Here is a 71,445-nt window from a genome sequence, read left to right on the forward strand (position 1 = left end):
TTAAAAATTCTCACTGTGTTCATCTATTCTTTGCCCCAGTTCAGTTAGCATTCATATTACTACTGCTATGAACTCTTCATCAGTTAAATTATTTATCAGTTTCCTTAGGGTTTTTTTCAGCATGTTTTCTTGTCTTTAATTTGAAACATGTTCCCCTGTCTACTCATCTTTTTAAAACTTTCTCTGTCTCTATGAAATTAGGTGAGACAGTTATCTATCCCAGTCTTGAGGGTGTGTTCTTGTGTGGGACCATCCCTGTTCAGTCTGCATGTGCCCAGTGGCTCTGGAGGGAGAGCTAGATATGAAGTGAGCATGGGCTGCATCTTCCCCTAGGGCGTGGTGGCAGTCACTGCCCGGGTGGGAAACAGGTCTGGAGTTGAAGGGGCTAGAGCCAGAATAAGGTGTGAGCTGGGGCTGCTTCTCTGCTCAATGGCCCTCACTGCCCTTTCAGGTGTGGGGTTGGGACCTGAGGGGCCAGAGTTAAGAGCCCTGAGGAAGTTGGGTTTCTCCCAGGTGTGATGGCAGTCTCCACATTGGTCTGGGATATAGCCGGGTCCTGAGGGCTTGGGGCAGTATTTCTCTTCTGGTTTCACTTTTCCCCCAGTGTGCACACTGTGGTTAGAGGCTAGAGGGAATGGGCTCTGAGCCAGAGCGGTTCAGGCCGGAAGGGATGGTGCCATACCACTGAGCTGGTCCCATACCCTCCATAGTGTGCACTGGGAAGAGAGTTCCTGTGATGGTGGTCTCCAGCCTGTACTTAGCTTCACACTCTCCAGAGTGTCTGCAGGGACACAAGACCTGGAATGACTGTCTCTACAGGTTAGAGGCAGGTCCATAGTCTAAGCTGGCTCTGTTTCCTCGAAGTGCACACACACTCATTGGTAATGGCCTCAGCTCAGTGGGGAGCAGTGCCGAAGCAAGAGGGGCTAGAACATAAGCCTGGTACAGGCTGGACTGGGGGGGGGCACTGGGTACATCCTAGGAATCCAGCCAGAGGCCTGGGCAGCAATCAAGCCCACCTTCTCCAGGGAGGGGTTTGAGTGGATTAAGTCCCACGAATGTTCTTTTCTGACCCTGAGGTCTGTGACTGCCCCATCCCACATGTGGTCTGTCCACCTGAGCTCATGCCATGGACTCTGGAAGCGAGTCACTGTGAGAATATGGGGGAAGGGTGGACCCAAGTTCTCCCCATTGTCCAGGCGCAGTCACTCCTTACTTCCCATCCTCACTGCGCCCACCCTGCCCCTGTCCCGGGTAGCTCATGTTGGGTGGTCTCTTATATGGGTCCCCTGATTCTAAGATGAGCTACTCTGAGGAGCCACTCTTCCCAATCTCATTCCATCCACAACCACAGTAGCTGTCAGACATCATAGGATCACAGAGTAGGATCGAGAGCCTCCTCCAGCGAATCCAACATTTCGAGCATCCCGACACCCTGCCGTGGGGTTTGGTGACTTCTGCATCCTCCCCCGCCTATGCTTTGGGAATTTAACGACAACCCTTGAACAAAACAGATCCGACCCTTGCTTTTGCTCATTCGATGCCTTACAGAACCTGGACCAGCCTCTACTCCCTTTACTCCCTGAATCACATCTTTCTCCCTCAAGGGAGATTATCGCTGATTACTTTTATTCACACACAGGGACACACAGTCACCAACCTTGAATGTCCTATCTACCATCATACCCCCTTTTGTGTAGTAAAACACCGGTCTTTTGGGAAGGGTGCCAGGCAGAATCACTGCACTCAAACACAGATCTGTCCGAGTCTCAGGCTAGTACAGCCCTGGGTCCCGGCTGAGGGAAGGAAGTGCTCCCCAACCTCCAGTGAGGGGGAAATTGAACATGGAGCTCAGACTCAATCTCGTGTGTCGTAAAGAGGCAGTCTGGGAGATTGAGCTGGGACACAGAAATATAATTTCCAGGAAGATCTGTGTCATGGGGCTGGTGGAAGAGTATTTGACAGGGACCATGCAAGAACACAGACCTACTAACCACCCTTGCCATAGAACCTGACGGGCCAATTTCCACTCAAGGGTATAGAGACGACCAGGCTGGAGGAGGGTGGTCAGCTGGTGAGGGCAGGGAGGATGTGAATGCTTCCAGATTGGAGCTCTGGAAGGGGGTCATGAGTTCCTGCTGATGGGGAGGGTGGGTGGCAGAGATGAATGGGAACCACCAGACCCCAAAGGAGGAGGGTGGTTTGGAGAGAATTAGAAGAGGGCCTTCGGGGGCAAGGGAGGACGTGTCAATGTGGCCAGGGAGAGCACACAGAGGACCCAGACCTGGGGCAGTCCGCTGACTTGACTGCAGGGATGGTAGCAGAGGCTTGTCCAGAGTCCCCACCACAGGATGCGACAGATACTGTTCTGGAAAAGGCTCTGACGTGGAGCAGTGCCCCGCCCCGGCACCCTAACCCTACCCCTACCCCTCCAGAGAGAAGGCAGAACAAATAATATTAGAGGTACTTTATTTGGAAACTGCTGTGAAACTGGGAAGGGGGCAAAACAAGGGTAGAGGAAGCCCTAGCTGAGGCAGAACAGGAGGGAACGAGTTTGGCCACAGCTCCCGGGCTCCAAAGGTACCAGCTGCTCCTCTTGCAGGAAGACGATGGGCTCAACCTGTAAAACAGCAGAGTCAGGGAAGAGCCTCAAGCCAGGGCCAGCCCCCAGCCCTGCTCAACAGCCAGGACTGTGGGAAGGGGTACGGTGTGTGTAACACTCACTTCAAAGTGTCAGGATCATGAGAGCCATGTCCTTCATGGTGTCTGCAACAGGGACAGGCATTAGTAGGCACTCCAGAGAGAGGGATATGGAAGCCCGTCCCCCTATCCCCGTGAGGAACCGCGTAGCCCTGAAACCTGAAATCCCCTCCAGACCCGATGCAAAGAGCTCCGGGCCAGATCACTCCCCACCACCTGAATTGAATGTGGAACTGGTTCCTAAAGGGAAACAAAGTGTGCCAGCAGCTCTGATGCTGTGGGCCGTGCCACAACCAGTCAGATCTCGTCACACACACAAACAAACAATCCAACAAGAACATTAGAAGCCACACCAAGCAGCAGTTCAAGGGAAAATCAACGAGGCATCTCTAAAAGTCCTATCAGAACGAGATTCCCTAGGACTGGTCTGGTTGGCAAAGTGTGCATGCAGTCCAGACAGTACTTTGCTACTTGTACACTCGCCCAGTTGTACATGCACAGCCGGCTCCAGGGCCAGGCCTGCTAGGTTCTCCTCCCCACAGTGATGTTGGTCCCTGCGAGGCCGACTGCACCTGCAGCCCAGCCCCACCCCAGGTGCCCACCCGGGTTCTGAACTAAGACACCGCTCTCCGTCCCTGGTTCCTCATACCACGTTTCTTCTTAAGGTCGTCTACTTCTCTCTGTAGCACGAGACACTAGGCCAGCAGACACAGGAGGAAGAGAAATGATTAGTATAATCTGGCCTCCTCTCTCCTCCACCTTCTCCTCTCCACCGGGCCCTGCACCCCAAAGCCGGGTGGCTAGAATGGCAAGCGCTCCTCAGTGGAAAGCAGGTGGGCTCCCTCCATGGGGTACGTGATGGGGGCAGGGGAGGGGTGGCCCCACACATGTCAGCTGAACTTGGACCCAGATCCCACCCTCGAGTTTGGGCCTGCATTTCCAGGAGCCAGACGAAGCATTACCCAAGGACAGCTCGGCATTCCCAGTGGCTGCTGCGGTGTTTCCGGTCTTGGGGGATGGTCAAGTGGCTCCCAGTCACCTGAGAGGGAAAGGACACACAATCCAGCTTCCCAGGCTCCCAGTGAGGTGGAAAGGGTCAAGTGGGGTCTACCGTGAGGTGAGGCAGCACCACCCTCTGCTGGCAACCAGCCGCCCCTGCTCTGTCCAGAAGCCCGAACCTTCTCTCTGGGCCTGCCTCCTCTGTTACCCGGGGGCAGCCATTTCACCATTGTGGTCCCCAAGCTATGTGCCTCTGGATTCGCCCCTCCCATAGCTGCAGCCACAGCCAGCACGTGGGAGAGCAATGTGGGCGAAAAGGACTTAACAGAAAAGGCTGTTCCCCTGTAAATCTGCACCCGGAGGAGCTGTTTGTGGCACTGCCACTGATCAGCCCCGCCGCACAAACACCACACACAGGCTCAAGGCCAGCCCTGCCTGCACCCCGTCTCCTGTGGGAGAAGCTGCCTGGGAGAAAGGCTGTGCCCCCAACAGAGACAGAGCCAGAGCTTTCTGCCCTCCACCCCTCTCCCCTCCCCTCATATCAAACCCACGACACTCACCTGAGGGGCCAGGCCCACTGGGCATGACTTCTCCCTGGTTCAGGGCCAAGGGCTCTGAGTTTCCTGGATCTTGGGGGCCTCTGGGGTCGACCTCGCCACTGCTGGCTTTTCCACAATGCATGTGCGGATAAGATGTCCCTGGCCTGTGAGCTGGCAGCTGAAACAAAAATTTTTCACCGAGTTGGACTAAGGAAGTGTGTGTGTTTGTGTGTGTGTGTGTGTGTGTGAGAGAGAGAGAGAGAGAGAGAGAGAGAGAGAGAGAGAGAGTGAGTTGTGTGATTCGGGCCGGGGTGAGGCAGGGAATTGGGAAGGGAATTGAAAGGCTGATCTCATTAGCACTTTCTCCCTCCGTCAGCCCCAGGCCAGCAGGCAGAGGTGATCTAGGGACAACAGTGGGGCACTGAGTAAGCCCAGGGCCCCTGCAAGGAAGGTCTGGGGAACACCTAGGAAATAGGATTCAGGAAGCTGTTGAGTCTAAATCCTGAGGCTTTTGGGGGAAGCTTTTAAGGGATCCCCCGACCCAATTCAGCTACCAGCCCTCCCTTCCATCCCAGCCCGTCTCTCAGAGGACGCTGGAAACAGGCCAAGGGTGGAGAACCAGGCCCAGCACACCCGAAGTGCTACCTTACTGTTTGTCCCTAGTAAAAGGAGCCCGATCAGGCATCATAATGACCCAGTGACCGAGGGGCACCCAATGACGACCCCTGAGGGGTGGACAGAGGCAGCATGGGTGAAGACGTGTGCTCTGGGTGCGGTGGGGGCGGGGGAGAGTGGGGAGAGAGGAGGAGCCTGGCCTACTCACTTGGCCCTTTGGGGCTGGGTCTCTATTTGGGTCCTTATCTTCTCCCGCCACAGCTTCAGACTCCATTGTCCACGTGACCACGGATTTCTTCCCAGCGCTGGTGTGCTTGGCCTGTTTGGTTCCGGAAGGGACCAAGGTATACCTCTTGGATCTCCCAAGCAGCGGAATACCAGAGACTGGGGGGAAGGTGGCCGGTTCCAGCGGAGGTGCCCAGATTCGCTGCCCCCAGGAAGGGAAGTTTTTCCCCAGGGCAAGTGTGGAGGCTCCCCCGAGGGATTTCTTCTCCAGGGTCCCCTTCTTCCTAGGAGTGACCTGCGGCAGGCCACCTGCCGTAGCAGCAGCAGCAGCAGCTCCCGGGTAGCTGGGCTTGCTGCCCCCGTTCCCCCAGAGCACGCTCTGCATTTTCTTAGGGGAAGAGATGCCCTGCCCTCCCACGCCCTGCCTTTCCACAACCGAAGAGTCCTCGCAGAGCCGAGGACAGGGAAGAGCCTTTCACGTGAAGGAAATTCTCCCTGACTTGGAAATTCGAGTGTCTGGGAGTGTCCCCGGGATCCTCGGGTCTGCTGGGCTCGGCCTGGCCTCCTCCTCCGGGGTAAGTACTCACCGGCATCAGCTCTGTCTCACTGAACTCATCTGAGGACTCGGAGTCGGATAGCAGCCAGGCCAGGCCTTCCTCGGAGAAGCGCTGGTGATCCGCAGCCACGTTCAACCTACGCTTAGTGGCTCTCTTAGGATTCCCCCAGGCCCGGCCCGCTTCGGGCCCACCGAGGTGGAGAGGGCCGGCCAGAGCCGGCGGCGCTTCCCCACAGCTCTGGGCGGTCGCTCCTGGACCGCCGGGACCCGCCTCGAGGCCGGCGGACACTTCGAAGGAGGCGCAGGGCTCCGCTAACGGGTATGTGCAGAAGCCCAGCACGTCCCAGTCGTACAGCTGCTGCGTGGTGCCCGCCGCAGACTCCTCGGCCAGGTCCAGGAGGTCCCTCGTGTCGTCAGCCGGGGAGCCAGGTCGGCCTTCGCGGCCACACAGCACCGGCCCTCCCGCTTCTAGCATCTCCCGCTCTGACTGGAAGCCCTTGGGATCCGGGCAGCCACTCCCGCCCCCGCCGCTCGGCGGCTTCCTGGGCTCGGGGCCTGGGTCGGGTCCCCGCGGAACTGCGCGGCCGGCCGGGTGGACGCCGGCTTGCTCCCCGCCCTCTGGGCCGAAACCCGTTCCCCACACAGACACCTCATCTGGGGAGCTCATGTCGCGACCCGGGCGGCCGCGGAACCGGGGCGACAGTTGATGGCCCGAGTCGCGGTCGCCGTCACGGCGGACGAGGCGGGGGGCGCTCAGTGAGCAGCGTCAACCGCCTCAGGCGCCGCACGAGCTCGCCTCAGACGACACGACGCGCGACTTTCAGCGCACCTCCCACGCCCGCGCCGCGGCCTCCTCATTGGTCTGGCCCCCGCCAACCAGCAGGCGCCTTGTTCTCCTGTCCCCTCGAGGCCTAACCAATGGGGTCGAGTGCCTCTGCTTTGCCCTCAAGCCCGTGGGCGGTCCGAGCAGTTGGCTGGTGAAGGGGATGGTGGGAGTGCCTCCCTCTGTCAAGTCTCTCGACCCGCCTCCTCCTGTCCCGCCTCCCCTTTCCGGTTAGAGTCACAGCTCTGAGCCTCCGTTTCCCATCTATACAGGGGATCGGGGAGTGAGGGCGCCGGGCTCCAGGGGTGGTGAGGATGGAATGTCAAGATGGAGGCACTGGACGCCTAGCACGCGCCGAAAGCATTTGACAGTCTCCCTTCCACCGCAAGCCTTACGACCCAACAGGAGAATGGGCATAGGAGTCCCGCAGTCAGTGATCAGGGGTCGGCCAGAGAGCAAAGGGATTGTATTTTCATTCTGTATGGTCTCTGTCTCAACTGCTGCATCAAATGTGGCTCAGCAAACGTTATTGGCAGGCGGGTTTAGCGGACAGACTGGGGTTGGCGGACAGATTGGGGTTGGTCTCGCTCCATCAGCCCTTCCCCCTCTCTGAGGCAAATTCAAAGAAGAGGAAATCGCAGTGGCCAGTTACACCCCAAAAGATGCTCGCCACCGCTGATCCTGGAGATGTGAACTAAAACCACGAATCGGGTTTCACACACTAGGTTGACAACCTTCAAAGAGCTTAACCATTCCGAGGGTGGGAGAGGTGAGGAGCAAACCCCTGTGGCGGTGGTGCAAGAGACCCATTTGGGAGGTAATTTGGCAGAATCCATTGAAAGCAACTTAGTGCCAGCACGGACTATGCGCCTGGCACTCTTCTAAGTGCTGGGCATAAATAGTAATGCATCCACATGACACGCCTAGAACTCTAGTACCAGCTATTACTGGCCTCTTACCGGTGACAAAACAGGCACTGAGAGGTTCAGCCACTGGCCCAAGGTCATTCGGCTCGTGGGGATCAGCGGCAGGGTTGAAACCAATCAATCTGACTCCAGAGTCCTTGCTTTGAGCCCAAGATCTTAAAAAGGAAAAAAAATAGGTATTTCCTCTATGTTCTGGCAAGTCCCCCGCCTGGTACTTCTTCCCTAGACACGCTGGTACCTGCAGTGTACAGGAGCCCATGCACAAGGGTGTTGGTGTTGGGAAAAACTGGGAACACTCCAAATTCCCGTCAGTAAGGAAATGGATGAATGCAAAGTGGCTTAGCATCCAGTAGCATAAAGCGTGGCAGTCCAACAGAATGCATCAGGCCATTCTCACAGCTTTTGAAAGCATCCTCCTAACTTCAAACTGCAAGTTGCAGACCGATGACTTTGGATTCACATTTGTAAGTTAAATCACTTGCGTGCGTGGGCACACACACACACACCAGTCAATCCTATGTAATATATGAGAATTTACTTTAGTATATGTAGAAGTATGTTTTAAAGTTTTTATGTATGCACATCCAAGGCCTACCAGTTGTGATGGCAGTGGGTGTGGATAGCCAGGTGTCTCTCAATTTTTCTTGGAACTGTCAGTTCTCAGCTTCCCTGAGCTGAGCAGTACTGATGTCTGGGTAGGGGTCCCTCACTTGGTTTCTATACGACCCTTGGGTGTCAGAATTTCCCTTGTCTGCCACTCATCTCCTACTCTGACACCCCTCCATTCCTCCCATACCTTCCTTCTGCTCTTACCCGTTCATACTCCTCTGTCTTCAGTCACCTCTCTCTCCTGCATCCTGCTCTGGCTGACCTCCTGGAGAGTCCTGGCGTGTCTGAACCCCTCTTGCCTATGGAACTCAAAGGCCCAGTTTTCTGGTCCTGAGTTTCTGCACCTGAGAAGCTGGCCATGCTGGAGAAGTTATAGAGCAGGGGAGAGTGGGTGCACTGTAAATCTGCAATTCTCCTCCTCGAGCCTGCCCCCGATGGTGGCTGCCTGTTTGTGGATACCGCCCTCTTCCACTTCTCCCAGTGACTTTTTAAGTCATGGTGTGCTATTTCAAATATGTTAAAATGGATAAGGAAGGATATAGCAAAATCTCCTGCTTCCACCAGCATCCTATGAAACATCACTAGTGGATCCAGTGGAAGCCTCCGTCTTCCCTCTCACCATTTCCATTCCCTTCCTCCCTCCCCCATAGAGAGACTCCCGGAACTTCTCACCTTCTCCACTCTCTTCGTCCCTGTGGCTCTCCTACCTCCTCTTCCCATACATCCCATACGTCTCCAGTGATGTCACTAATCTCTGCTTTAACCCCCTACACTTACCAGGATCCAATACTGGTTTTGACTTACATTCTTGGCCTGGGGTGGGAGCCAGTGGCAGAGGTTCCTCTTGGCTTTCCCCACCGTGATAGCTCTTACTCCACAGACCAATGACCCAATGTGTAGGTCATTGCTCCAACTGCCAAGTGTATCACTTAGAATTATCAGCTTGGGGACTGGAGAAATGACCACTGTGTTTGTCCAGGGACCCAGTCAGCTCACCGTGAACTGATCTCTATCCCCAACTCCTTTTACTGCCAGAACCTCATAAGCCCCACTCTAATGGGGCCCCATCATGACACTTTGGGCTTCCGGGATCAATGTCAGCTCAGAAACTGTGTCCAGTAGTCCTAGATATGTCTGTGTCCGGTGCCAGTGTGCAGTCACCCAAGCATCTAAGAAAAGTGCTATGAACATTTGCATACAGATTTTTTGTGAATATGTTTTCATTTCTCTTGGGTAAATATCTAAGAGTTAACTTGCTGGATTGAATCATTAGTGTATTTTTAACTGTTTCCAGAGAGTCTATACCATTTTTTGCATTCTCACCAACAATGCAGGAGAGTTCTAGCTGTTCCTCAGTCTGTCTAGCACTTGGTATTGTCTGTATTTTGTTTTTATTTCAGCCATGCTTATAGCTATGTTGTCGTATTTCATTCTGGCTTTAGTTATTTCCCTAATGACTAATGAGGTCAAACATCTTCTCAATAGCTTACTGACCATCCAGTAAGCAAAATGTCAGTTCGATTTTTTTTTTTGCTCATTGTTTATTGTGTTGTTTGATTTCTCATTACTGAATATCGAATGTTCTTTATCTCTTTGGGATACAAGTTTTTTTTATCATGTGTGCTTTGCAAATATTGTTTCCCAGTCTGTGGCTTATGCTTTCAAAAACAAAGAAACAGACAAAACCCAAATAACACAATTTAAAAATGGACCAAGGAATTGATTAGATATTTCTCCAAAGAAGACACATAAATGACCTACAGGTATAAGAAAAATGCTCAACATCACTAGTCAACAGGGAAATGCAATTCAAAACCACAATGAGTTATCACCTCACAACTGTTAACATGGCCAGTATTAAAAAAAAAAAACTTAAAATAGCAAGTGTTGGCAAGGTAGTGAAGAAAATGAATCCCTTGTGCATTGCTGGTGGGAGTGTAAAATTGTGCACCCGCCATGGAAAACAGTATGGAAGTTCCTAAAAAAATAAAAATAGAACTCCCATATGATCCAGCATTCTCACTTCTGTATATTTACATTTACATTAGAAAATAATTGAAATCAGGATCTTGCATGGATTATTGCACTCCCATGTTCATTGTACCATTATTCACAATAGCCAAGAGGTGAAGACAACCTAAATATCTATCAACAGGTGAATGGATAAAAGGTGGTATATATAATGTATACATATAAGAGAATATTATTCAGCCTTTAAAAAGAAGGAAATCTTGCTATATGCTGTAGTATGGATGAACTTTGAGGATATTATACTAAGTGAAGTAAGCCAATCACAAAGGACAAATACTGCATGTTTCCACTTATATGGGGTACCTAAAGTAGTCAAACTCTTAGAAGCAGAAAGTAGAATCCTGGTTGCCAAGAGCTTGGGGGAGGGGGAAATGGGGAGTTGTTGTTCAATGAGTATAGATTTGCAGTCATGCAAGATGAAGAATTCCGGAGATCTGATTACAACAATGTTCATATAGTTAACAACACTGTACACTAAAAAAATTGTTAATAAGGTAGGTTTCCTATTATGTGTTTTTGTAATAAAAATGAATTAAAAAATAAAATGCCTTATTCAATGGCTTTTTGTATATTCACAGTTGTGCATCTATCACAATCAATTTTAGGATATTTTTGTTAGCCCAAGAAGACGCCCTGTATCCCCTACCCAACACCCTGAACCCCCCCAACCCACCCCCAGTCCTATAGGCAAGTAATAAACTACTTTCTGTCTCTGTGATTTGCCTATTTAGGAAATTTTGTATAAATGGAATCACACAATATATAGTACATTTTGACTGGCTTCTTTCACTTAATATAATGTTTTCAAGGTTCACCCATGTGGTAGCATGTATCAGTACTTCATTTATTTTTATTGCCAAATAATATTCCATGGTATGGGTATACCACATTCTATTTATACATTCATCAGTTTATGGGCATTTGGGTTATGTTTAGTTTGGGAATGTTGTGGATAATATTCCCAAACTCAATGCTGTTAAGCATATTCATATACATTTTGAGTTCATGAGTTTTTGTGTGAACATATGTTTGCAGTTCTCTTCGGTAGATCCCTAGGAATGGACATTCAGGATCATATGGTAACTCTATGTTTCACTTTTTAAGAAAACACCAGAATATTTTCCAAAAAGATTCAACTATTTTACATTATCACCAGAAGTGTATGAGGATTCAAATTTCTCCAAGTCCAAATATTTGTTATTATCTGTATTTTGGATTATAGCCATCCTATTGTTTTTGCAACATGGTATCTCATTATGGTTTTGATTTATATTTCCCTACTGACTAGTGGTTGTGAACATCCTATCATATGCTTATTAACCATTTCTATACCTTCTTTGGTTAAATGTCTATACAAATCTTTTACCCAATTTTTTAATGGGGTCATTTTCTTATTTATTTATTATTCTTATTCTTTATTCTGCATACAAGTTCTCTGGTAGATCTGTGACTTTCAAATATTTTCTCCCAGTCTGTACCTTGTCTTTTCATTTTCTGAATAGTGCATTCTGAAGCATAAATGTTTTAAATTTTGACGAAGTCCAATTTATCAAGTTTTTCTTTTATGGATCATGCTTTTGGTGTTGTATCTAAGAAATCATCGCCTAGCTCATGCGTACAAATATTTTTCTCCTAGGGTTTCTTTTAACAGATTTATAGTTGTAGGTTTTACTTTTAAGTCTCTGATCCATTTTGCATTAAGTTTTGTGTGTGCTGTGAAGTAAGGTTCTAAGTTTGTATTTTTGCATGATATCCAGTTGTACCAGCACCACATGTTGAAAAGACTATCCTTACCCATTGCATTGAAAATCATTGACAATAAATATAAGGATAGTTTGTTATTTCTAAACTCTCAATTCTGTTCCATTGATCTATCTCTATGTCAGTATCACACTAACTTGATTATCTGTATTTTTATCGTAAGTTTTGAAATCACAAAGTGGAATCTTCCAAGTTTGTTCTTTTTTGAAGTAGTTTTGGATATTCTGTTTTGTTTTGTTTTGTTTTGTCTTTCATTTCCATATGAATTTTCTGGATCAGCCTGTGAATTTCTACAAAGAAAGCCTGCTGAAATTTCGATAGAGATTGACTTGAATCTATATGTCAATTTGGGGAGAATTACCATATAAATATTGAGTCTTACAACCATGAACATGCAATGCCTTTCCAGTTATTTAGATCATCTTTAATTTCTCTCAACAAACATCAATTTGTGTTTCTTAGTGCATAAGTATTACATTTGGTTTGTTAAATATATGCCTAAGCATTTTATTCTTTTTGATGCTATTGTAACTAGAATTAAGTGTTCCTTAATTTCATTTTTGGATTATTTGCTACATGTATTTAGCAATAAAACTTGTTTTATATATTACTCTTCTATTCTGTGATCTGTTGAACTTCTTTATTAGTTCTACCGTTAGATCCATTTTTGTGGATTCCTTAGGATTGTCTGTATATGAAATCATGTCATCTGAGAATAAAAAAAACTCCCTTTTTATTTCCTATCTGAATGACTTTTAGCTCTTCTTTTTCCCTGTTTGAACTGGCTCAAACTTCCAGTGCAATAATGAATAAAAGTAGTGAGCATGTCTTTGTTGCTGACTTTAGGGAGAAAGTATGCAGTTTTTCACTACTAAATATGATGTTAGCTGTAGGTTTTTCATAGATATCCTTTATGATGCTGAAGAAATTTCTTTCTATTCCTAGTTTTTTTATTGTTTTTATCATGAAAGGTGGTGAAATTTTGTCACATGCTCTTTCTGTGTCAGTTAATATGATAATGTTCCAGTGCTTTCTTCTTTTAAAATAGTGTGTTACATAAATTGATTTTTACATGTTAAACCAACCTTGTATTTCTAGAATAAATCCCACTTGGTGATGGTATATAATCTTTTTTATATGTTTCTGAATTCAGTTTGTTAATATTTTCTTGAGGGTTATTTCATCTATATTCATGAGAAAGATTGGTATGCAATTTTCTTTATTTTGGATGTCTTTGTGTGTTTTGGGCATCAGGGTAATTGTGCGGATCTCAGCCAATTGATAGTGATACTGTCAGCTAGAAATACCTGGAGGCACTTATCTGTACTCCAAGGCGAGCCCCCACAGATATTTCCCCTTTCAGAACCAATGTTGTGGTTGAACTAGCCCTTGTGGTTCTTATTATAATTGCAAGATGCACCTCAGCAATAACCTTTAGGAGACTTTGAAAGGACGAAGTTTATTACTCACAGGTCATGGAGGGTACATGGCATGGCTTGGACCACACAGAAAGGTTGTGGGTGGAGAAAGAGAGCTGGGACCTGGGGTTATGTTTTTATCAGGGTCAAGAGTGAGGGGCCTAGGTTTTCTCAGATTCACTCTTTATTGGTGACTTTAACACAGAATGGGAATTAAAGCACAAGAAGGGAAAAACAAGCAGCCAAAGGGTCAGTTATCTAAGTCAATCAGAGATCTCTAAAACAAAGGAAACTTCAGGGGTGTGGTGGCCTCGCTCTTTACCTAGTCGTGTAGTTGGCAATTTGTTCTTTTTGATATAGCTGTCTTTGAAGTGGTGCCTCAGCAATCAAAAGCTTAATGTCAGGCACTTGCATTACAATTAAGAAAAAAAAAACTGTCAGAGGCTCACACTACAGTAATATTGGCCTACTAGAGCTATTTTGAAAGTGTTCATTCCTCTTCTATTTTCTGGAAGAATTTCTGGAGTGTTGCTATTATTTCCATCTGAAATGTTTGATAGCATTCAGCAGTGATGCCATCTGGACAGGAGCATCATTGTGGGAATATTTTTAATTATTAATTTAATTGATTGTCTATTATTGAGTCTGTTTTGAAGTTTGTGTCTCTCTACAAATGTTTTCATTGCATATATGTGTCTAATTTGTTGGTATAAAATTTTTCATACTATTTTCTTATGTTTTTTTAAATTCAATAGGCTCAATGGTGATGTCTCCCTTTTCAGCCCTGATTTTAGTGATTCCTTAGGAATCTTTTTTTTTCTTGGTCAGTCTGCCTAAGGTTTGTGATTTGTTATCTTTTTAAAAAACCATCTTTTGGTTTCATTGTGTTGTCCAAAAAATTAATCAATAGTCAATCGAAGAAAAGTGGAAATTTTTATTTGAGCCAACCTGAGGACTATAACCTGGGAGACAATCTTCAGAAAACTCTGAGGACTGTTCCACCTATTGGAGGTAGAACCGTTATATAAGTTTTTGAGACAAAGTAGCATATTAATAGTTTACATAGTCCAACAAGGCGAGTAGTGGGTATTAATGAGCCATTACAGGATTGAGAAAGGAAATTTATGTCTTAAGGAGTTACCTTGCTGATTCCAGGAGGAAATTTCTTTTCTTTCTTTCCTTCTTTCTTTCTTTCTTTCTTTCTTCCTTTCTTTCTTTCTTTCTTTCATTTTTTTCTTTTTTTTTTTTGGTGTGTGGGCATTCCTTTATCTTTTAAGGGGATCTAGTTAATGTATAATGTGATGCACAAATCACACTAAAGGGGAGGGGGTAGTGGCTCAAATGGGCAGAGAGAGAATTTTATGCTTAAAATGTTTCTTGTCCTGCCTGAAAATAATTTTATTTCATTAATTCCACTTTTGATCATTAATCTTTCAATAGAAGGCATTAGGTGATCAAGTATTTGGTCCCTAAATGCTAGGGTGGTTCTTTATGTGCCTTGGGTCCATCATGTCCCTCGATGCTGGGTCCTAATAGCCCGGTTCTTTCTTTCCTTTTAGGGAGTGGTACTAGTAAGATGTCTGGCAAGGACTAACGGCCAATTCCAAGTTGTCCAATAGGACTTGCACCAATTTTACCTTGCATGTGCATTGTGCATGTCCATTATTTTATAGAGAACTATAGATGTGATCAATAGTTTCCAGTTGTTTAGATATCATTATCTTAGTAGGCGCAGGTGATACACAGTGCAAAAAACAAGAAACTAAAACTTTATAAGTTACACAAACTGTAATCAAAGTTGGAAATAGGAGCAACAATATCATTAGTAAAGATTTAAGCCAGTATCCTCTTGAACCATACCATTTTCCTAGCATTTCCCTTAAACTGGGAAGAGGATCATTCAGAGTGGAAATCCAATTTTTCATACGCATCATAAGCGGGGGTTGCATTAGAAGACTCATCAGGTATAAAAGCAAAACATTCACTATGTATTACAGCATAAGCTCCCCCTTGGGAAGCTGTTAGAATATTGAGGGCCATGCAATTCTGTAGGACTGCTTTTCTCATCATGGAAATTTCTGAACTGAGCAAACACATGGCTTGGTTACTATCATTTAAGGCTTGCTGGGTGAATTTTGTTAAAGCCTCTATACGAGTAATGATATCTTCTATTCCAAGTAAAGGAATAAATATTGCAGCCAAATAATCATACCATTGGAAAACTAATTGAACCCAACATGCCCACATTGAAAGCAGGATGACAGCGGCTGTTTTCAAGGCTACCTGTAGGTGACATTGAGCCTAAAGGAAACCAATTGTACACCTTCCTAACCAATCTGGGGAGATCCAAGGTCATAAATTTGTTGTATAAACCTATTGGGTCCTGTTAGAAGCTATCCCACAACTTTAACATCTAGTGAAAACTGTCTTTCAGACATTGAAACATACACCCAAAGGTTATCAAATATTAGGTAGGATTCATTTGAGATTTAAAAACATTTACTAATGTGTATCTGAGGCCATTGTTCTGCAACTTGCAGTTTGAAGTCAGGAGGATGCTTTCTTCTTTTAGTGTCTCTCTTGTGGTTTGATGATTTTCTTCAGTGTTATGTTTGTGCTCCTTTCTCTCTAGTTTTGGTATATCTATAGTAGGTCTTTGATTTATGGTTACCATGGAGTTCATTTATGTTGACCTATAACTATTTGATTTAAACCAATAGTCATATAAGTTCAAACACATTCTGAAAGCTCTACATTTTTTACTCACCTCCCAGCATTTTGTATTTTTGATGTCATATTTCACATCTTCATGTCTATCATTTAACTGTTTATTGTAGTTACAGTTGATTTTACAATTTTTGTCTTTTAACCTTTGTACTAGCTTATTTAACTGGTAAATACACAGCCTTTATGATATAATTGCTTCACCAGTATATTTTCCCCGTCCTTTAATTTCTTATTTCCTGTTGTAGCCAGTGTTTTTTTTTTTTTTTTTTACTTCAAGAAGACCTTTTAACCCTTCCTGTAAGGTTGGTTTAGTATTGATGAGCTCTTTTAATTTTTGCTTGTCTGAGAAGCCTTTATGTCTCCTTCAATTCTGAATGATAACCTTGCTGGGTAAAGTATCCTAGGTTGTAGGGTTTTCCCTCTCAGCACTTTAAATCTTATCATGCCACTCCCTTCTGACATGCAAAGTTTATGCAGAAAAATTAGCTGATAGGCTTATATGGGACTTCCCTTGTATGTGACTCTTGTTTTTCTCTTGCTACCTTTAGAATTCTCTCTTTAACTTTTGCCCTTTTAATTATATGTCTTGATGTGGGTGTGCATGGGTTCATTTTGTTTGGGACTCTCTGTGCTTCCTCTGTGTTTCTTTCTTCAGATTAGGGAAGTTTTTAGCCATAATTTCGTTAAATACATTTTCAACCCCTTTCTCTCTCTCTTCTCCTTTGGGACCCCTATAATGCAAGTGTGAGCATGCTTGATGTTGTCCCACAGGTCCCTTAAACTATTCTCATTTAAAAAAATTTTTTTTGCACTTATGATTGAATGACTTCCATTATTCTACTTTCCAGACTGCTTATGTGTTCTTCTCTGTCACCTAATCTGCTGTTAATTCCCTGTAGTGTATTTATAATTTCAGTTATTATATTCGGCTCTGACTGGTCCTTTTTATATTTTCTAGTTCTTTGTTAAAAATTCTCACTGTGTTCATCTATTCTTTTCCCCAGTTCAGTTAGCATTCATATTACAATTGCTTTGAACTCTCCATCAGTTAAATTATTTATCAGTTTCCTTAGGGTTTTTTTCAGCATTTTTTCTTGTCTTTAATTTGAAACATGTTCCCCTGTCTACTCATTTTTTTAAAAACTTTCTCTGTCTCTATGAAATTGGGGGAGACAGTTATCTATCCCAGTCTTGAGGGTGTGTTCTTGTGTGGGACCATCCCTGTTCAGTCTGCATGTGCCCAGTGGCTCTGGAGGGAGAGCTAGATATGAAGTGAGCATGGGCTGCATCTTCCCCTAGGGTGTGGTGGCAGTCACTGCCCGGGTGGGAAACAGGTCTGGAGTTGAAGGCGCTAGAGCCAGAACAAGGTGTGAGCTGGGGCTTCTTCTATGCTCAATGGCCATCACTGCCCTTTCAAGTGTGGGATTGGGTCCTGAGGGGCTAGAGTAAGAGCCCTGAGGAAGTTGAGTTTCTCCCCGGTGTGATGGCAGTCTCCACATTGGTCTGGGATATAGCCGGGTCCTGAGGGCTTGGGGTAGTATTTCTGTGCTGGTTTCACTTTTTCCCCAGTGGGCACACTGTGGTTAGAGGCTGGAGGGAATGGGTTCTGAGCCAGAGGGGTTCAGGCCGGAGGGGTTGGTGCCATACCACTGAGATGGTCCCATACCCTCCATAGTGTGCACTGGGAAGCGAGTTCCTGTGATGGCGATCTCCAGCTTGTAGTTAGCTTCACTCTCTCAAGAGTGTCTGCAGGGACCCATGACCTGGAATGATTGTCTCTACTGGTCAGAGGCAGGTCCAAGGACTAAGCTAGCTCTGTTTCCTCGAAGTGCACACACACTCATTGGTAACAGCCTCAGCTCAGTGGGGAGCAGTGCCGGAGCAAGAGGAGCTAGAACATAAGCCTGGTACATGCTGGGTGGGGCACTGGGTACATCCTAGGAATCCAGCCAGAGGCCTGGGCAGCAATCAAGCCCACCTTCTCCAGGGAGGGGTTTGAGTGGATTAAGTCCCACGAATGTTCTTTTCTGACCCTGAGGTCTGTGACTGCCCCATCCCACATGTGGTCTGTCCACCTGAGCTCATGCCATGGACTCTGGAAGCGAGTCACTGTGAGAATATGGGGGAAGGGTGGACTCAAGTGCTCCCCATTGTCCAGGCGCAGTCACTCCTTACTTCCCATCCTCACTGCGCCCACCCTGCCCCTGTCCCGGGTAGCTCATGTTGGGTGGTCTCTTATGTGGGTCCCCTGATTCTAAGATGAGCTACTCTGAGGAGCCACTCTTCCCAATCTCATTCCATCCACAACCACAGTAGCTGTCAGACATCATAGGATCACAGAGTAGGATCGAGAGCCTCCTCCAGCGAATCCAACATTTCGAGCATCCCGACACCCTGTCGTGGGGTTTGGTGACTTCTGCATCCTCCCCCGCCTATGCTTTGGGAATTTAACGACAACCCTTGAACAAAACAGATCCGACCCTTGCTTTTGCTCATTCGATGCCTTACAGAACCTGGACCAGCCTCTACTCCCTTTACTCCCTGAATCACATCTTTCTCCCTCAAGGGAGATTATCGCTGATTACTTTTATTCACACACAGGGACACACAGTCACCAACCTTGAATGTCCTATCAACCATCATACCCCCTTTTGTGTAGTAAAACACCGGTCTTTTGGGAAGGGTGCCAGGCAGAATCACTGCACTCAAACACAGATCTGTCCGAGTCTCAGGCTAGTACAGCCCTGGGTCCCAGCTGAGGGAAGGAAGTGCTCCCCAACCTCCAGTGAGGGGGAAATTGAACATGGAGCTCAGACTCAATCTCGTGTGTCGTAAAGAGGCAGTCTGGGAGATTGAGCTGGGACACAGAAATATAATTTCCAGGAAGATCTGTGTCATGGGGCTGGTGGAAGAGTATTTGACAGGGACCATGCAAGAACACAGACCTACTAACCACCCTTGCCATAGAACCTGATGGGCCAATTTCCACTCAAGGGTATAGAGACGACCAGGCTGGAGGAGGGTGGTCAGCTGGTGAGGGCAGGGAGGATGTGAATGCTTCCAGATTGGAGCTCTGGAAGGGGGTCATGAGTTCCTGCTGATGGGGAGGGTGGATGGCAGAGATGAATGGGAACCACCAGACCCCAAAGGAGGAGGGTGGTTTGGAGAGAATTAGAAGAGGGCCTTCGGGGGCAAGGGAGGACGTGTCAATGTGGCCAGGGAGAGCACACAGAGGACCCAGACCTGGGGCAGTCCGCTGACTTGACTGCAGGGATGGTAGCAGAGGCTTGTCCAGAGTCCCCACCACAGGATGCGACAGATACTGTTCTGGAAAAGGCTCTGACGTGGAGCAGTGCCCCGCCCCGGCCCCCTAACCCTACCCCTACCCCTCCAGAGAGAAGGCAGAACAAATAATATTAGAGGTACTTTATTTGGAAACTGCTGTGAAACTGGGAAGGGGGCAAAACAAGGGTAGAGGAAGCCCTAGCTGAGGCAGAACAGGAGGGAACGAGTTTGGCCACAGCTCCCGGGCTCCAAAGGTACCAGCTGCTCCTCTTGCAGGAAGACGATGGGCTCAACCTGTAAAACAGCAGAGTCAGGGAAGAGCCTCAAGCCAGGGCCAGCCCCCAGCCCTGCTCAACAGCCAGGACTGTGGGAAGGGGTACGGTGTGTGTAACACTCACTTCAAAGTGTCAGGATCATGAGAGCCATGTCCTTCATGGTGTCTGCAACAGGGACAGGCATTAGTAGGCACTCCAGAGAGAGCGATATGGAAGCCCGTCCCCCTATCCCCGTGAGGAACTGCGTAGCCCTGAAACCTGAAATCCCCTCCAGACCCGATGCAAAGAGCTCCGGGCCAGATCACTCCCCACCACCTGAATTGAATGTGGAACTGGTTCCTAAAGGGAAACAAAGTGTGCCAGCAGCTCTGATGCTGTGGGCCGTGCCACAACCAGTCAGATCTCGTCACACACACAAACAAACAATCCAACAAGAACCTTAGAAGCCACACCAAGCAGCAGTTCAAGGGAAAATCAACGAGGCATCTCTAAAAGTCCTATCAGAACGAGATTCCCTAGGACTGGTCTGGTTGGCAAAGTGTGCATGCAGTCCAGACAGTACTTTGCTACTTGTACACTCGCCCAGTTGTACATGCACAGCTGGCTCCAGGGCCAGGCCTGCTAGGTTCTCCTCCCCACAGTGATGTTGGTCCCTGCGAGGCCGACTGCACCTGCAGCCCAGCCCCACCCCAGGTGCCCACCCGGGTTCTGAACTAAGACACCGCTCTCCGTCCCTGGTTCCTCATACCAAGTTTCTTCTTAAGGTCGTCTACTTCTCTCTGTAGCACGAGACACTAGGCCAGCAGACACAGGAGGAAGAGAAATGATTAGTATAATCTGGCCTCCTCTCTCCTCCACCTTCTCCTCTCCACCGGGCCCTGCACCCCAAAGCCGGGTGGCTAGAATGGCAAGCGCTCCTCAGTGGAAAGCAGGTGGGCTCCCTCCATGGGGTACGTGATGGGGGCAGGGGAGGGGTGGCCCCACACATGTCAGCTGAACTTGGACCCAGATCCCACCCTCGAGTTTGGGCCTGCATTTCCAGGAGCCAGACGAAGCATTACCCAAGGACAGCTCGGCATTCCCAGTGGCTGCTGCGGCGTTTCCGGTCTTGGGGGATGGTCAAGTGGCTCCCAGTCACCTGAGAGGGAAAGGACACACAATCCAGCTTCCCAGGCTCCCAGTGAGGTGGAAAGGGTCAAGTGGGGTCTACCGTGAGGTGAGGCAGCACCACCCTCTGCTGGCAACCAGCCGCCCCTGCTCTGTCCAGAAGCCCGAACCTTCTCTCTGGGCCTGCCTCCTCTGTTACCCGGGGGCAGCCATTTCGCCATTGTGGTCCCCAAGCTATGTGCCTCTGGATTCGCCCCTCCCATAGCTGCAGCCACAGCCAGCACGTGGGAGAGCAATGTGGGCGAAAAGGACTTAACAGAAAAGGCTGTTCCCCTGTAAATCTGCACCCGGAGGAGCTGTTTGTGGCACTGCCACCGATCAGCCCCGCCGCACAAACACCACACACAGGATGATGTGGCTCAAGGCCAGCCCTGCCGGCACCCCGTCTCCTGTGGGAGAAGCTGCCTGGGAGAAAGGCTGTGCCCCCAACAGAGACAGAGCCAGAGCTTTCTGCCCTCCACCCCTCTCCCCTCCCCTCATATCAAACCCACGACACTCACCTGAGGGGCCAGGCCCACTGGGCATGACTTCTCCCTGGTTCAGGGCCAAGGGCTCTGAGTTTCCTGGATCTTGGGGGCCTCTGGGGTCGACCTCGCCACTGCTGGCTTTTCCACAATGCATGTGCGGATAAGATGTCCCTGGCCTGTGAGCTGGCAGCTTAAACAAAAATTTTTCACCGATTTGGACTAAGGAAGTGTGTGTGTGTGTGTGTGTGTGTGTGTGTGTGAGAGAGAGAGAGAGAGAGAGAGAGAGAGAGTGAGAGAGAGAGAGAGTGAGTTGTGTGATTCGGGCCGGGGTGAGGCAGGGAATTGGGAAGGGAACTGAAAGGCTGATCTCATTAGCACTTTCTCCCTCCGTCAGCCCCAGGCCAGCAGGCAGAGGTGATCTAGGGACAACAGTGGGGCACTGAGTAAGCCCAGGGCCCCTGCAAGGAAGGTCTGGGGAACACCTAGGAAATAGGATTCAGGAAGCTGGTGAGTCTAAATACTGAGGCTTTTTGGGGAAGCTTTTAAGGGATCCCCCGACCCAATTCAGCTACCAGCCCTCCCTTCCATCCCAGCCCCAGTCTCTCAGAGGACGCTGGAAACAGGCCAAGGGTGGAGAACCAGGCCCAGCACACCCGAAGTGCTACCTTACTGTTTGTCCCTAGTAAAAGGAGCCTGATCAGGCATCATAATGACCCAGTGACCGAGGGGCACCCAATGACGACCCTTGAGGGGTGGACAGAGGCAGCATGGGTGAAGACGTGTGCTCTGGGTGTGGTGGGGGCGGGGAAGAGTGGGGAGAGAGGAGGAGCCTGGCCTACTCACTTGGCCCTTTGGGGCTGGGTCTCTATTTGGGTCCTTATCTTCTCCCGCCACAGCTTCAGACTCCCTTGTCCACGTGACCACGGATTTCTTCCCAGCGCTGGTGTGCTTGGCCTGTTTGGTTCCGGAAGGGACCAAGGTATACCTCTTGGATCTCCCAAGCAGCGGAATACCAGAGACTGGGGGGAAGGTGGCCGGTTCCAGCGGAGGTGCCCAGATTCGCTGCCCCCAGGAAGGGAAGTTTTTCCCCAGGGCAAGTGTGGAGGCTCCCCCGAGGGATTTCTTCTCCAGGGTCCCCTTCTTCCTAGGAGTGACCTGCGGCAGGCCACCTGCCGTAGCAGCAGCAGCAGCAGCTCCCGGGTAGCTGGGCTTGCTGCCCCCGTTCCCCCAGAGCACGCTCTGCATTTTCTTAGGGGAAGAGATGCCCTGCCCTCCCACGCCCTGCCTTTCCACAACCGAAGAGAGTCGAGCCTGTCACGTGAAGGAAATTCTCCCTGACTTGGAAATTCGAGTGTCTGGGAGTGTCCCCGGGATCCTCGGGTCTGCTGGGCTCGGCCTGGCCTCCTCCTCCGGGGTAAGTACTCACCGTCATCAGCTCTGTCTCACTGAACTCATCTGAGGACTCGGAGTCGGATAGCAGCAGGGCCAGGCCTTCATCGGAGAAGCGCTGGCGATCCACAGCCACGTTCAACCTACGCTTAGTGGCTCTCTTAGGATTCCTCCAGGCCCGGCCCGCTTCGGGCCCACTGAGGTGGAGAGGGCCGGCCAGAGCCGGCGGTGCTTCCCCACAGCTCTGGGCGGTCGCTCCTGGACCGCCGGGACCCGCCTCGAGGCCGGCGGACACTTCGAAGGAGGCGCAGGGCTCCGCTAACGGGTATGTGCAGAAGCCCAGCACGTCCCAGTCGTACAGCTGCTGCGTGGTGCCCGCCGCAGACTCCTCGGCCAGGTCCAGGAGGTCCCTCGTGTCGTCAGCCGGGGAGCCAGGTCGGCCTTCGCGGTCACACAGCACCGGCCCTCCCGCTTCCAGCATCTCCCGCTCTGACTGGAAGCCCTTGGGATCCGGGCAGCCGCTCCCACCCCCGCCGCTCGGCGGCTTCCTGGGCTCGGGGCCGCGGTCGGGTCCCCGCGGAACTGCGCGGCCGGCCGGGTGGACGCCGGCCCGCTCCTCGCCCTCTGGGCCGAAACCCGTTCCCCACACAGACACCTCATCTGGGGAGCTCATGTCGCGACCCGGGCGGCCGCGGAACCGGGGCGACTGTTGATGGCCCGAGTCGCGGTCGCGGTCACGGCGGACGAGGCGGGCGGCGCTCAGAGGGCAGCGCCAACCACCTCAGGCGCCGCACGAGCTCGCCTCAAACGAAACGACGCGCCACTTTCAGAGCACCGCCCACGCCCGCGCCGCGGCCTCCTCATTGGTCCGGCCCCCGCCAACCAGCGGGCGCCTTGTTCGCCTGTCCCCTCGAGGCCTAACCAATGAGGTCGGGGGCCTCTTCTTTGCCCTCAAGCCCGTGGGCGGTCCGAGCAGTTGGCTGGTGAAGGGGATGGTGGGAGTGCCTCCCTCTGTCAAGACTCTCGGCCCGCCTCCCCTTTCCAGTTAGAGTCACAGCTCTGAGCCTCCGTTTCCCATCTATACAGGGGGTCGGGGAGTGAGGGCGCCGGGCTCCAGGGGTGGTGAGGATGAAATGTCAAGATGGAGGCACTGGACGCCTAGCACGCGCCTAAAGCATTTGCCAGCCTCCCTTCCACCGCAAGCCTTACGACCCAACAGGAGAATGGGCATGGGAGTCCCGCAGTCAGTGATCAGGGGTCGGCCAGAGAGCAAAGGGATCGTATTTTCGTTCTGTACGGTCTCTGTCTCAACTGCTCCATGAAATGTGGCTCAGCAAACGTCATTGGCAGGCGGGTTTGGCGGACAGACTGGGGTTGGCGGACAGATTGGGGTTGGCCTCGCTCCATCAGCCCTTCCCCCTCTCTGAGGCAAATTCAAAGAAGAGGAAATCGCAGTGGCCAGTTACACCCCAAAAGATGCTCGCCACCGCTGATCCTGGAGATGTGAACTAAAACCACGAATCGGGTTTCACACACTAGGTTGACAACCTTCAAAGAGCTTAACCATTCCGAGGGTGGGAGAGGTGAGGAGCAAACCCCTGTGGCGGTGGTGCAAGAGACCCATTTGGGAGGTAATTTGGCAGAATCCATTGAAAGCAACTTAGTGCCAGCACGGACTCTGTGCCTGGCACTCTTCTAAGCGCTGGGCATAAATAGTAATGCATCAGCGTGACACTCCTAGAACTATAGTACCAACTATTACTGGCCTCTTACCGGTGAGCAAACAGGCACTGAGAGGTTCAGCCACTGGCCCAAGGTCATTCGGCTCGTGGGGATCAGCGGCAGGATTGAAACCAATCAATCTGACTCCAGAGTCCTTGCTTTGAGCCGAAGACCTTAAAAAGGAAGCAAAAAAAAAAAAAAAAGGTATTTCCTCTATGTTCCGGCAAGTCCGCTGCCTGGTACTTCTTCCAGAGACACGCTGGTACCTGTAGTGTACAGGAGCCCATGCACAAGGGTGTTAGTGATGGGAAAACCTGGGAACACTCCAAATTCCCATCAGTAAGGAAATGGATGAATGCAACATGGCCTAGCATCCAGTAGCATAAAGCGTGGCAGTCCAACGGAATGCATCAGGCCATTCTCACAGCTTTCGAAAGCACCTGCCTGACTTCAAACTGCAAGTTGCAGAACGATGGCTTTGGATTCACATTTGTAAGTTAAATCACTTGCGTGCGTGGGCACACACACACACCAGTCAATCCTATGTAATATATGAGAATTCATTTAAGTATATGTACAAGTATGTTTTTAAAGTTTTGAAGGACGCACAACCAAGGCCTACCAGTTGTGATGGCGGTCGGTGTGGATAGCCAGGTGTCTCTCAATTTTTCTTGGAACTGTCAGTTCTCAGCTTCCCTGAGCTGAGCAGTACTGATGTCTGGGGGGTGGTGCCTCCCTTGGTTTCTATATGGCCCATGGGTGTTAGAATTTCCCTTGTCTGCCACCCAACTCCTACTCTGACACCCCTCCGTTCCTCCCATACCTTCCTTCTGCTCCTTCCCGTTCATACTCCTCTGTCTTCAGTCACCTCTCTCTCCTGCATCCTGCTCTGGCTGACCTCCTGGAGAGTCCTGGCGTGTCTGAATCGCTGTTGCCTGTGGAACTCAAAGGCCCAGTTTTCTGGGCCTGCGTTTCTGCACCTGAGAAGCTGGCCATGCTGGAGAAGTTACAGAGCAGGGGAGACTGGGTGCACTGTAAATCTGCAATCCTCCTCCTCGAGCCTGCCCCCGATGGTGCCTGCCTGTTTGTGGATACCGCCCTCTTCCCCTTCTCCCAGTGACTTTTTAAGGCATGGTGTGCTATTTCAAATATGTTAAAATGGATAAGGAAGGATATAGCAAAATCTCCTGCATCCACCAGCATCCTATGAAACATTACCAGTGGATCCAGTGGAAGCCTCCATCTTCCCTCTCACCAGTTCCATTCCCTTCCTCCCTCCCCCATAGAGAGACTCCCGGAACTTCTCACCTTCTTCACTCTCTTCGTCCCTGTGGCTCTCCTACCTCCTCTTCCCATACATCCCATACGTCTCCAATGATGTCACTAATCTCTGCTTTACCCCGTTATGCTCACCAGGATCCAATACTGGTTTTGACGTACTCTCTTGGCCCGGGGTGGGAGCCAGTGGCAGAGGTTCCTCTTGGCTTTCCCCACCGTGATAGCTCTTACTCCACAGACCAATGACCCAATGTGTAGGTCATTGCTCCAACTGCCAAGTGTATCACTTAGAATTATCAGCTTGGGGACTGGAGAAATGACCACTATGTTTGTCCAGGGACCCAGTCAGCTCACCGTGAACTGATCTCTATCCCCAACTCCTTTTACTGCCAGAACCTCATAAGCCCCACTGTAATGGGGCCCCATCATGACACTTTGGGCTTCCGGGATCAATGTCAGCTCAGAAACTGTGTCCAGTGGTCCTAGATATGTCTGTGTCCGGTGCCAGTGTGCAGTCACCCAAGCATCTAAGAAAAGTGCTATGAACATTTGCATACAGATTTTTTGTGAATATGAGTTTTCATTTCTCTTGGGTAAATATCTAGGAGTTAACTTGCTGGATTGAATCGTTAGTGTATTTTTAACTGTTTCCAGAGAGTCTATACCATTTTTTGCATTCTCACCAACAATGCAGGAGAGTTCTAGCTGTTCCTCAGTCTGTCTAGCACTTGGTATTGTCTGTATTTTGTTTTTATTTCAGCCATGTTTATAGCTATGTTGTCGTATTTCATTCTGGCTTTAGTTATTTCCCTAATGACTAATGAGGTGAAACATCTTCTCAGTAGCTTACTGGCCATCCAGTAAGTACAATGTCAGTTCGATTTTTTTTTTTTGCTCATTGTTTATTGTGTTGTTTGATTTCTCATTACTGAATATCGAATGTTGTTTATCTCTTTCGGATACAAGTTTTTTATCATGTGTGCTTTGCAAATATTGTTTCCCAGTCTGTGGCTTATGCTTTCAAAAACAAAGAAACAGACAAAACCCAAATAACACAATTTAAAAATGGACAAAGGAATTGATTAGATATTTCTCCAAAGAAGACACATAAATGGCCTACAGGTATATGAAAAATGCTCAACATCACTAGTCAACAGGGAAATGCAATTCAAAACCACAATGAGTTATCACCTCACAACTGTTAACATGGCCAGTATTAAAAAAAACAACAACTCAAAATAGCAAGTGTTGGCAAGGTAGTGAAGAAAATGAATTCCTTGTGCATTGCTGGTGGGAGTGTAAAATTGTGCACCCGCCATGGAAAACAGTATGGAAGTTCCTAAAAAAATAAAAATAGAACTCCCATATGATCCAGCATTCTCACTTCCGTATATTTACATTTACATTACAAAATAATTGAAATCAGGATCTTGCATAGATCATTGCACTCCCATGTTCACTGTAGCATCATTCACAATAGCCAAGGGGTGAAGACAACCTAAATATCTATCAACAGGTGAATAGATAAAAGGTGGTGTATATAATGTATACATATAAGAGAATATTATTCAGCCTTTAAAAAGAAGGAAATCTTGCTATATGCTGTAGTATGGATGAACTTTGAGGATATTATACTAAGTGAAGTAAGCCACTCACAAAGGACAAATAGTGCATGTTTCCACTTATATGGGGTACCTAAAGTAGTCAAACTCTTAGAAGCAGAAAGTAGAATCCTGGTTGCCAAGGGCTTGGGGGAGGGGGAAATGGGGAGTTGTTGTTCCACGAGTATAGATTTGCAGTCATGCAAGATGAAGAATTCCAGAGTTCTTATTACAACAATGTTCATATAGTTAACAACACTGTACACTAAAAAATTGTTAATAAGGTAGGTTTCCTATTATGTGTTTTTGCAATAAAAATGAATTAAAAATAAAGTGCCTTATTCAATGGCTTTTCGTATATTCACAGTTGTGCATCTATCACAATCAATTTTAGGATATTTTTGTTAGCCCAAGAAGACACCCTGTATCCCTTACCCAACTCCCCGAACCCCCCAACCCACCCCCAGCCCTATAGGCAAGTAATAAACTACTTTCTGTCTCTATGATTTGCCTATTTAGGAAATTTTGTATAAATGGAATCACACAATATATAGTACATGTTGTCTGGCTTCTTTCACTTAATGTAATGTTTTCGAGGTTCACCCATGTTGTAGCATGTATCAGTACTTCAGTTATTTTTATTGCCAAATAATATTCCATGGTATGGGTATACCACATTCTATTTATACATTCATCAGTTTATGGGCATTTGGGTTGTGTTTAGTTTGGGAATGTTATGGATAATATTCCCAAACTCAATGCTGTTAAGCATATTCATATACATTTTGAGTTCATGAGTTTTTGTGTGAACATGTGTTTTCAGTTCTCTTCGGTAGATCCCTAGGAATGGACATTCTGGATCATATGGTAACTCTATGTTTAACTTTTTAAGAAAACACCAGAATATTTTCCAAAAAGATTCAACTATTTTACATTATCACCAGAAGTGCATGAGGATTCAAATTTCTCCAAGTCCAAATATTTGTTATTATCTGTATTTTGGATTATAGCCATCCTATTGTTTTTGCAACATGGTATCTCATTATGGTTTTGATTTATATTTCCCTACTGACTAGTGGTTGTGAACATCCTTTCATATGCTTATTAACCATTTCTATACCTTCTTTGGTTAAATGTCTATACAAATCTTTTACCCAATTTTTTAATGGGGTCATTTTCTTATTTATTTATTATTCTTCTTCTTTATTCTGCATACAAGTTCTTTGTTAGATCTGTGACTTTCAAATATTTTCTCCCAGTCTGTACCTTGTCTTTTCATTTTCTGAATAGTGCCTTCTGAAGCATAAATGTTTTAAATTTTGACGAAGTCCAATTTATCAAGTTTTTCTTTTATGGATCATGCTTTTGGTGTTGTATCTAAGAAATCATCGCCTAGCTCATGCGTACAAATTTTTTCTCCTAGGGTTTCTTTTAACAGATTTATAGTTGTAGGTTTTACTTTTAAGTCTCTGATCCATTTTGCATTAAGTTTTGTGTGTGCTGTGAAGTAAGGTTCTAAGTTTGTATTTTTGCATGATATCCAGTTGTGCCAGCACCATATGTTGAAAAGACTATCCTTTCCCCATTGAATTGAAAATCATTGACCATAAATATAAGGAGAGTTCATTATTTCTAAACTCTCGATTCTGTTCCATTGATCTGTCTCTATGTCAGTATCACACTAACTTGATTACCTTTATTTTTATCGTAAGTTTTGAAATCAGAAAGTGGAATCTTCCAAGTTTGTTCTTTTTTGAAGTAGTTTTGGATATTCTGTTTTGTTTTGTTTTTCATTTCCATATGAATTTTCTGGATCAGCCTGTGAGTTTCTACAAAGAAAGCCTGCTGAAATTTCGATAGAGATTGACTTGAATCTATATGTCAATTTGGGGAGAATTACCATATAAATATTGAGTCTTACAACCATGAGCATGCAATGCCTTTGCATTTATTTCGATCATCTTTAATTTCTCTCAACAAACATCAATTTGTGTTTCTCAGTGCATAAGTATTACATTTGGTTTGTTAAATATATGCCTAAGCATTTTATTCTTTTTGATGCTATTGTAGCTAGAATTAAGTGTTCCTTAATTTCATTTTTGGATTATTTGCTACATGTATATAGCAATAAAATTTGTTTTATATATTACTCTTGTATTCTGTGATCTGTTGAACTTCTTTATTAGTTCTACCGTTAGATCCGTTTTTGTGGATTCCTTAGGATTGTCTGCATATGAAATCATGTCATCTGAGAATAAAAAAAACTCCCTTTTTATTTCCTATCTGGATGACTTTTAGTTCTTCTTCTTCCCTGTTTGAACTGGCTCAAACTTCCAGTGCAATAATGAATAAAAGTAGTGAACATGTCTTTGTTGCTGACTTTAGGGAAAAGGTATGCAGTCTTTCACTACTAAATATGATGTTAGCTGTAGGTTTTTCATAGATATCCTTTATGATGCTGAAGAAATTTCTTTCTATTCCTAGGTTTTTTTAATTGTTTTTATCATGAAAGGTGGTGGAATTTTGTCACATGCTCTTTCTGTGTCAGTTAATATGATAATGTTTCAGTGCTTTCTTCTTTTAAACTAGTGTATTACATAAATTGATTTTTAGATGTTAAACCAACCTTGTATTTCTAGAATAAATCCCACTTGGTTATGGTATATAATCCTTTTTATATGTTTCTGAATTCAGTTTGTTAATATTTTCTTGAGGGTTATTTCATCTATATTCATGAGAAAGATTGGTATGCAATTTTCTTTATTTTGGATGTCTTTGTGTGTTTTGGGCATCAGGGTAATTGTGCTGGTCTCAGCCAATCGATAGTGATACTGTCAGCTAGAAATACCTGGAGGCACTTATCTGTACTCCAAGGCGAGCCCCCACAGATATTTCCCCTTTCAGATCCAATGTTGTGGTTGAACTAGCCCTTGTGGTTCTTATTATAATTGCAAGATGCACCTCAGCAATAACCTTTAGGAGGCTGTGAAAGGACGAAGTTTATTACTCATAAGTCATGGAGGGTACATGGCATGCCTTGGACCACACAGAAAGGTTGTGGGTGGAGAAAGAGAGCTGGGCCCTGGGGTTATGTTTTTATCGGGGTCAAGAGTGAGGGGCCTAGGGTTTCTCAGATTCACTCTTTATTGATGAATTTAACACAGAATGGGAATTAAAGCACAAGAAGGGAAAAACAAGCAGCCAAAGGGTCAGTTATCTAAGTCAATCAGAGATCTCTAAAACAAAGGAAACTTCAGGGGTGTGGTGGCCTGACTCTTTACCTAGTCGTGTAGTTGGCAGTTTGTTCTTTTTGATATAGCTGTCTTTGAAGTGGTGCCTCAGCAATCAAAAGCTTAATGTCAGGCACTTGCATTACAATTAAGAAAAAAAAAACTGTCAGAGGCTCACACTACAGTAATATTGGCCTACTAGAGCTATTTTGAAAGTGTTCATTCCTCTTCTATTTTCTGGAAGAATTTCTGGAGTGTTGCTATTATTTCCATCTGAAATGTTTGATAGCATTCAGCAGTGATGCCATCTGGACAGGAGCATCATTGTGGGAATATTTTTAATTATTAATTTAATTGATTGTCTATTATTGAGTCTGTTTTGAAGTTTGTGTCTCTCTACAAATGTTTTCATTGCATATATGTGTCTAATTTGTTGGTATAAAATTTTTCATACTATTTTCTTATGTTTTTTTAAATTCAATAGGCTCAATGGTGATGTCTCCCTTTTCAGCCCTGATTTTAGGGATTCCTTAGGAATCTTTTTTTTTTCTTGGTCAGTCTGCCTAAGGTTTGTGATTTGTTATCTTTTTAAAAAACCATCGTTTGGTTTCATTGTGTTGTCCAAAAAAATTAATCAATAGTCAATCGAAGAAAAATGGAAATTTTTATTTGAGCCAACCTGAGGACTATAACCTGGGAGACAATCTTCAGAAAACTCTGAGGACTGTTCCACCCATTGGAGGTAAAACCGTGATATAAGTTTTTGAGACAAAGTAGCATATTAATAGTTTACATAGTCCAACAAGGCGAGTAGTGGGTATTAATGAGGCATTACAGGATTGAGAAAGGAAAGTTATCTCTTAAGGAGTTACCTCGCTGATTCCAGGAGGAAATTTCTTTTTCTTCTTTCTTTCTTTCTTTCTTTTCTTTCTTTCTTTCTTTCTTTCTTTCTTTCTTTCTTTCTTTCTTTCTTTCTTTCTTTCTTTTTTTTTCTTTTCTTTTTTTTTTGGTGTGTGGGCATTCCTGTATCTTTTAAGGGGATCTAGTTAATGTATAATGTGATGCACAAATCACACTAAAGGGGAGGGGGTAGTGGCTCAAATGGGCAGAGAGAGAATTTTATGTTTAAAATGTTTCTTGTCCTGCCTGAAAATAATTTTATTTCATTAATTCCACTTTTGATCATTAATCTTTCAATAGAAAGCATTAGGTGATCAAGTATTTGGTCCCTAAATGCTAGGGTGGTTCTTTACGTGCCTTGGGTCCATCATGTCCCTCGATGCTGGGTCCTAATAGCCCGGTTCTTTCTTTCCTTTTAGGGGGTGCTACTAGTAAGATGTCTGGCAAGGACTAACGGCCAATTCCAAGTTGTCCAATAGGACTTGCACCAATTTTACCTTGCATGTGCATTGTGCATGTCCATTATTTTATAGAGAACTATAGATGTGATCAATAGTTTCCAGTTGTTTAGGTACCGTTATCTTAGTAGGAGCAGGTGATACACAGTGCAAACAACAAGAAACTAAAACTTTATAAGTTACACAAACTGTAATCAAAGTTGGAAATAGGAGCAACAATATCATTAGTAAAGATTTAAGCCAATATCCTCTGGAACCATACCATTTTCCTAGCCTTTCCCTTAAACTGGGAAGACGATCATTCAGAGTGGAAATCCAATTTTTCATACGCATCATAAGCGGGGGTTGCATTAGAAGACTCATCAGGTATAAGAACAGAGCATTCACTATGTATTACAGCATAAGCTCCCCCTTGGGAAGCTGTTAGAATATTGAGGGCCATGCAGTTCTGTAGGACTGCTTTTCTCATCATGGAAATTTCTGAACTGAGCAAACACACGGCTTGGTTACTATCATTTAAGGCTTGCTGGGTGAATTTTGTTAAAGCCTCTATATGAGTAATGATATCTTCTATTCCAAGTGAAGGAATAAATATTGCAGCCAAATAATCATACCATTGGAAAACTGATTGAACCCAACATGCCCACATTGAAAGCAGGATGACAGCGGCTGTTTTCAAGGCTACCTGTAGGTGACATTGAGCCTAAAGGAAACCAATTGTACACCTTCCTAACCAATCTGGGGAGATCCAAGGTCATAAATTTGTTGTATAAACCTATTGGGTCCTGTTAGAAGCTATCCCACAACTTTAACATCTAGTGAAAACTGTCTTTCAGACATTGAAACATACACCCAAAGGTTATCAAATATTAGGTAGGATTCATTTGGGATTTAAAAACATTTACTAATGTGTATCTTGAGGCCATCGTTCTGCAACTTGCAGTTTGAAGTCAGGAGGATGCTTTCTTCTTTTAGTGTCTCTCTTGTGGTTTGATGATTTTCTTCAGTGTTACGTTTGTGTTCCTTTCTCTCTAGTTTTGGTATATCTATAGTAGGTCTTTGATTTATGGTTACCATGGAGTTCATTTATGTTGACCTATAACTATTTGATTTAAACCGATAGTCATATATATTCAAACACATTCTGAAAGCTCTACATTTTTTACTCACCTCCCAGCATTTTGTGTTTTTGATGTCATATTTCACATCTTCATGTCTATCATTTAACTGTTTATTGTAGTTACAGTTGATTTTACAATTTTTGTCTTTTAACCTTTGTACTAGCTTATTTAACTGGTAAATACACAGCCTTTATGATATAATTGCTTCACCAGTATATTTTCCCCGTCCTTTAATTCCTTATTTCCTGTTGTAGCCAGTGTTTTTTTTTTTTTTTTTTTTTTTACTTCAAGAAGACCTTTTAACCCTTCTTGTAAGGTTGGTCTAGTATTGATGAACTCTTTTAATTTTTGCTTGTCTGAGAAGCCTTTATCTCTCCTTCAATTCTGAATGATACCCTTGCTGGGTAAAGTATCCTAGGTTGTAGGGTTTTCCCTCTCAGCACTTTAAATCTTATCCTGCCACTCCCTTCTGACATGCAAAGTTTATGCAGAAAAATTAGCTGATAGGCTTATGGGACTTCCCTTGTATGTGACTCTTGTTTTTCTCTTGCTACTTTTAGAATTCTCTCTTTAACTTTTGCCCTTTTAATTATATGTCTTGATGTGGGTGTGTATGGGTTCATTTTGTTTGGGACTCTCTGTGCTTCCTCTGTGTTTCTTTCTTCAGATTAGGGAAGTTTTCAGCCATAATTTCATCAAATACATTTTCAACCCCTTTCTCTCTCTCTTCTCCTCTGGGACCCCTATAATGCAAATGTGAGTATGCTTGATGTTGTCCCACAGCTCCCTTAAATTATTTGCATTAAAAAAATTGTTTTTTGCACTTACGATTGAGTGATTTCCATTATTCTACTTTCCAGACTGCTTATGTGTTCTTCTCTGTCACCTAATCTGCTGTTAATTCCCTCTAGTGTATTTGTAATTTCAGTTATTATATTCGGCTCTGACTTGTCCTTTTCATATTTTCTAGTTCTTTGTTAAAAATTCTCACTGTGTTCATCTATTCTTTGCCCCAGTTCAGTTAGCATTCATATTACTACTGCTATGAACTCTTCATCAGTTAAATTATTTATCAGTTTCCTTAGGGTTTTTTTCAGCATGTTTTCTTGTCCTTAATTTGAAACATGTTCCCCTGTCTACTCATCTTTTTAAAACTTTCTCTGTCTCTATGAAATTAGGTGAGACAGTTATCTATCCCAGTCTTGAGGGTGTGTTCTTGTGTGGGACCATCCCTGTTCAGTCTGCATGTGCCCAGTGGCTCTGGAGGGAGAGCTAGATATGAAGTGAGCATGGGCTGCATCTTCCCCTAGGGCGTGGTGGCAGTCACTGCCCGGGTGGGAAACAGGTCTGGAGTTGAAGGGGCTAGAGCCAGAATAAGGTGTGAGCTGGGGCTGCTTCTCTGCTCAATGGCCCTCACTGCCCTTTCAGGTGTGGGGTTGGGACCTGAGGGGCCAGAGTTAAGAGCCCTGAGGAAGTTGGGTTTCTCCCAGGTGTGATGGCAGTCTCCACATTGGTCTGGGATATAGCCGGGTCCTGAGGGCTTGGGGCAGTATTTCTCTTCTGGTTTCACTTTTCCCCCAGTGTGCACACTGTGGTTAGAGGCTAGAGGGAATGGGCTCTGAGCCAGAGCGGTTCAGGCCGGAAGGGATGGTGCCATACCACTGAGCTGGTCCCATACCCTCCATAGTGTGCACTGGGAAGAGAGTTCCTGTGATGGTGGTCTCCAGCCTGTACTTAGCTTCACACTCTCCAGAGTGTCTGCAGGGACACAAGACCTGGAATGACTGTCTCTACAGGTTAGAGGCAGGTCCATAGTCTAAGCTGGCTCTGTTTCCTCGAAGTGCACACACACTCATTGGTAATGGCCTCAGCTCAGTGGGGAGCAGTGCCGAAGCAAGAGGGGCTAGAACATAAGCCTGGTACAGGCTGGACTGGGGGGGGCACTGGGTACATCCTAGGAATCCAGCCAGAGGCCTGGGCAGCAATCAAGCCCACCTTCTCCAGGGAGGGGTTTGAGTGGATTAAGTCCCACGAATGTTCTTTTCTGACCCTGAGGTCTGTGACTGCCCCATCCCACATGTGGTCTGTCCACCTGAGCTCATGCCATGGACTCTGGAAGCGAGTCACTGTGAGAATATGGGGGAAGGGTGGACTCAAGTGCTCCCCATTGTCCAGGCGCAGTCACTCCTTACTTCCCATCCTCACTGCGCCCACCCTGCCCCTGTCCCGGGTAGCTCATGTTGGGTGGTCTCTTATGTGGGTCCCCTGATTCTAAGATGAGCTACTCTGAGGAGCCACTCTTCCCAATCTCATTCCATCCACAACCACAGTAGCTGTCAGACATCATAGGATCACAGAGTAGGATCGAGAGCCTCCTCCAGCGAATCCAACATTTCGAGCATCCCGACACCCTGTCGTGGGGTTTGGTGACTTCTGCATCCTCCCCCGCCTATGCTTTGGGAATTTAACGACAACCCTTGAACAAAACAGATCCGACCCTTGCTTTTGCTCATTCGATGCCTTACAGAACCTGGACCAGCCTCTACTCCCTTTACTCCCTGAATCACATCTTTCTCCCTCAAGGGAGATTATCGCTGATTACTTTTATTCACACACAGGGACACACAGTCACCAACCTTGAATGTCCTATCTACCATCATACCCCCTTTTGTGTAGTAAAACACCGGTCTTTTGGGAAGGGTGCCAGGCAGAATCACTGCACTCAAACACAGATCTGTCCGAGTCTCAGGCTAGTACAGCCCTGGGTCCCGGCTGAGGGAAGGAAGTGCTCCCCAACCTCCAGTGAGGGGGAAATTGAACATGGAGCTCAGACTCAATCTCGTGTGTCGTAAAGAGGCAGTCTGGGAGATTGAGCTGGGACACAGAAATATAATTTCCAGGAAGATCTGTGTCATGGGGCTGGTGGAAGAGTATTTGACAGGGACCATGCAAGAACACAGACCTACTAACCACCCTTGCCATAGAACCTGATGGGCCAATTTCCACTCAAGGGTATAGAGACGACCAGGCTGGAGGAGGGTGGTCAGCTGGTGAGGGCAGGGAGGATGTGAATGCTTCCAGATTGGAGCTCTGGAAGGGGGTCATGAGTTCCTGCTGATGGGGAGGGTGGATGGCAGAGATGAATGGGAACCACCAGACCCCAAAGGAGGAGGGTGGTTTGGAGAGAATTAGAAGAGGGCCTTCGGGGGCAAGGGAGGACGTGTCAATGTGGCCAGGGAGAGCACACAGAGGACCCAGACCTGGGGCAGTCCGCTGACTTGACTGCAGGGATGGTAGCAGAGGCTTGTCCAGAGTCCCCACCACAGGATGCGACAGATACTGTTCTGGAAAAGGCTCTGACGTGGAGCAGTGCCCCGCCCCGGCCCCCTAACCCTACCCCTACCCCTCCAGAGAGAAGGCAGAACAAATAATATTAGAGGTACTTTATTTGGAAACTGCTGTGAAACTGGGAAGGGGGCAAAACAAGGGTAGAGGAAGCCCTAGCTGAGGCAGAACAGGAGGGAACGAGTTTGGCCACAGCTCCCGGGCTCCAAAGGTACCAGCTGCTCCTCTTGCAGGAAGACGATGGGCTCAACCTGTAAAACAGCAGAGTCAGGGAAGAGCCTCAAGCCAGGGCCAGCCCCCAGCCCTGCTCAACAGCCAGGACTGTGGGAAGGGGTACGGTGTGTGTAACACTCACTTCAAAGTGTCAGGATCATGAGAGCCATGTCCTTCATGGTGTCTGCAACAGGGACAGGCATTAGTAGGCACTCCAGAGAGAGGGATATGGAAGCCCGTCCCCCTATCCCCGTGAGGAACTGCGTAGCCCTGAAACCTGAAATCCCCTCCAGACCCGATGCAAAGAGCTCCGGGCCAGATCACTCCCCACCACCTGAATTGAATGTGGAACTGGTTCCTAAAGGGAAACAAAGTGTGCCAGCAGCTCTGATGCTGTGGGCCGTGCCACAACCAGTCAGATCTCGTCACACACACAAACAAACAATCCAACAAGAACCTTAGAAGCCACACCAAGCAGCAGTTCAAGGGAAAATCAACGAGGCATCTCTAAAAGTCCTATCAGAACGAGATTCCCTAGGACTGGTCTGGTTGGCAAAGTGTGCATGCAGTCCAGACAGTACTTTGCTACTTGTACACACGCCCAGTTGTACATGCACAGCCGGCTCCAGGGCCAGGCCTGCTAGGTTCTCCTCCCCACAGTGATGTTGGTCCCTGCGAGGCCGACTGCACCTGCAGCCCAGCCCCACCCCAGGTGCCCACCCGGGTTCTGAACTAAGACACCGCTCTCCGTCCCTGGTTCCTCATACCAAGTTTCTTCTTAAGGTCGTCTACTTCTCTCTGTAGCACGAGACACTAGGCCAGCAGACACAGGAGGAAGAGAAATGATTAGTATAATCTGGCCTCCTCTCTCCTCCACCTTCTCCTCTCCACCGGGCCCTGCACCCCAAAGCCGGGTGGCTAGAATGGCAAGCGCTCCTCAGTGGAAAGCAGGTGGGCTCCCTCCATGGGGTACGTGATGGGGGCAGGGGAGGGGTGGCCCCACACATGTCAGCTGAACTTGGACCCAGATCCCACCCTCGAGTTTGGGCCTGCGTTTCCAGGAGCCAGACGAAGCATTACCCAAGGACAGCTCGGCATTCCCAGTGGCTGCTGCGGCGTTTCCGGTCTTGGGGGATGGTCAAGTGGATCCCAGTCACCTGAGAGGGAAAGGACACACAATCCAGCTTCCCAGGCTCCCAGTGAGGTGGAAAGGGTCAAGTGGGGTCTACCGTGAGGTGAGGCAGCACCACCCTCTGCTGGCAACCAGCCGCCCCTGCTCTGTCCAGAAGCCCGAACCTTCTCTCTGGGCCTGCCTCCTCTGTTACCCGGGGGCAGCCATTTCGCCATTGTGGTCCCCAAGCTATGTGCCTCTGGATTCGCCCCTCCCATAGCTGCAGCCACAGCCAGCAAGTGGGAGAGCAATGTGGGCGAAAAGGACTTAACAGAAAAGGCTGTTCCCCTGTAAATCTGCACCCGGAGGAGCTGTTTGTGGCACTGCCACCGATCAGCCCCGCCGCACAAACACCACACACAGGATGATGTGGCTCAAGGCCAGCCCTGCCGGCACCCCGTCTCCTGTGGGAGAAGCTGCCTGGGAGAAAGGCTGTGCCCCCAACAGAGACAGAGCCAGAGCTTTCTGCCCTCCACCCCTCTCCCCTCCCCTCATATCAAACCCACGACACTCACCTGAGGGGCCAGGCCCACTGGGCATGACTTCTCCCTGGTTCAGGGCCAAGGGCTCTGAGTTTCCTGGATCTTGGGGGCCTCTGGGGTCGACCTCGCCACTGCTGGCTTTTCCACAATGCATGTGCGGATAAGATGTCCCTGGCCTGTGAGCTGGCAGCTGAAACAAAAATTTTTCACCGATTTGGACTAAGGAAGTGTAAGTGTGTGTGTGTGTGTGTGTGTGTGTGTGTGTGTGTGTGTGTGTGTGTGTGTGTGTGTGTGAGAGAGAGAGAGAGAGAGAGAGTGAGAGAGAGAGAGAGAGTGAGAGAGAGAGAGAGTGAGTTGTGTGATTCGGGCCGGGGTGAGGCAGGGAATTGGGAAGGGAACTGAAAGGCTGATCTCATTAGCACTTTCTCCCTCCGTCAGCCCCAGGCCAGCAGGCAGAGGTGATCTAGGGACAACAGTGGGGCACTGAGTAAGCCCAGGGCCCCTGCAAGGAACATCTGGGGAACACCTAGCAAATAGGATTCAGGAAGCTGGTGAGTCTAAATACTGAGGCTTTTTGGGGAAGCTTTTAAGGGATCCCCCGACCCAATTCAGCTACCAGCCCTCCCTTCCATCCCAGCCCCAGTCTCTCAGAGGACGCTGGAAACAGGCCAAGGGTGGAGAACCAGGCCCAGCACACCCGAAGTGCTACCTTACTGTTTGTCCCTAGTAAAAGGAGCCCGATCAGGCATCATAATGACCCAGTGACCGAGGGGCACCCAATGACGACCCCTGAGGGGTGGACAGAGGCAGCATGGGTGAAGACGTGTGCTCTGGGTGCGGTGGGGGCGGGGAAGAGTGGGGAGAGAGGAGGAGCCTGGCCTACTCACTTGGCCCTTTGGGGCTGGGTCTCTATTTGGGTCCTTATCTTCTCCCGCCACAGCCTCAGACTCCCTTGTCCACGTGACCACGGATTTCTTCCCAGCGCTGGTGTGCTTGGCCTGTTTGGTTCCGGAAGGGACCAAGGTATACCTCTTGGATCTCCCAAGCAGCGGAATACCAGAGACTGGGGGGAAGGTGGCCGGTTCCAGCGGAGGTGCCCAGATTCGCTGCCCCCAGGAAGGGAAGTTTTTCCCCAGGGCAAGTGTGGAGGCTCCCCCGAGGGATTTCTTCTCCAGGGTCCCCTTCTTCCTAGGAGTGACCTGCGGCAGGCCACCTGCCGTAGCAGCAGCAGCAGCAGCTCCCGGGTAGCTGGGCTTGCTGCCCCCGTTCCCCCAGAGCACGCTCTGCATTTTCTTAGGGGAAGAGATGCCCTGCCCTCCCACGCCCTGCCTTTCCACAACCGAAGAGAGTCGAGCCTGTCACATGAAGGAAATTCTCCCTGACTTGGAAATTCGAGTGTCTGGGAGTGTCCCCGGGATCCTCGGGTCTGCTGGGCTCGGCCTGGCCTCCTCCTCCGGGGTAAGTACTCACCGGCATCAGCTCTGTCTCACTGAACTCATCTGAGGACTCGGAGTCGGATAGCTGCCGGGCCAGGCCTTCCTCGGAGAAGCGCTGGTGATCCACAGCCACGTTCAACCTACGCTTAGTGGCTCTCTTAGGATTCCCCCAGGCCCGGCCCGCTTCGGGCCCACCGAGGTGGAGAGGGCCGGCCAGAGCCGGCGGCGCTTCCCCACAGCTCTGGGCGGTCGCTCCTGGACCGCCGGGACCCGCCTCGAGGCCGGCGGACACTTCGAAGGAGGCGCAGGGCTCCGCTAACGGGTATGTGCAGAAGCCCAGCACGTCCCAGTCGTACAGCTGCTGCGTGGTGCCCGCCGCAGACTCCTCGGCCAGGTCCAGGAGGTCCCTCGTGTCGTCAGCCGGGGAGCCAGGTCGGCCTTCGCGGCCACACAGCACCGGCCCTCCCGCTTCCAGCATCTCCCGCTCTGACTGGAAGCCCTTGGGATCCGGGCAGCCGCTCCCACCCCCGCCGCTCGGCGGCTTCCTGGGCTCGGGGCCGCGGTCGGGTCCCCGCGGAACTGCGCGGCCGGCCGGGTGGACGCCGGCCCGCTCCTCGCCCTCTGGGCCGAAACCCGTTCCCCACACAGACACCTCATCTGGGGAGCTCATGTCGCGACCCGGGCGGCCGCGGAACCGGGGCGACTGTTGATGGCCCGAGTCGCGGTCGCGGTCACGGCGGACGAGGCGGGCGGCGCTCAGAGGGCAGCGCCAACCACCTCAGGCGCCGCACGAGCTCGCCTCAAACGAAACGACGCGCCACTTTCAGCGCACCTCCCACGCCCGCGCCGCGGCCTCCTCATTGGTCCGGCCCCCGCCAACCAGCGGGCGCCTTGTTCGCCTGTCCCCTCGAGGCCTAACCAATGAGGTCGGGGGCCTCTTCTTTGCCCTCAAGCCCGTGGGCGGTCCGAGCAGTTGGCTGGTGAAGGGGATGGTGGGAGTGCCTCCCTCTGTCAAGACTCTCGGCCCGCCTCCCCTTTCCAGTTAGAGTCACAGCTCTGAGCCTCCGTTTCCCATCTATACAGGGGGTCGGGGAGTGAGGGCGCCGGGCTCCAGGGGTGGTGAGGATGAAATGTCAAGATGGAGGCACTGGACGCCTAGCACGCGCCGAAAGCATTTGCCAGCCTCCCTTCCACCGCAAGCCTTACGACCCAACAGGAGAATGGGCATGGGAGTCCCGCAGTCAGTGATCAGGGGTCGGCCAGAGAGCAAAGAGATCGTATTTTCGTTCTGTACGGTCTCTGTCTCAACTGCTCCATGAAATGTGGCTCAGCAAACGTCATTGGCAGGCGGGTTTGGCGGACAGACTGGGGTTGGCGGACAGATTGGGGTTGGCCTCGCTCCATCAGCCCTTCCCCCTCTCTGAGGCAAATTCAAAGAAGAGGAAATTGCAGTGGCCAGTTACACCCCAAAAGATGCTCGCCACCGCTGATCCTGGAGATGTGAACTAAAACCACGAATCGGGTTTCACATACTAGGTTGACAACCTTCAAAGAGCTTAACCATTCCGAGGGTGGGAGAGGTGAGGAGCAAACCCCTGTGGCGGTGGTGCAAGAGACCCATTTGGGAGGTAATTTGGCAGAATCCATTGAAAGCAACTTAGTGCCAGCACGGACTCTGTGCCTGGCACTCTTCTAAGCGCTGGGCATAAATAGTAATGCATCAGCGTGACACTCCTAGAACTATAGTACCAACTATTACTGGCCTCTTACCGGTGAGCAAACAGGCACTGAGAGGTTCAGCCACTGGCCCAAGGTCATTCGGCTCGTGGGGATCAGCGGCAGGATTGAAACCAATCAATGTGACTCCAGAGTCCTTGCTTTGAGCCGAAGACCTTAAAAAGGAAGCAAAAAAAAAAAAATAGGTATTTCCTCTATGTTCCGGCAAGTCCGCTGCCTGGTACTTCTTCCGGAGACACGCTGGTACCTGTAGTGTACAGGAGCCCATGCACAAGGGTGTTGGTGATGGGAAAACCTGGGAACACTCCAAATTCCCATCAGTAAGGAAATGGATGAATGCAACGTGGCTTAGCATCCAGTAGCATAAAGCGTGGCAGTCCAACGGAATGCATCAGGCCATTCTCACAGCTTTCGAAAGCACCTGCCTGACTTCAAACTGCAAGTTGCAGAACGATGGCTTTGGATTCACATTTGTAAGTTAAATCACTTGCGTGCGTGGGCACACACACACACCAGTCAATCCTATGTAATATATGAGAATTCATTTAAGTATATGTACAAGTATGTTTTTAAAGTTTTGAAGGACGCACAACCAAGGCCTACCAGTTGTGATGGCGGTTGGTGTGGATAGCCAGGTGTCTCTCAATTTTTCTTGGAACTGTCAGTTCTCAGCTTCCCTGAGCTGAGCAGTACTGATGTCTGGGGGGTGGTGCCTCCCTTGGTTTCTATATGGCCCATGGGTGTTAGAATTTCCCTTGTCTGCCACCCAACTGCTACTCTGACACCCCTCCATTCCTCCCATACCTTCCTTCTGCTCCTTCCCGTTCATACTCCTCTGTCTTCAGTCACCTCTCTCTCCTGCATCCTGCTCTGGCTGACCTCCTGGAGAGTCCTGGCGTGTCTGAACCGCTGTTGCCTGTGGAACTCAAAGGCCCAGTTTTCTGGGCCTGCGTTTCTGCACCTGAGAAGCTGGCCATGCTGGAGAAGTTACAGAGCAGGGGAGACTGGGTGCACTGTAAATCTGCAATCCTCCTCCTCGAGCCTGCCCCCGATGGTGCCTGCCTGTTTGTGGATACCGCCCTCTTCCCCTTCTCCCAGTGACTTTTTAAGGCATGGTGTGCTATTTCAAATATGTTAAAATGGATAAGGAAGGATATAGCAAAATCTCCTGCATCCACCAGCATCCTATGAAACATTACCAGTGGATCCAGTGGAAGCCTCCATCTTCCCTCTCACCAGTTCCATTCCCTTCCTCCCTCCCCCATAGAGAGACTCCCGGAACTTCTCACCTTCTTCACTCTCTTCGTCCCTGTGGCTCTCCTACCTCCTCTTCCCATACATCCCATACGTCTCCAATGATGTCACTAATCTCTGCTTTACCCCGTTATGTTCACCAGGATCCAATACTGGTTTTGATGTACTCTCTTGGCCCGGGGTGGGAGCCAGTGGCAGAGGTTCCTCTTGGCTTTCCCCACCGTGATAGCTCTTACTCCACAGACCAATGACCCAATGTGTAGGTCATTGCTCCAACTGCCAAGTGTATCACTTAGAATTATCAGCTTGGGGACTGGAGAAATGACCACTATGTTTGTCCAGGGACCCAGTCAGCTCACCGTGAACTGATCTCTATCCCCAACTCCTTTTACTGCCAGAACCTCATAAGCCCCACTCTAATGGGGCCCCATCATGACACTTTGGGCTTCCGGGATCAATGTCAGCTCAGAAACTGTGTCCAGTAGTCCTAGATATGTCTGTGTCCGGTGCCAGTGTGCAGTCACCCAAGCATCTAAGAAAAGTGCTATGAACATTTGCATACAGATTTTTTGTGAATATGAGTTTTCATTTCTCTTGGGTAAATATCTAGGAGTTAACTTGCTGGATTGAATCGTTAGTGTATTTTTAACTGTTTCCAGAGAGTCTATACCATTTTTTGCATTCTCACCAACAATGCAGGAGAGTTCTAGCTGTTCCTCAGTCTGTCTAACACTTGGTATTGTCTGTATTTTGTTTTTATTTCAGCCATGTTTATAGCTATGTTGTCGTATTTCATTCTGGCTTTAGTTATTTCCCTAATGACTAATGAGGTGAAACATCTTCTCAGTAGCTTACTGACCATCCAGTAAGCACAATGTCAGTTCGATTTTTTTTTTTTGCTCATTGTTTATTGTGTTGTTTGATTTCTCATTACTGAATATCGAATGTTGTTTATCTCTTTCGGATACAAGTTTTTTATCATGTGTGCTTTGCAAATATTGTTTCCCAGTCTGTGGCTTATGCTTTCAAAAACAAAGAAACAGACAAAACCCAAATAACACAATTTAAAAATGGACAAAGGAATTGATTAGATATTTCTCCAAAGAAGACACATAAATGGCCTACAGGTATATGAAAAATGCTCAACATCACTAGTCAACAGGGAAATGCAATTCAAAACCACAATGAGTTATCACCTCACAACTGTTAACATGGCCAGTATTAAAAAAAACAACAACTCAAAATAGCAAGTGTTGGCAAGGTAGTGAAGAAAATGAATTCCTTGTGCATTGCTGGTGGGAGTGTAAAATTGTGCACCCGCCATGGAAAACAGTATGGAAGTTCCTAAAAAAATAAAAATAGAACTCCCATATGATCCAGCATTCTCACTTCCGTATATTTACATTTACATTACAAAATAATTGAAATCAGGATCTTGCATAGATCATTGCACTCCCATGTTCATTGTACCATTATTCACAATAGCCAAGGGGTGAAGACAACCTAAATATCTATCAACAGGTGAATAGATAAAAGGTGGTGTATATAATGTATACATATAAGAGAATATTATTCAGCCTTTAAAAAGAAGGAAATCTTGCTATATGCTGTAGTATGGATGAACTTTGAGGATATTATACTAAGTGAAGTAAGCCACTCACAAAGGACAAATACAGCATGTTTCCACTTATATGGGGTACCTAAAGTAGTCAAACTCTTAGAAGCAGAAAGTAGAATCCTGGTTGCCAAAGGCTTGGGGGAGGGGGAAATGGGGAGTTGTTGTTCCATGAGTATAGATTTGCAGTCATGCAAGATGAAGAATTCCGGAGATCTGATTGCAACAATGTTCATATAGTTAACAACACTGTACACTAAAAAATTGTTAGTAAGGTAGGTTTCGTATTATGTGTTTTTGCAATAAAAATGAATTAAAAAATAAAATGCCTTATTCAATGGCTTTTCGTATATTCACAGTTGTGCATCTATCACAATCAATTTTAGGATATTTTTGTTAGCCCAAGAAGACACCTTGTATCCCTTACCCAACACCCCGAACCCCCCAACCCACCCCCAGCCCTATAGGCAAGTAATAAACTACTTTCTGTCTCTATGATTTGCCTATTTAGGAAATTTTGTATAAGTGGAATCACACAATATATAGTACATGTTGTCTGGCTTCTTTCACTTAATGTAATGTTTTCGAGGTTCACCCATGTTGTAGCATGTATCAGTACTTCAGTTATTTTTATTGCCAAATAATATTCCATGGTATGGGTATACCACATTCTATTTATACATTCATCAGTTTATGGGCATTTGGGTTGTGTTTAGTTTGGGAATGTTATGGATAATATTCCCAAACTCAATGCTGTTAAGCATATTCATATACATTTTGAGTTCATGAGTTTTTGTGTGAACATGTGTTTTCAGTTCTCTTCGGTAGATCCCTAGGAATGGACATTCTGGATCATATGGTAACTCTATGTTTCACTTTTTAAGAAAACACCAGAATATTTTCCAAAAAGATTCAACTATTTTACATTATCACCAGAAGTGCATGAGGATTCAAATTTCTCCAAACCCAAATATTTGTTATTATCTGTATTTTGGATTATAGCCATCCTATTGTTTTTGCAACATGGTATCTCATTATGGTTTTGATTTATATTTCCCTACTGACTAGTGGTTGTGAACATCCTTTCATATGCTTATTAACCATTTCTATACCTTCTTTGGTTAAATGTCTATACAAATCTTTTACCCAATTTTTTAATGGGGTCATTTTCTTATTTATTTATTCTTCTTCTTCTTTATTCTGCATACAAGTTCTTTGTTAGATCTGTGACTTTCAAATATTTTCTCCCAGTCTGTACCTTGTCTTTTCATTTTCTGAATAGTGCCTTCTGAAGCATAAATGTTTTAAATTTTGACGAAGTCCAATTTATCAAGTTTTTCTTTTATGGATCATGCTTTTGGTGTTGTATCTAAGAAATCATCGCCTAGCTCATGCGTACAAATATTTTTCTCCTAGGGTTTCTTTTAACAGATTTATAGTTGTAGGTTTTACTTTTAAGTCTCTGATCCATTTTGCATTAAGTTTTGTGTGTGCTGTGAAGTAAGGTTCTAAGTTTGTATTTTTGCATGATATCCAGTTGTGCCAGCACCATATGTTGAAAAGACTATCCTTTCCCCATTGAATTGAAAATCATTGACCATAAATATAAGGAGAGTTCGTTATTTCTAAACTCTCGATTCTGTTCCATTGATCTGTCTCTATGTCAGTATCACACTAACTTGATTACCTTTATTTTTATCGTAAGTTTTGAAATCAGAAAGTGGAATCTTCCAAGTTTGTTCTTTTTTGAAGTAGTTTTGGATATTCTGTTTTGTTTTGTTTTTCATTTCCATATGAATTTTCTGGATCAGCCTGTGAGTTTCTACAAAGAAAGCCTGCTGAAATTTCGATAGAAATTGACTTGAATCTATATGTCAATTTGGGGAGAATTACCATATAAATATTGAGTCTTACAACCATGAGCATGCAATGCCTTTGCATTTATTTCGATCATCTTTAATTTCTCTCAACAAACATCAATTTGTGTTTCTCAGTGCATAAGTATTACATTTGGTTTGTTAAATATATGCCTAAGCATTTTATTCTTTTTGATGCTATTGTAGCTAGAATTAAGTGTTCCTTAATTTCATTTTTGGATTATTTGCTACATGTATATAGCAATAAAATTTGTTTTATATATTACTCTTGTATTCTGTGATCTGTTGAACTTCTTTATTAGTTCTACCGTTAGATCCGTTTTTGTGGATTCCTTAGGATTGTCTGCATATGAAATCATGTCATCTGAGAATAAAACAAACTCCCTTTTTATTTCCTATCTGGATGACTTTTAGTTCTTCTTCTTCCCTGTTTGAACTGGCTCAAACTTCCAGTGCAATAATGAATAAAAGTAGTGAACATGTCTTTGTTGCTGACTTTAGGGAAAAGGTATGCAGTCTTTCACTACTAAATATGATGTTAGCTGTAGGTTTTTCATAGATATCCTTTATGATGCTGAAGAAATTTCTTTCTATTCCTAGTTTTTTTTTTATTGTTTTTATCATGAAAGGTGGTGGAATTTTGTCACATGCTCTTTCTGTGTCAGTTAATATGATAATGTTTCAGTGCTTTCTTCTTTTAAACTAGTGTATTACATAAATTGATTTTTAGATGTTAAACCAACCTTGTATTTCTAGAATAAATCCCACTTGGTTATGGTATATAATCCTTTTTATATGTTTCTGAATTCAGTTTGTTAATATTTTCTTGAGGGTTATTTCATCTATATTCATGAGAAAGATTGGTATGCAATTTTCTTTATTTTGGATGTCTTTGTGTGTTTTGGGCATCAGGGTAATTGTGCTGGTCTCAGCCAATCGATAGTGATACTGTCAGCTAGAAATACCTGGAGGCACTTATCTGTACTCCAAGGCGAGCCCCCACAGATATTTCCCCTTTCAGAACCAATGTTGTGGTTGAACTAGCCCTTGTGGTTCTTATTATAATTGCAAGATGCACCTCAGCAATAACCTTTAGGAGGCTGTGAAAGGACGAAGTTTATTACTCATAAGTCATGGAGGGTACATGGCATGCCTTGGACCACACAGAAAGGTTGTGGGTGGAGAAAGAGAGCTGGGCCCTGGGGTTATGTTTTTATCGGGGTCAAGAGTGAGGGGCCTAGGGTTTCTCAGATTCACTCTTTATTGATGAATTTAACACAGAATGGGAATTAAAGCACAAGAAGGGAAAAACAAGCAGCCAAAGGGTCAGTTATCTAAGTCAATCAGAGATCTCTAAAACAAAGGAAACTTCAGGGGTGTGGTGGCCTGACTCTTTACCTAGTCGTGTAGTTGGCAGTTTGTTCTTTTTGATATAGCTGTCTTTGAAGTGGTGCCTCAGCAATCAAAAGCTTAATGTCAGGCACTTGCATTACAATTAAGAAAAAAAAAAACTGTCAGAGGCTCACACTACAGTAATATTGGCCTACTAGAGCTATTTTGAAAGTGTTCATTCCTCTTCTATTTTCTGGAAGAATTTCTGGAGTGTTGCTATTATTTCCATCTGAAATGTTTGATAGCATTCAGCAGTGACGCCGTCTGGACAGGAGCATCATTGTGGGAATATTTTTAATTATTAATTTAATTGATTGTCTATTATTGAGTCTGTTTTGAAGTTTGTGTCTCTCTACAAATGTTTTCATTGCATATATGTGTCTAATTTGTTGGTATAAAATTTTTCATACTATTTTCTTATGTTTTTTTAAATTCAATAGGCTCAATGGTGATGTCTCCCTTTTCAGCCCTGATTTTAGGGATTCCTTAGGAATCTTTTTTTTTTTCTTGGTCAGTCTGCCTAAGGTTTGTGATTTGTTATCTTTTTAAAAAACCATCGTTTGGTTTCATTGTGTTGTCCAAAAAAATTAATCAATAGTCAATCGAAGAAAAATGGAAATTTTTATTTGAGCCAACCTGAGGACTATAACCTGGGAGACAATCTTCAGAAAACTCTGAGGACTGTTCCACCCATTGGAGGTAAAACCGTGATATAAGTTTTTGAGACAAAGTAGCATATTAATAGTTTACATAGTCCAACAAGGCGAGTAGTGGGTATTAATGAGGCATTACAGGATTGAGAAAGGAAAGTTATCTCTTAAGGAGTTACCTCGCTGATTCCAGGAGGAAATTTCTTTTTCTTCTTTCTTTCTTTCTTTCTTTTCTTTCTTTCTTTCTTTCTTTCTTTCTTTTTTTTCTTTTCTTTTTTTTTTGGTGTGTGGGCATTCCTGTATCTTTTAAGGGGATCTAGTTAATGTATAATGTGATGCACAAATCACACTAAAGGGGAGGGGGTAGTGGCTCAAATGGGCAGAGAGAGAATTTTATGTTTAAAATGTTTCTTGTCCTGCCTGAAAATAATTTTATTTCATTAATTCCACTTTTGATCATTAATCTTTCAATAGAAAGCATTAGGTGATCAAGTATTTGGTCCCTAAATTCTAGGGTGGTTCTTTACGTGCCTTGGGTCCATCATGTCCCTCGATGCTGGGTCCTAATAGCCCGGTTCTTTCTTTCCTTTTAGGGGGTGCTACTAGTAAGATGTCTGGCAAGGACTAACGGCCAATTCCAAGTTGTCCAATAGGACTTGCACCAATTTTACCTTGCATGTGCATTGTGCATGTCCATTATTTTATAGAGAACTATAGATGTGATCAATAGTTTCCAGTTGTTTAGGTACCGTTATCTTAGTAGGAGCAGGTGATACACAGTGCAAAAAACAAGAAACTAAAACTTTATAAGTTACACAAACTGTAATCAAAGTTGGAAATAGGAGCAACAATATCATTAGTAAAGATTTAAGCCAATATCCTCTGGAACCATACCATTTTCCTAGCCTTTCCCTTAAACTGGGAAGACGATCATTCAGAGTGGAAATCCAATTTTTCATACGCATCATAAGCGGGGGTTGCATTAGAAGACTCATCAGGTATAAGAACAAAACATTCACTATGTATTACAGCATAAGCTCCCCCTTGGGAAGCTGTTAGAATATTGAGGGCCATGCAGTTCTGTAGGACTGCTTTTCTCATCATGGAAATTTCTGAACTGAGCAAACACACGGCTTGGTTACTATCATTTAAGGCTTGCTGGGTGAATTTTGTTAAAGCCTCTATATGAGTAATGATATCTTCTATTCCAAGTGAAGGAATAAATATTGCAGCCAAATAATCATACCATTGAAAAACTGATTGAACCCAACATGCCCACATTGAAAGCAGGATGACAGCGGCTGTTTTCAAGGCTACCTGTAGGTGACATTGAGCCTAAAGGAAACCAATTGTACACCTTCCTAACCAATCTGGGGAGATCCAAGGTCATAAATTTGTTGTATAAACCTATTGGGTCCTGTTAGAAGCTATCCCACAACTTTAACATCTGGTGAAAACTGTCTTTCAGACATTGAAACATACACCCAAAGGTTATCAAATATTAGGTAGGATTCATTTGGGATTTAAAAACATTTACTAATGTGTATCTTGAGGCCATCGTTCTGCAACTTGCAGTTTGAAGTCAGGAGGATGCTTTCTTCTTTTAGTGTCTCTCTTGTGGTTTGATGATTTTCCTCAGTGTTATGTTTGTGTTCCTTTCTCTCTAGTTTTGGTATATCTATAGTAGGTCTTTGATTTATGGTTACCATGGAGTTCATTTATGTTGACCTATAACTATTTGATTTAAACCGATAGTCATATATATTCAAACACATTCTGAAAGCTCTACATTTTTTACTCACCTCCCAGCATTTTGTGTTTTTGATGTCATATTTCACATCTTCATGTCTATCATTTAACTGTTTATTGTAGTTACAGTTGATTTTACAATTTTTGTCTTTTAACCTTTGTACTAGCTTATTTAACTGGTAAATACACAGCCTTTATGATATAATTGCTTCACCAGTATATTTTCCCCGTCCTTTAATTTCTTATTTCCTGTTGTAGCCAGTGTTTTTTTTTTTTTTTTTTTTTTTTTTTTTTTTTTTTTTTTTACTTCAAGAAGACCTTTTAACCCTTCTTGTAAGTTTGGTCTAGAATTGATGAACTCTTTTAATTTTTGCTTGTCTGAGAAGCCTTTATCTCTTCTTCAATTCTGAATGATACCCTTGCTGGGTAAAGTATCCTAGGTTGTAGGGTTTTCCCTCTCAGCACTTTAAATCTTATCCTGCCACTCCCTTCTGACATGCAAAGTTTATGCAGAAAAATTAGCTGATAGGCTTATGGGACTTCCCTTGTATGTGACTCTTGTTTTTCTCTTGCTACCTTTAGAATTCTCTCTTTAACTTTTGCCCTTTTAATTATATGTCTTGATGTGGGTGTGTATGGGTTCATTTTGTTTGGGACTCTCTGTGCTTCCTCTGTGTTTCTTTCTTCAGATTAGGGAAGTTTTCAGCCATAATTTCATCAAATACATTTTCAACCCCTTTCTCTCTCTCTTCTCCTCTGGGACCCCTATAATGCAAATGTGAGTATGCTTGATGTTGTCCCACAGCTCCCTTAAATTATTCGCATTAAAAAAATTGTTTTTTGCACTTATGATTGAGTGATTTCCATTATTCTACTTTCCAGACTGCTTATGTGTTCTTCTCTGTCACCTAATCTGCTGTTAATTCCCTCTAGTGTATTTGTAATTTCAGTTATTATATTCGGCTCTGACTTGTCCTTTTCATATTTTCTAGTTCTTTGTTAAAAATTCTCACTGTGTTCATCTATTCTTTGCCCCAGTTCAGTTAGCATTCATATTACTACTGCTATGAACTCTTCATCAGTTAAATTATTTATCAGTTTCCTTAGGGTTTTTTTCAGCATGTTTTCTTGTCCTTAATTTGAAACATGTTCCCCTGTCTACTCATCTTTTTAAAACTTTCTCTGTCTCTATGAAATTAGGTGAGACAGTTATCTATCCCAGTCTTGAGGGTGTGTTCTTGTGTGGGACCATCCCTGTTCAGTCTGCATGTGCCCAGTGGCTCTGGAGGGAGAGCTAGATATGAAGTGAGCATGGGCTGCATCTTCCCCTAGGGCGTGGTGGCAGTCACTGCCCGGGTGGGAAACAGGTCTGGAGTTGAAGGGGCTAGAGCCAGAATAAGGTGTGAGCTGGGGCTGCTTCTCTGCTCAATGGCCCTCACTGCCCTTTCAGGTGTGGGGTTGGGACCTGAGGGGCCAGAGTTAAGAGCCCTGAGGAAGTTGGGTTTCTCCCAGGTGTGATGGCAGTCTCCACATTGGTCTGGGATATAGCCGGGTCCTGAGGGCTTGAGGCAGTATTTCTCTTCTGGTTTCACTTTTCCCCCAGTGTGCACACTGTGGTTAGAGGCTAGAGGGAATGGGCTCTGAGCCAGAGCGGTTCAGGCCGGAAGGGATGGTGCCATACCACTGAGCTGGTCCCATACCCTCCATAGTGTGCACTGGGAAGAGAGTTCCTGTGATGGTGGTCTCCAGCCTGTACTTAGCTTCACACTCTCCAGAGTGTCTGCAGGGACACAAGACCTGGAATGACTGTCTCTACAGGTTAGAGGCAGGTCCATAGTCTAAGCTGGCTCTGTTTCCTCGAAGTGCACACACACTCATTGGTAATGGCCTCAGCTCAGTGGGGAGCAGTGCCGAAGCAAGAGGGGCTAGAACATAAGCCTGGTACAGGCTGGACTGGGGGGGGGCACTGGGTACATCCTAGGAATCCAGCCAGAGGCCTGGGCAGCAATCAAGCCCACCTTCTCCAGGGAGGGGTTTGAGTGGATTAAGTCCCACGAATGTTCTTTTCTGACCCTGAGGTCTGTGACTGCCCCATCCCACATGTGGTCTGTCCACCTGAGCTCATGCCATGGACTCTGGAAGCGAGTCACTGTGAGAATATGGGGGAAGGGTGGACTCAAGTGCTCCCCATTGTCCAGGCGCAGTCACTCCTTACTTCCCATCCTCACTGCGCCCACCCTGCCCCTGTCCCGGGTAGCTCATGTTGGGTGGTCTCTTATGTGGGTCCCCTGATTCTAAGATGAGCTACTCTGAGGAGCCACTCTTCCCAATCTCATTCCATCCACAACCACAGTAGCTGTCAGACATCATAGGATCACAGAGTAGGATCGAGAGCCTCCTCCAGCGAATCCAACATTTCGAGCATCCCGACACCCTGTCGTGGGGTTTGGTGACTTCTGCATCCTCCCCCGCCTATGCTTTGGGAATTTAACGACAACCCTTGAACAAAACAGATCCGACCCTTGCTTTTGCTCATTCGATGCCTTACAGAACCTGGACCAGCCTCTACTCCCTTTACTCCCTGAATCACATCTTTCTCCCTCAAGGGAGATTATCGCTGATTACTTTTATTCACACACAGGGACACACAGTCACCAACCTTGAATGTCCTATCTACCATCATACCCCCTTTTGTGTAGTAAAACACCGGTCTTTTGGGAAGGGTGCCAGGCAGAATCACTGCACTCAAACACAGATCTGTCCGAGTCTCAGGCTAGTACAGCCCTGGGTCCCAGCTGAGGGAAGGAAGTGCTCCCCAACCTCCAGTGAGGGGGAAATTGAACATGGAGCTCAGACTCAATCTCGTGTGTCGTAAAGAGGCAGTCTGGGAGATTGAGCTGGGACACAGAAATATAATTTCCAGGAAGATCTGTGTCATGGGGCTGGTGGAAGAGTATTTGACAGGGACCATGCAAGAACACAGACCTACTAACCACCCTTGCCATAGAACCTGACGGGCCAATTTCCACTCAAGGGTATAGAGACGACCAGGCTGGAGGAGGGTGGTCAGCTGGTGAGGGCAGGGAGGATGTGAATGCTTCCAGATTGGAGCTCTGGAAGGGGGTCATGAGTTCCTGCTGATGGGGAGGGTGGATGGCAGAGATGAATGGGAACCACCAGACCCCAAAGGAGGAGGGTGGTTTGGAGAGAATTAGAAGAGGGCCTTCGGGGGCAAGGGAGGACGTGTCAATGTGGCCAGGGAGAGCACACAGAGGACCCAGACCTGGGGCAGTCCGCTGACTTGACTGCAGGGATGGTAGCAGAGGCTGGTCCAGAGTCCCCACCACAGGATGCGACAGATACTGTTCTGGAAAAGGCTCTGACGTGGAGCAGTGCCCCGCCCCGGCCCCCTAACCCTACCCCTACCCCTCCAGAGAGAAGGCAGAACAAATAATATTAGAGGTACTTTATTTGGAAACTGCTGTGAAACTGGGAAGGGGGCAAAACAAGGGTAGAGGAAGCCCTAGCTGAGGCAGAACAGGAGGGAACGAGTTTGGCCACAGCTCCCGGGCTCCAAAGGTACCAGCTGCTCCTCTTGCAGGAAGACGATGGGCTCAACCTGTAAAACAGCAGAGTCAGGGAAGAGCCTCAAGCCAGGGCCAGCCCCCAGCCCTGCTCAACAGCCAGGACTGTGGGAAGGGGTACGGTGTGTGTAACACTCACTTCAAAGTGTCAGGATCATGAGAGCCATGTCCTTCATGGTGTCTGCAACAGGGACAGGCATTATTAGGCACTCCAGAGAGAGGGATATGGAAGCCCGTCCCCCTATCCCCGTGAGGAACCGCGTAGCCCTGAAACCTGAAATCCCCTCCAGACCCGATGCAAAGAGCTCCGGGCCAGATCACTCCCCACCACCTGAATTGAATGTGGAACTGGTTCCTAAAGGGAAACAAAGTGTGCCAGCAGCTCTGATGCTGTGGGCCGTGCCACAACCAGTCAGATCTCGTCACACACACAAACAAACAATCCAACAAGAACCTTAGAAGCCACACCAAGCAGCAGTTCAAGGGAAAATCAACGAGGCATCTCTAAAAGTCCTATCAGAACGAGATTCCCTAGGACTGGTCTGGTTGGCAAAGTGTGCATGCAGTCCAGACAGTACTTTGCTACTTGTACACACGCCCAGTTGTACATGCACAGCCGGCTCCAGGGCCAGGCCTGCTAGGTTCTCCTCCCCACAGTGATGTTGGTCCCTGCGAGGCCGACTGCACCTGCAGCCCAGCCCCACCCCAGGTGCCCACCCGGGTTCTGAACTAAGACACCGCTCTCCGTCCCTGGTTCCTCATACCAAGTTTCTTCTTAAGGTCGTCTACTTCTCTCTGTAGCACGAGACACTAGGCCAGCAGACACAGGAGGAAGAGAAATGATTAGTATAATCTGGCCTCCTCTCTCCTCCACCTTCTCCTCTCCACCGGGCCCTGCACCCCAAAGCCGGGTGGCTAGAATGGCAAGCGCTCCTCAGTGGAAAGCAGGTGGGCTCCCTCCATGGGGTACGTGATGGGGGCAGGGGAGGGGTGGCCCCACACATGTCAGCTGAACTTGGACCCAGATCCCACCCTCGAGTTTGGGCCTGCGTTTCCAGGAGCCAGACGAAGCATTACCCAAGGACAGCTCGGCATTCCCAGTGGCTGCTGCGGCGTTTCCGGTCTTGGGGGATGGTCAAGTGGATCCCAGTCACCTGAGAGGGAAAGGACACACAATCCAGCTTCCCAGGCTCCCAGTGAGGTGGAAAGGGTCAAGTGGGGTCTACCGTGAGGTGAGGCAGCACCACCCTCTGCTGGCAACCAGCCGCCCCTGCTCTGTCCAGAAGCCCGAACCTTCTCTCTGGGCCTGCCTCCTCTGTTACCCGGGGGCAGCCATTTCGCCATTGTGGTCCCCAAGCTATGTGCCTCTGGATTCGCCCCTCCCATAGCTGCAGCCACAGCCAGCACGTGGGAGAGCAATGTGGGCGAAAAGGACTTAACAGAAAAGGCTGTTCCCCTGTAAATCTGCACCCGGAGGAGCTGTTTGTGGCACTGCCACCGATCAGCCCCGCCGCACAAACACCACACACAGGATGATGTGGCTCAAGGCCAGCCCTGCCGGCACCCCGTCTCCTGTGGGAGAAGCTGCCTGGGAGAAAGGCTGTGCCCCCAACAGAGACAGAGCCAGAGCTTTCTGCCCTCCACCCCTCTCCCCTCCCCTCATATCAAACCCACGACACTCACCTGAGGGGCCAGGCCCACTGGGCATGACTTCTCCCTGGTTCAGGGCCAAGGGCTCTGAGTTTCCTGGATCTTGGGGGCCTCTGGGGTCGACCTCGCCACTGCTGGCTTTTCCACAATGCATGTGCGGATAAGATGTCCCTGGCCTGTGAGCTGGCAGCTGAAACAAAAATTTTTCACCGATTTGGACTAAGGAAGTGTGTGTGTGTGTGTGTGTGTGTGTGAGAGAGAGAGAGAGAGAGAGAGAGAGAGAGTGAGAGAGAGAGAGAGAGTGAGAGAGAGAGAGAGTGAGTTGTGTGATTCGGGCCGGGGTGAGGCAGGGAATTGGGAAGGGAATTGAAAGGCTGATCTCATTAGCACTTTCTCCCTCCGTCAGCCCCAGGCCAGCAGGCAGAGGTGATCTAGGGACAACAGTGGGGCACTGAGTAAGCCCAGGGCCCCTGCAAGGAACGTCTGGGGAACAGCTAGGAAGTAGGATTCAGGAAGCTGGTGAGTCTAAATACTGAGGCTTTTGGGGGAAGCTTTTAAGGGATCCCCCGACCCAATTCAGCTACCAGCCCTCCCTTCCATCCCAGCCCCAGTCTCTCAGAGGACGCTGGAAACAGGCCAAGGGTGGAGAACCAGGCCCAGCACACCCGAAGTGCTACCTTACTGTTTGTCCCTAGTAAAAGGAGCCCGATCAGGCATCATAATGACCCAGTGACCGAGGGGCACCCAATGACGACCCCTGAGGGGTGGACAGAGGCAGCATGGGTGAAGACGTGTGCTCTGGGTGCGGTGGGGGCGGGGAAGAGTGGGGAGAGAGGAGGAGCCTGGCCTACTCACTTGGCCCTTTGGGGCTGGGTCTCTATTTGGGTCCTTATCTTCTCCCGCCACAGCCTCAGACTCCCTTGTCCACGTGACCACGGATTTCTTCCCAGCGCTGGTGTGCTTGGCCTGTTTGGTTCCGGAAGGGACCAAGGTATACCTCTTGGATCTCCCAAGCAGCGGAATACCAGAGACTGGGGGGAAGGTGGCCGGTTCCAGCGGAGGTGCCCAGATTCGCTGCCCCCAGGAAGGGAAGTTTTTCCCCAGGGCAAGTGTGGAGGCTCCCCCGAGGGATTTCTTCTCCAGGGTCCCCTTCTTCCTAGGAGTGACCTGCGGCAGGCCACCTGCCGTAGCAGCAGCAGCAGCAGCTCCCGGGTAGCTGGGCTTGCTGCCCCCGTTCCCCCAGAGCACGCTCTGCATTTTCTTAGGGGAAGAGATGCCCTGCCCTCCCACGCCCTGCCTTTCCACAACCGAAGAGAGTCGAGCCTGTCACGTGAAGGAAATTCTCCCTGACTTGGAAATTCGAGTGTCTGGGAGTGTCCCCGGGATCCTCGGGTCTGCTGGGCTCGGCCTGGCCTCCTCCTCCGGGGTAAGTACTCACCGTCATCAGCTCTGTCTCACTGAACTCATCTGAGGACTCGGAGTCGGATAGCTGCCGGGCCAGGCCTTCATCGGAGAAGCGCTGGCGATCCACAGCCACGTTCAACCTACGCTTAGTGGCTCTCTTAGGATTCCTCCAGGTCCGGCCCGCTTCGGGCCCGCCGAGGTGGAGAGGGCCGGCCAGAGCCGGCGGTGCTTCCCCACAGCTCTGGGCGGTCGCTCCTGGACCGCCGGGACCCGCCTCGAGGCCGGCGGACACTTCGAAGGAGGCGCAGGGCTCCGCTAACGGGTATGTGCAGAAGCCCAGCACGTCCCAGTCGTACAGCTGCTGCGTGGTGCCCGCCGCAGACTCCTCGGCCAGGTCCAGGAGGTCCCTCGTGTCGTCAGCCGCGGAGCCAGGTCGGCCTTCGCGGCCACACAGCACCGGCCCTCCCGCTTCCAGCATCTCCCGCTCTGACTGGAAGCCCTTGGGATCCGGGCAGCCGCTCCCGCCCCCGCCGCTCGGCGGCTTCCTGGGCTCGGGGCCGCGGTCGGGTCCCCGCGGAACTGCGCGGCCGGCCGGGTGGACGCCGGCCCGCTCCTCGCCCTCTGGGCCGAAACCCGTTCCCCACACAGACACCTCATCTGGGGAGCTCATGTCGCGACCCGGGCGGCCGCGGAACCGGGGCGACTGTTGATGGCCCGAGTCGCGGTCGCGGTCACGGCGGACGAGGCGGGCGGCGCTCAGAGGGCAGCGCCAACCACCTCAGGCGCCGCACGAGCTCGCCTCAAACGAAACGACGCGCCACTTTCAGCGCACCTCCCACGCCCGCGCCGCGGCCTCCTCATTGGTCCGGCCCCCGCCAACCAGCGGGCGCCTTGTTCGCCTGTCCCCTCGAGGCCTAACCAATGAGGTCGGGGGCCTCTTCTTTGCCCTCAAGCCCGTGGGCGGTCCGAGCAGTTGGCTGGTGAAGGGGATGGTGGGAGTGCCTCCCTCTGTCAAGACTCTCGGCCCGCCTCCCCTTTCCAGTTAGAGTCACAGCTCTGAGCCTCCGTTTCCCATCTATACAGGGGGTCGGGGAGTGAGGGCGCCGGGCTCCAGGGATGGTGAGGATGAAATGTCAAGATGGAGGCACTGGACGCCTAGCACGTGCCGAAAGCATTTGCCAGCCTCCCTTCCACCGCAAGCCTTACGACCCAACAGGAGAATGGGCATGGGAGTCCCGCAGTCAGTGATCAGGGGTCGGCCAGAGAGCAAAGGGATCGTATTTTCGTTCTGTAAGGTCTCTGTCTCAACTGCTCCATGAAATGTGGCTCAGCAAACGTCATTGGCAGGCGGGTTTGGCGGACAGACTGGGGTTGGGGGACAGATTGGGGTTGGCCTCGCTCCATCAGCCCTTCCCCCTCTCTGAGGCAAATTCAAAGAAGAGGAAATCGCAGTGGCCAGTTACACCCCAAAAGATGCTCGCCACCGCTGATCCTGGAGATGTGAACTAAAACCACGAATCGGGTTTCACACACTAGGTTGACAACCTTCAAAGAGCTTAACCATTCCGAGGGTGGGAGAGGTGAGGAGCAAACCCCTGTGGCGGTGGTGCAAGAGACCCATTTGGGACGTAATTTGGCAGAATCCATTGAAAGCAACTTAGTGCCAGCACGGACTCTGTGCCTGGCACTCTTCTAAGCGCTGGGCATAAATAGTAATGCATCAGCGTGACACTCCTAGAACTATAGTACCAACTATTACTGGCCTCTTACCGGTGAGCAAACAGGCACTGAGAGGTTCAGCCACTGGCCCAAGGTCATTCGGCTCGTGGGGATCAGCGGCAGGATTGAAACCAATCAATGTGACTCCAGAGTCCTTGCTTTGAGCCAAAGACCTTAAAAAGGAAGGAAAAAAAATAGGTATTTCCTCTATGTTCCGGCAAGTCCGCTGCGTGGTACTTCTTCCGGAGACACGCTGGTACCTGTAGTGTACAGGAGCCCATGCACAAGGGTGTTGGTGATGGGAAAACCTGGGAACACTCCAAATTCCCATCAGTAAGGAAATGGATGAATGCAACGTGGCTTAGCATCCAGTAGCATAAAGTGTGGCAGTCCAACGGAATGCATCAGGCCATTCTCACAGCTTTCGAAAGCACCTGCCTGACTTCAAACTGCAAGTTGCAGAACGATGGCTTTGGATTCACATTTGTAAGTTAAATCACTTGCGTGCGTGGGCACACACACACACCAGTCAATCCTATGTAATATATGAGAATTCATTTAAGTATATGTACAAGTATGTTTTAAAGTTTTGAAGGACGCACAACCAAGGCCTACCAGTTGTGATGGCGGTCGGTGTGGATAGCCAGGTGTCTCTCAATTTTTCTTGGAACTGTCAGTTCTCAGCTTCCCTGAGCTGAGCAGTACTGATGTCTGGGGGGTGGTGCCTCCCTTGGTTTCTATATGGCCCATGGGTGTTAGAAATTCCCTTGTCTGCCACCCAATTGCTACTCTGACACCCCTCTATTCCTCCCATACCTTCCTTCTGCTCCTTCCCGTTCATACTCCTCTGTCTTCAGTCACCTCTCTCTCCTGCATCCTGCTCTGGCTGACCTCCTGGAGAGTCCTGGCGTGTCTGAACCGCTGTTGCCTGTGGAACTCAAAGGCCCAGTTTTCTGGGCCTGCGTTTCTGCACCTGAGAAGCTGGCCATGCTGGAGAAGTTACAGAGCAGGGGAGACTGGGTGCACTGTAAATCTGCAATCCTCCTCCTCGAGCCTGCCCCCGATGGTGCCTGCCTGTTTGTGGATACCGCCCTCTTCCCCTTCTCCCAGTGACTTTTTAAGGCATGGTGTGCTATTTCAAATATGTTAAAATGGATAAGGAAGGATATAGCAAAATCTCCTGCATCCACCAGCATCCTATGAAACATTACCAGTGGATCCAGTGGAAGCCTCCATCTTCCCTCTCACCAGTTCCATTCCCTTCCTCCCTCCCCCATAGAGAGACTCCCGGAACTTCTCACCTTCTTCACTCTCTTCGTCCCTGTGGCTCTCCTACCTCCTCTTCCCATACATCCCATACGTCTCCAATGATGTCACTAATCTCTGCTTTACCCCGTTATGTTCACCAGGATCCAATACTGGTTTTGACGTACTCTCTTGGCCCGGGGTGGGAGCCAGTGGCAGAGGTTCCTCTTGGCTTTCCCCACCGTGATAGCTCTTACTCCACAGACCAATGACCCAATGTGTAGGTCATTGCTCCAACTGCCAAGTGTATCACTTAGAATTATCAGCTTGGGGACTGGAGAAATGACCACTATGTTTGTCCAGGGACCCAGTCAGCTCACCGTGAACTGATCTCTATCCCCAACTCCTTTTACTGCCAGAACCTCATAAGCCCCACTCTAATGGGGCCCCATCATGACACTTTGGGCTTCCGGGATCAATGTCAGCTCAGAAACTGTGTCCAGTAGTCCTAGATATGTCTGTGTCCGGTGCCAGTGTGCAGTCACCCAAGCATCTAAGAAAAGTGCTATGAACATTTGCATACAGATTTTTTGTGAATATGAGTTTTCATTTCTCTTGGGTAAATATCTAGGAGTTAACTTGCTGGATTGAATCGTTAGTGTATTTTTAACTGTTTCCAGAGAGTCTATACCATTTTTTGCATTCTCACCAACAATGCAGGAGAGTTCTAGCTGTTCCTCAGTCTGTCTAGCACTTGGTATTGTCTGTATTTTGTTTTTATTTCAGCCATGTTTATAGCTATGTTGTCGTATTTCATTCTGGCTTTAGTTATTTCCCTAATGACTAATGAGGTGAAACATCTTCTCAGTAGCTTACTGACCATCCAGTAAGCACAATGTCAGTTCGATTTTTTTTTTTTGCTCATTGTTTATTGTGTTGTTTGATTTCTCATTACTGAATATCGAATGTTGTTTATCTCTTTCGGATACAAGTTTTTTATCATGTGTGCTTTGCAAATATTGTTTCCCAGTCTGTGGCTTATGCTTTCAAAAACAAAGAAACAGACAAAACCCAAATAACACAATTTAAAAATGGACAAAGGAATTGATTAGATATTTCTCCAAAGAAGACACATAAATGGCCTACAAGTATATGAAAAATGCTCAACATCACTAGTCAACAGGGAAATGCAATTCAAAACCACAATGAGTTATCACCTCACAACTGTTAACATGGCCAGTATTAAAAAAAACAACAACTCAAAATAGCAAGTGTTGGCAAGGTAGTGAAGAAAATGAATTCCTTGTGCATTGCTGGTGGGAGTGTAAAATTGTGCACCCGCCATGGAAAACAGTATGGAAGTTCCTAAAAAAATAAAAATAGAACTCCCATATGATCCAGCATTCTCACTTCCGTATATTTACATTTACATTACAAAATAATTGAAATCAGGATCTTGCATAGATTATTGCACTCCCATGTTCATTGTACCATTATTCACAATAGCCAAGGGGTGAAGACAACCTAAATATCTATCAACAGGTGAATAGATAAAAGGTGGTATATATAATGTATACATATAAGAGAATATTATTCAGCCTTTAAAAAGAAGGAAATCTTGCTATATGCTGTAGTATGGATGAACTTTGAGGATATTATACTAAGTGAAGTAAGCCACTCACAAAGGACAAATACAGCATGTTTCCACTTATATGGGGTACCTAATGTAGTCAAAGTCTTAGAAGCAGAAAGTAGAATCCTGGTTGCCAAAGGCTTGGGGGAGGGGGAAATGGGGAGTTGTTGTTCCATGAGTATAGATTTGCAGTCATGCAAGATGAAGAATTCCGGAGATCTGATTGCAACAATGTTCATATAGTTAACAACACTGTACACTAAAAAATTGTTAGTAAGGTAGGTTTCGTATTATGTGTTTTTGCAATAAAAATGAATTAAAAAATAAAATGCCTTATTCAATGGCTTTTCGTATATTCACAGTTGTGCATCTATCACAATCAATTTTAGGATATTTTTGTTAGCCCAAGAAGACACCTTGTATCCCTTACCCAACACCCTGAACCCCCCAACCCACCCCCAGCCCTATAGGCAAGTAATAAACTACTTTCTGTCTCTATGATTTGCCTATTTAGGAAATTTTGTATAAATGGAATCACACAATATATAGTACATGTTGTCTGGCTTCTTTCACTTAATGTAATGTTTTCGAGGTTCACCCATGTTGTAGCATGTATCAGTACTTCAGTTATTTTTATTGCCAAATAATATTCCATGGTATGGGTATACCACATTCTATTTATACATTCATCAGTTTATGGGCATTTGGGTTGTGTTTAGTTTGGGAATGTTATGGATAATATTCCCAAACTCAATGCTGTTAAGCATATTCATATACATTTTGAGTTCATGAGTTTTTGTGTGAACATGTGTTTTCAGTTCTCTTCGGTAGATCCCTAGGAATGGACATTCTGGATCATATGGTAACTCTATGTTTCACTTTTTAAGAAAACACCAGAATATTTTCCAAAAAGATTCAACTATTTTACATTATCACCAGAAGTGCATGAGGATTCAAATTTCTCCAAATCCAAATATTTGTTATTATCTGTATTTTGGATTATAGCCATCCTATTGTTTTTGCAACATGGTATCTCATTATGGTTTTGATTTATATTTCCCTACTGACTAGTGGTTGTGAACATCCTTTCATATGCTTATTAACCATTTCTATACCTTCTTTGGTTAAATGTCTATACAAATCTTTTACCCAATTTTTTAATGGGGTCATTTTCTTATTTATTTATTCTTCTTCTTCTTTATTCTGCATACAAGTTCTTTGTTAGATCTGTGACTTTCAAATATTTTCTCCCAGTCTGTACCTTGTCTTTTCATTTTCTGAATAGTGCCTTCTGAAGCATAAATGTTTTAAATTTTGACGAAGTCCAATTTATCAAGTTTTTCTTTTATGGATCATGCTTTTGGTGTTGTATCTAAGAAATCATCGCCTAGCTCATGCGTACAAATATTTTTCTCCTAGGGTTTCTTTTAACAGATTTATAGTTGTAGGTTTTACTTTTAAGTCTCTGATCCATTTTGCATTAAGTTTTGTGTGTGCTGTGGAGTAAGGTTCTAAGTTTGTATTTTTGCATGATATCCAGTTGTGCCAACACCATGTGTTGAAAAGACTATCCTTTCCCCATTGAATTGAAAATCATTGACCATAAATATAAGGAGAGTTCGTTATTTCTAAACTCTCGATTCTGTTCCATTGATCTGTCTCTATGTCAGTATCACACTAACTTGATTACCTTTATTTTTATCGTAAGTTTTGAAATCAGAAAGTGGAATCTTCCAAGTTTGTTCTTTTTTGAAGTAGTTTTGGATATTCTGTTTTGTTTTGTTTTTCATTTCCATATGAATTTTCTGGATCAGCCTGTGAGTTTCTACAAAGAAAGCCTGCTGAAATTTCGATAGAGATCGACTTGAATCTATATGTCAATTTGGGGAGAATTACCATATAAATATTGAGTCTTACAACCATGAGCATGCAATGCCTTTGCATTTATTTCGATCATCTTTAATTTCTCTCAACAAACATCAATTTGTGTTTCTCAGTGCATAAGTATTACATTTGGTTTGTTAAATATATGCCTAAGCATTTTATTCTTTTTGATGCTATTGTAGCTAGAATTAAGTGTTCCTTAATTTCATTTTTGGATTATTTGCTACATGTATATAGCAATAAAATTTGTTTTATATATTACTCTTGTATTCTGTGATCTGTTGAACTTCTTTATTAGTTCTACCGTTAGATCCGTTTTTGTGGATTCCTTAGGATTGTCTGCATACGAAATCATGTCATCTGAGAATAAAACAAACTCCCTTTTTATTTCCTATCTGGATGACTTTTAGTTCTTCTTCTTCCCTGTTTGAACTGGCTCAAACTTCCAGTGCAATAATGAATAAAAGTAGTGAACATGTCTTTGTTGCTGACTTTAGGGAAAAGGTATGCAGTCTTTCACTACTAAATATGATGTTAGCTGTAGGTTTTTCATAGATATCCTTTATGATGCTGAAGAAATTTCTTTCTATTCCTAGTTTTTTTTTTATTGTTTTTATCATGAAAGGTGGTGGAATTTTGTCACATGCTCTTTCTGTGTCAGTTAATATGATAATGTTTCAGTGCTTTCTTCTTTTAAACTAGTGTATTACATAAATTGATTTTTAGATGTTAAACCAACCTTGTATTTCTAGAATAAATCCCACTTGGTTATGGTATATAATCCTTTTTATATGTTTCTGAATTCAGTTTGTTAATATTTTCTTGAGGGTTATTTCATCTATATTCATGAGAAAGATTGGTATGCAATTTTCTTTATTTTGGATGTCTTTGTGTGTTTTGGGCATCAGGGTAATTGTGCTGGTCTCAGCCAATCGATAGTGATACTGTCAGCTAGAAATACCTGGAGGCACTTATCTGTACTCCAAGGCGAGCCCCCACAGATATTTCCCCTTTCAGAACCAATGTTGTGGTTGAACTAGCCCTTGTGGTTCTTATTATAATTGCAAGATGCACCTCAGCAATAACCTTTAGGAGGCTGTGAAAGGACGAAGTTTATTACTCATAAGTCATGGAGGGTACATGGCATGCCTTGGACCACACAGAAAGGTTGTGGGTGGAGAAAGAGAGCTGGGCCCTGGGGTTATGTTTTTATCGGGGTCAAGAGTGAGGGGCCTAGGGTTTCTCAGATTCACTCTTTATTGATGAATTTAACACAGAATGGGAATTAAAGCACAAGAAGGGAAAAACAAGCAGCCAAAGGGTCAGTTATCTAAGTCAATCAGAGATCTCTAAAACAAAGGAAACTTCAGGGGTGTGGTGGCCTGACTCTTTACCTAGTCGTGTAGTTGGCAGTTTGTTCTTTTTGATATAGCTGTCTTTGAAGTGGTGCCTCAGCAATCAAAAGCTTAATGTCAGGCACTTGCATTACAATTAAGAAAAAAAAACTGTCAGAGGCTCACACTACAGTAATATTGGCCTACTAGAGCTATTTTGAAAGTGTTCATTCCTCTTCTATTTTCTGGAAGAATTTCTGGAGTGTTGCTATTATTTCCATCTGAAATGTTTGATAGCATTCAGCAGTGACGCCGTCTGGACAGGAGCATCATTGTGGGAATATTTTTAATTATTAATTTAATTGATTGTCTATTATTGAGTCTGTTTTGAAGTTTGTGTCTCTCTACAAATGTTTTCATTGCATATATGTGTCTAATTTGTTGGTATAAAATTTTTCATACTATTTTCTTATGTTTTTTTAAATTCAATAGGCTCAATGGTGATGTCTCCCTTTTCAGCCCTGATTTTAGGGATTCCTTAGGAATCTTTTTTTTTTTCTTGGTCAGTCTGCCTAAGGTTTGTGATTTGTTATCTTTTTAAAAAACCATCGTTTGGTTTCATTGTGTTGTCCAAAAAAATTAATCAATAGTCAATCGAAGAAAAATGGAAATTTTTATTTGAGCCAACCTGAGGACTATAACCTGGGAGACAATCTTCAGAAAACTCTGAGGACTGTTCCACCCATTGGAGGTAAAACCGTGATATAAGTTTTTGAGACAAAGTAGCATATTAATAGTTTACATAGTCCAACAAGGCGAGTAGTGGGTATTAATGAGGCATTACAGGATTGAGAAAGGAAAGTTATCTCTTAAGGAGTTACCTCGCTGATTCCAGGAGGAAATTTCTTTTTCTTCTTTCTTTCTTTCTTTCTTTTCTTTCTTTCTTTCTTTCTTTCTTTCTTTCTTTTTTTTTCTTTTCTTTTTTTTTTGGTGTGTGGGCATTCCTGTATCTTTTAAGGGGATCTAGTTAATGTATAATGTGATGCACAAATCACACTAAAGGGGAGGGGGTAGTGGCTCAAATGGGCAGAGAGAGAATTTTATGTTTAAAATGTTTCTTGTCCTGCCTGAAAATAATTTTATTTCATTAATTCCACTTTTGATCATTAATCTTTCAATAGAAAGCATTAGGTGATCAAGTATTTGGTCCCTAAATGCTAGGGTGGTTCTTTACGTGCCTTGGGTCCATCATGTCCCTCGATGCTGGGTCCTAATAGCCCGGTTCTTTCTTTCCTTTTAGGGGGTGCTACTAGTAAGATGTCTGGCAAGGACTAACGGCCAATTCCAAGTTGTCCAATAGGACTTGCACCAATTTTACCTTGCATGTGCATTGTGCATGTCCATTATTTTATAGAGAACTATAGATGTGATCAATAGTTTCCAGTTGTTTAGGTACCGTTATCTTAGTAGGAGCAGGTGATACACAGTGCAAACAACAAGAAACTAAAACTTTATAAGTTACACAAACTGTAATCAAAGTTGGAAATAGGAGCAACAATATCATTAGTAAAGATTTAAGCCAATATCCTCTGGAACCATACCATTTTCCTAGCCTTTCCCTTAAACTGGGAAGACGATCATTCAGAGTGGAAATCCAATTTTTCATACGCATCATAAGCGGGGGTTGCATTAGAAGACTCATCAGGTATAAGAACAAAACATTCACTATGTATTACAGCATAAGCTCCCCCTTGGGAAGCTGTTAGAATATTGAGGGCCATGCAGTTCTGTAGGACTGCTTTTCTCATCATGGAAATTTCTGAACTGAGCAAACACACGGCTTGGTTACTATCATTTAAGGCTTGCTGGGTGAATTTTGTTAAAGCCTCTATATGAGTAATGATATCTTCTATTCCAAGTGAAGGAATAAATATTGCAGCCAAATAATCATACCATTGGAAAACTGATTGAACCCAACATGCCCACATTGAAAGCAGGATGACAGCGGCTGTTTTCAAGGCTACCTGTAGGTGACATTGAGCCTAAAGGAAACCAATTGTACACCTTCCTAACCAATCTGGGGAGATCCAAGGTCATAAATTTGTTGTATAAACCTATTGGGTCCTGTTAGAAGCTATCCCACAACTTTAACATCTGGTGAAAACTGTCTTTCAGACATTGAAACATACACCCAAAGGTTATCAAATATTAGGTAGGATTCATTTGGGATTTAAAAACATTTACTAATGTGTATCTTGAGGCCATCGTTCTGCAACTTGCAGTTTGAAGTCAGGAGGATGCTTTCTTCTTTTAGTGTCTCTCTTGTGGTTTGATGATTTTCCTCAGTGTTATGTTTGTGTTCCTTTCTCTCTAGTTTTGGTATATCTATAGTAGGTCTTTGATTTATGGTTACCATGGAGTTCATTTATGTTGACCTATAACTATTTGATTTAAACCGATAGTCATATATGTTCAAACACATTCTGAAAGCTCTACATTTTTTACTCACCTCCCAGCATTTTGTGTTTTTGATGTCATATTTCACATCTTCATGTCTATCATTTAACTGTTTATTGTAGTTACAGTTGATTTTACAATTTTTGTCTTTTAACCTTTGTACTAGCTTATTTAACTGGTAAATACACAGCCTTTATGATATAATTGCTTCACCAGTATATTTTCCCCGTCCTTTAATTTCTTATTTCCTGTTGTAGCCAGTGTTTTTTTTTTTTTTTTTTTTTTTTTTTTTTTTTTTTTTACTTCAAGAAGACCTTTTAACCCTTCTTGTAAGGTTGGTCTAGTATTGATGAACTCTTTTAATTTTTGCTTGTCTGAGAAGCCTTTATCTCTCCTTCAATTCTGAATGATACCCTTGCTGGGTAAAGTATCCTAGGTTGTAGGGTTTTCCCTCTCAGCACTTTAAATCTTATCCTGCCACTCCCTTCTGACATGCAAAGTTTATGCAGAAAAATTAGCTGATAGGCTTATGGGACTTCCCTTGTATGTGACTCTTGTTTTTCTCTTGCTACCTTTAGAATTCTCTCTTTAACTTTTGCCCTTTTAATTATATGTCTTGATGTGGGTGTGTATGGGTTCATTTTGTTTGGGACTCTCTGTGCTTCCTCTGTGTTTCTTTCTTCAGATTAGGGAAGTTTTCAGCCATAATTTCATCAAATACATTTTCAACCCCTTTCTCTCTCTCTTCTCCTCTGGGACCCCTATAATGCAAATGTGAGTATGCTTGATGTTGTCCCACAGCTCCCTTAAATTATTTGCATTAAAAAAAATTGTTTTTTGCACTTATGATTGAGTGATTTCCATTATTCTACTTTCCAGACTGCTTATGTGTTCTTCTCTGTCACCTAATCTGCTGTTAATTCCCTCTAGTGTATTTGTAATTTCAGTTATTATATTCGGCTCTGACTTGTCCTTTTCATATTTTCTAGTTCTTTGTTAAAAATTCTCACTGTGTTCATCTATTCTTTGCCCCAGTTCAGTTAGCATTCATATTACTACTGCTATGAACTCTTCATCAGTTAAATTATTTATCAGTTTCCTTAGGGTTTTTTTCAGCATGTTTTCTTGTCCTTAATTTGAAACATGTTCCCCTGTCTACTCATCTTTTTAAAACTTTCTCTGTCTCTATGAAATTAGGTGAGACAGTTATCTATCCCAGTCTTGAGGGTGTGTTCTTGTGTGGGACCATCCCTGTTCAGTCTGCATGTGCCCAGTGGCTCTGGAGGGAGAGCTAGATATGAAGTGAGCATGGGCTGCATCTTCCCCTAGGGCGTGGTGGCAGTCACTGCCCGGGTGGGAAACAGGTCTGGAGTTGAAGGGGCTAGAGCCAGAATAAGGTGTGAGCTGGGGCTGCTTCTCTGCTCAATGGCCCTCACTGCCCTTTCAGGTGTGGGGTTGGGACCTGAGGGGCCAGAGTTAAGAGCCCTGAGGAAGTTGGGTTTCTCCCAGGTGTGATGGCAGTCTCCACATTGGTCTGGGATATAGCCGGGTCCTGAGGGCTTGGGGAAGTATTTCTCTTCTGGTTTCACTTTTCCCCCAGTGTGCACACTGTGGTTAGAGGCTAGAGGGAATGGGCTCTGAGCCAGAGGGCTTCAGGCCGGAAGGGATGGTGCCATACCACTGAGCTGGTCCCATACCCTCCATAGTGTGCACTGGGAAGAGAGTTCCTGTGATGGTGGTCTCCAGCCTGTACTTAGCTTCACACTCTCCAGAGTGTCTGCAGGGACACAAGACCTGGAATGACTGTCTCTACAGGTTAGAGGCAGGTCCATAGTCTAAGCTGGCTCTGTTTCCTCGAAGTGCACACACACTCATTGGTAATGGCCTCAGCTCAGTGGGGAGCAGTGCCGAAGCAAGAGGGGCTAGAACATAAGCCTGGTACAGCCTGGACTGGTGGGGGCACTGGGTACATCCTAGGAATCCAGCCAGAAGCCTGGGCAGCAATCAAGCCCACCTTCTCCAGGGAGGGGTTTGAGTGGATTAAGTCCCACGAATGTTCTTTTCTGACCCTGAGGTCTGTGACTGCCCCATCCCACATGTGGTCTGTCCACCTGAGCTCATGCCATGGACTCTGGAAGCGAGTCACTGTGAGAATATGGGGGAAGGGTGGACTCAAGTGCTCCCCATTGTCCAGGCGCAGTCACTCCTTACTTCCCATCCTCACTGCGCCCACCCTGCCCCTGTCCCGGGTAGCTCATGTTGGGTGGTCTCTTATGTGGGTCCCCTGATTCTAAGATGAGCTACTCTGAGGAGCCACTCTTCCCAATCTCATTCCATCCACAACCACAGTAGCTGTCAGACATCATAGGATCACAGAGTAGGATCGAGAGCCTCCTCCAGCGAATCCAACATTTCGAGCATCCCGACACCCTGTCGTGGGGTTTGGTGACTTCTGCATCCTCCCCCGCCTATGCTTTGGGAATTTAACGACAACCCTTGAACAAAACAGATCCGACCCTTGCTTTTGCTCATTCGATGCCTTACAGAACCTGGACCAGCCTCTACTCCCTTTACTCCCTGAATCACATCTTTCTCCCTCAAGGGAGATTATCGCTGATTACTTTTATTCACACACAGGGACACACAGTCACCAACCTTGAATGTCCTATCTACCATCATACCCCCTTTTGTGTAGTAAAACACCGGTCTTTTGGGAAGGGTGCCAGGCAGAATCACTGCACTCAAACACAGATCTGTCCGAGTCTCAGGCTAGTACAGCCCTGGGTCCCGGCTGAGGGAAGGAAGTGCTCCCCAACCTCCAGTGAGGGGGAAATTGAACATGGAGCTCAGACTCAATCTCGTGTGTCGTAAAGAGGCAGTCTGGGAGATTGAGCTGGGACACAGAAATATAATTTCCAGGAAGATCTGTGTCATGGGGCTGGTGGAAGAGTATTTGACAGGGACCATGCAAGAACACAGACCTACTAACCACCCTTGCCATAGAACCTGACGGGCCAATTTCCAGTCAAGGGTATAGAGACGACCAGGCTGGAGGAGGGTGGTCAGCTGGTGAGGGCAGGGAGGATGTGAATGCTTCCAGATTGGAGCTCTGGAAGGGGGTCATGAGTTCCTGCTGATGGGGAGGGTGGATGGCAGAGATGAATGGGAACCACCAGACCCCAAAGGAGGAGGGTGGTTTGGAGAGAATTAGAAGAGGGCCTTCGGGGGCAAGGGAGGACGTGTCAATGTGGCCAGGGAGAGCACACAGAGGACCCAGACCTGGGGCAGTCCGCTGACTTGACTGCAGGGATGGTAGCAGAGGCTTGTCCAGAGTCCCCACCACAAGATGCGACAGATACTGTTCTGGAAAAGGCTCTGACGTGGAGCAGTGCCCCGCCCCGGCCCCCTAACCCTACCCCTACCCCTCCAGAGAGAAGGCAGAACAAATAATATTAGAGGTACTTTATTTGGAAACTGCTGTGAAACTGGGAAGGGGGCAAAACAAGGGTAGAGGAAGCCCTAGCTGAGGCAGAACAGGAGGGAACGAGTTTGGCCACAGCTCCCGGGCTCCAAAGGTACCAGCTGCTCCTCTTGCAGGAAGACGATGGGCTCAACCTGTAAAACAGCAGAGTCAGGGAAGAGCCTCAAGCCAGGGCCAGCCCCCAGCCCTGCTCAACAGCCAGGACTGTGGGAAGGGGTACGGTGTGTGTAACACTCACTTCAAAGTGTCAGGATCATGAGAGCCATGTCCTTCATGGTGTCTGCAACAGGGACAGGCATTAGTAGGCACTCCAGAGAGAGGGATATGGAAGCCCGTCCCCCTATCCCCGTGAGGAACCGCGTAGCCCTGAAACCTGAAATCCCCTCCAGACCCGATGCAAAGAGCTCCGGGCCAGATCACTCCCCACCACCTGAATTGAATGTGGAACTGGTTCCTAAAGGGAAACAAAGTGTGCCAGCAGCTCTGATGCTGTGGGCCGTGCCACAACCAGTCAGATCTCGTCACACACACAAACAAACAATCCAACAAGAACCTTAGAAGCCACACCAAGCAGCAGTTCAAGGGAAAATCAACGAGGCATCTCTAAAAGTCCTATCAGAACGAGATTCCCTAGGACTGGTCTGGTTGGCAAAGTGTGCATGCAGTCCAGACAGTACTTTGCTACTTGTACACACGCCCAGTTGTACATGCACAGCCGGCTCCAGGGCCAGGCCTGCTAGGTTCTCCTCCCCACAGTGATGTTGGTCCCTGCGAGGCCGACTGCACCTGCAGCCCAGCCCCACCCCAGGTGCCCACCCGGGTTCTGAACTAAGACACCGCTCTCCGTCCCTGGTTCCTCATACCACGTTTCTTCTTAAGGTCGTCTACTTCTCTCTGTAGCACGAGACACTAGGCCAGCAGACACAGGAGGAAGAGAAATGATTAGTATAATCTGGCCTCCTCTCTCCTCCACCTTCTCCTCTCCACCGGGCCCTGCACCCCAAAGCCGGGTGGCTAGAATGGCAAGCGCTCCTCAGTGGAAAGCAGGTGGGCTCCCTCCATGGGGTACGTGATGGGGGCAGGGGAGGGGTGGCCCCACACATGTCAGCTGAACTTGGACCCAGATCCCACCCTCGAGTTTGGGCCTGCATTTCCAGGAGCCAGACGAAGCATTACCCAAGGACAGCTCGGCATTCCCAGTGGCTGCTGCGGCGTTTCCGGTCTTGGGGGATGGTCAAGTGGATCCCAGTCACCTGAGAGGGAAAGGACACACAATCCAGCTTCCCAGGCTCCCAGTGAGGTGGAAAGGGT

At 46.7% G+C, this 71,445-nt stretch overlaps 4 pseudogenes across 4 annotated transcripts; all 4 read right to left on the bottom strand.

Annotated features, from left to right (window-relative positions):
• Positions 1 to 2,524: 2,524 nt before the first annotated feature.
• Positions 2,525 to 6,301, bottom strand: LOC307069707 (uncharacterized protein CXorf49 homolog; annotated as a pseudogene). The gene is made up of 4 exons: positions 5,062 to 6,301; positions 3,663 to 3,739; positions 3,164 to 3,272; positions 2,525 to 2,620 (listed from the first exon to the last, which is right to left on the bottom strand). The product of its transcript is annotated as an uncharacterized protein CXorf49 homolog (transcript).
• Positions 6,302 to 19,412: 13,111 nt separating this feature from the next.
• LOC307069709 (uncharacterized protein CXorf49 homolog) lies at positions 19,413 to 23,185 on the bottom strand (annotated as a pseudogene). The gene is made up of 4 exons: positions 21,967 to 23,185; positions 20,551 to 20,627; positions 20,052 to 20,160; positions 19,413 to 19,508 (listed from the first exon to the last, which is right to left on the bottom strand). The product of its transcript is annotated as an uncharacterized protein CXorf49 homolog (transcript).
• A 15,589-nt stretch (positions 23,186 to 38,774) lies between these two features.
• LOC307069710 (uncharacterized protein CXorf49 homolog) lies at positions 38,775 to 40,139 on the bottom strand (annotated as a pseudogene). The gene is made up of 2 exons: positions 38,921 to 40,139; positions 38,775 to 38,822 (listed from the first exon to the last, which is right to left on the bottom strand). The product of its transcript is annotated as an uncharacterized protein CXorf49 homolog (transcript).
• Positions 40,140 to 55,686: 15,547 nt separating this feature from the next.
• Positions 55,687 to 57,051, bottom strand: LOC307069711 (uncharacterized protein CXorf49 homolog; annotated as a pseudogene). Its single transcript has 2 exons — positions 55,833 to 57,051; positions 55,687 to 55,734 (listed from the first exon to the last, which is right to left on the bottom strand). The product of its transcript is annotated as an uncharacterized protein CXorf49 homolog (transcript).
• Positions 57,052 to 71,445: the final 14,394 nt, after the last annotated feature.

The sequence above is a fragment of the Hyperoodon ampullatus genome (genome assembly GCF_949752795.1).
Source record: "Hyperoodon ampullatus genome assembly, chromosome: X".
In the NCBI taxonomy this organism is placed as follows: Eukaryota; Metazoa; Chordata; class Mammalia; order Artiodactyla; family Ziphiidae; genus Hyperoodon; species Hyperoodon ampullatus.